This window comes from Callorhinchus milii, unplaced genomic scaffold, assembly GCF_018977255.1.
Source record: "Callorhinchus milii isolate IMCB2004 unplaced genomic scaffold, IMCB_Cmil_1.0 Scaffold11, whole genome shotgun sequence".
In the NCBI taxonomy this organism is placed as follows: Eukaryota; Metazoa; Chordata; class Chondrichthyes; order Chimaeriformes; family Callorhinchidae; genus Callorhinchus; species Callorhinchus milii.
The window spans coordinates 11,402,088-11,474,176 of record NW_024704752.1 but is presented as its reverse complement, the minus strand read 5'-3'; the positions used below and the strand labels follow the sequence as shown (position 1 = coordinate 11,474,176).

Below are 72,089 nucleotides of genomic sequence, written 5' to 3'. Positions count from 1 at the left end.
AATGACCTGATAAGACGCTATATCAAATGCAAGGATTATTATTATTACTGCCAATTTGATTAAATCTAGTTGACAACGCAATCTTACTCCAACAATTTACATGCAGACAATCAGACTTTCTGCACCAAAATTTCTATTGGGTTGACAGCCTGACTCTGAGAAGATGATTAGAATGGGAAATGGAGAGTAACACTGTCACAGCCCTAGTTGATGTGTTATTCTTTATAGAGCACTGGTGAATTGAGACAGATATGAAGATCGTGTGGATAAATTGTTCTGTCCTCTATATACTGAACTGAATGTTTCTCAACTGAAATAGACACATTTCAGAATATTGACATTACCTGGCACTTGACAGGTCTAGGAAACTAGGGATCCCAGTAAATAATACTAGTAAATAATACTAGCAACATAATCTAACAACTATTCCAGTGTCTGATTTCTATAATTTACAGCAATTACAGTTCATTCACACTCATCTAAATATGACCAAACACTGTTGTGGATTGGTAAAAAGAGAATGTGTTCATGTATTCTGCCATCTGGGTCCCTCAAACATTTAGTTTTACCCTTTAGTTTTACCCTTCAGGCAATGAGATAATACCCACCGTGATTTTCATGGAACCCTAGAGTTCGGTGTTTACATTAAAAAAAATTCTCCCCAAGAACCACCAATCTACACAAGACTGAGCTAAACCACCTTATATGACAATGAAGTTTTGCTTCTTTGGCATAGCTGCCTGACACATGGACTGCTTGATTCACAATACAGCTGCCTCACTTTTATTCTCAGTTGTTTTATCCTGTTACATTTATTATTATCTTTCTATTTATTCGCAAAGCATTGTCAGAGGGCACTCATGCCTTCATAACAATGTGTTGTGTTCTGCAGTCCAGAGAATGAGAGTAAAGAAGGTAAAGCTTGCTTAACATTGTGAGGGTCACCACACACTTCTCCTTTCTTCTGACCTTCTCTTGCCGTGTCAATAATCAGTGGTCAAAACTACACAATAGGAGCGTATGTGTTTCTAGTTTGCAACATTCCTCGCTTACTCACATTCTTAGGAACATGAATGATTTTAAAGATTAGTTTCAAAACATTTAGAGCAGCCCGGCGCTAATTGCGATTGCTGAGATGCACTTAAAGAGGCACAGAATAAGCATCAGAACGGTTTCAAACGAACTCCGACATGTCTGCTTCCTCCTTGTTCAACTGCACAATCCACCTTACTCAATGTTTCCCGCACTGTTGACACGCGTTTAAAGAGCTCCTGTTTAATCTACACAGTCAAGACATTTTGCTGTCTCTTATTCGGAGGAAAATTAACCTGTAAAATATATGCGACGCTAATCAGGAGAAATAATTACGCAAAATTTACTTACAATATTGTTTTAGGAAGGATTTTTGATACAAATAGATTACGTTTAGGAAAGAGGAATGGTATCTATATTTGTTAGCTGGATACTGTGTTACTTTGATAATCGTACCCATACAAAGTTAGACACATTGTAAACTTGTTAATGCAACATTTACTGGAAAGAACTGAACTGATCTAAAGCAATATGGGTTCTTGAAAGTTTTGTTCCCTACCTAACACCGGTTAGGTACACAATTCTCAAACATTGCGATGTGAAGCTTCTAGTGTTTAAGTTAGTCAACGAAACACACACATTTTATCTCGCACCGGAAGTATCTTTTCTGAGCTACCGATACTTTATTACTCATTACTGCAACACGCAGTAATAAAAGGATATCACATATTTTCCTCGAATTTGGCTCTGCTGTTCTAACTGTGTCACAGTTCTCGCTGCACAAGAAAATCTAATCTTTTGCATCTGAGGGTTTATTTTCAGAATTTTTTTGGGTGGGGGTTGGAAGCATCACAGCTAAAGATGTTTTAATAAATAGGGAAGTATGAACAAATTAGTCCAAAAACAACATTACACTGACTGATTCCTTGTCTTTTAATTCATCTTCTGCTGTAGGCTGACTGTAAACTTCAGAAGTCGACTCGCACATTGCTGGAATTCAGTTTTTGTTTCTTAGGTTACAAGAACATTTTGGACTACTTTGTTAGAATCTATTACACGCAAAACCGCATTAAAAGTTTACAGCGCTGAGAAATAATGTTTTTGTCGAAAGGATTTTATTTCTACCAATATAATTCTCTTCTCGGCGACTTGTGTCCTTCACCATTTCTTGGACAAGTGGAAATTTGAAATAGATGCACGACAGGAATGCGAAGTCTGATTTAACCTATACAGTGTCAACAAGTATTCAGAGATGCATGTTTCTGTGAGCTGACCAGTTTTGTACACTTTCTATTCATGTACTATAACTACTAAAAAAATTCTAAAATTCATATAAATACCAATTAACCCCTTCAAAACATACAATTCATTGCTTTCAGAAATCATTCCTTGCCGCATTGTTATGTTTTTAGGTGAACAATTCAATAAGCTCAGGATTCAAAGGTGTATATTAACTGCTATGTTTAACCCTTAATATTCCTGTAATTTTGAATGGATTCCTTAATAAGGCAACTAAAACTGTGTTATGCTGCCTTACATAAACAGAGCTCTTACTTTCGCAGTCAAGTTCCTGCAATAAGTTGGTGTTACATGCATGGCACACATTTTAAAAGCAAATGTCAGTGAGAAAACTCTGAGCATCATAATGCTTTGCTATCATTGTGCTTATCATGAATCACTGAACTCTTAATTTGCCCGATGGCTGAAACATCTGTTTGGTTTGCTGTGAGAAAGCTCATTATAAAGGCAATCAGAATGGTTCACTCACACAGGTTAGTCAAAATCCTTCAGATCTGCTCAGAAATTTGCAACTCAAAGAGAAATTAAGATGAAAGACATGGTGTTGAAACCAATGGCTAGGTGATAAAATCATTTTTTATTTTACATTATTTACATTACTGGGGCATTGGAGCCTATTCTCGACCAAGGAAAAGATTGGAAGGTACATGCTGGTTGCGATCATGAGAGTTCTGTTTGCAGTCACAGCTGTTGTTTTGCTTTTCAGTTGTTTCAAGTCTCTAAACTCTGGGAATAGATTGAAAAGTAAACTGGGCATAAAATAGCTTTTATAGGCCTTTGGAATTGGATTTTTTTTCACAATTTCGTTAAAATAAAATTACCAGAGGTCACTATTAGCACAGTGATGTAATTACCATTTTCAATCCCAATTTCCTATACCATTTTATCATTTTTACTTGGCCCCTTTAGTCCTTTGGGTGCCCTGGCCTATTCTGAATAGTTTCCTCTATCTTTATCTTCATTTCTGCTTTTGCCCTCTCAATATTTGGGAATCCCTTTGCTCTTCCTGTCACCTGATTTTCTATTTGCAATCAATACCACTTTGCCCACTTGTCAGATCAGCACTTGGAATCTCTTTTCCCTTGGCCATTCCTAATATTTCTGCAGGGTTTCCTGCTTTGTCAAACCCTGGGATGATTTCCAAATCAGGATTATAGACACAGTTGGTTGCCAGGAAAAAAAACAAAGCATGAGTAATGTAATAAGTACACTGACATCACTGCTGGGATGAATTCATCCAAAAAACAAAACTGAATTAATTTGGAAATAATAGAAATACAATATAATGGTTGCGTTGACAACCATTATTAACTCCAGATTTCATTTTAATAGCCTCCAATTGTATGTTTAAGTACATTGAAATGCTTTAGTCAGATTTTCAGCTCAATAACATGTTATTTGATCCAATAATTGGTGCAGTATATAGGAATAAGTGCTATATATGGATATTACTTTAATCCTTTTACCACAGATAAAGCTCTTAGAAGTGTATTACAGTAAAACGAAAACTGCTTTTAATTTGCTTTAGATTTTTTCACTCAATTACTTTAAAGTTGAAACATTTAGTGAGTTTCAAGTGTACGTGAAGAATTTCACCATCAAGACCTTTCAAAGTTGTGATGCTGGTTACATTGTCCCAGGAGCTATTGGTAACTACGTTTAGTGTGTACATCAAAGAGTCACCTCCGCCTCGACTATTCAACTGCCCTCCTGGCCAGTCTCCCCAACTCCACCATCCACAAAATCCAGCTGATCCGACACTTCACCACCCACATACTCACTCGTACTAAACTCGGTAGCCCCATCACATCAGTTCTAGCCAGGCTCCAATGGCTCCCTATCGCCGATTGGATCTATTTTAAGACTCTCACACTAGTTTTCAAATCCCTTTGTGTCCTGGCACCTCTACCTTTCCATCCTGCTTACTCCCCAACCCACTAGCTGCTGTCTCTGCTCAACTGGCTCCGGCCTCCTACATATCCCTTGTGCCCTCTGTTCCATCATCCGTGGCCGGGCTTTCAGCCACTGCGCACTGAAAATCTGGAACACTCTTACTCTAACCCTCTACCTTGCACCTTCCTTCCCGATCTCCAGATCTGACTTGAGGACCTGCCTCTTTGACGGTGCCTATGGTCACTTGTCCCCTCCCCCTGCATCGGCATCCTGCTCCACCACTGTCAAGCGTTCTGGGATGCTACCCTGTTTGTGGGGCGATATATAAATGCAAGTTGTTGTTGCATTTATATATCGCCCCACGATATATATCTCGAATTCAAGATCCTCATCCTCACCTACAAGGCCATTCACGGCCTTGCTCCCTCCTACCTTTCCGACCTACTATCCCCCTACTTACCTGCCCGTACCCTCCGTTCCTCTGGCTCTGGTCTGCTCCACATCCCCCGCCCTAACCGCCCTACCATTGGTGGCCGGGCCTTCAGCCTCTCAGCCGCTAGGCTCTGGAACTCCATCTCCCAGTGCCTCCCTTTCCTCCTTCAAGGCCGGTCTCAAGACCTTTCTCTTTGACCGTGCATTTAGCTCCCCTCTCGACTCTTTACCCCCTCCTTGCTCCCTCCCTCCCTTCCCTCCCCTCACCCTAACCATTTCCCCCCTGCTCGGGTCCTGACCCAATTGTCCAGCGCCTTGGGACGTCTTCCCGACGTGAAAGGCGCTCTATAAATGAAATCTTGTTGTTGTTGTTATTGTTGAGACAGTGTGGAATATCTTCAGAAGATTGAAATTAGTCTAAAGGCATGTAGTGAATCAATGATACTGTCTCTTTACAATCTTAAACAGTCAAATAGGCTTCCTCCACAGTGTTCTTTTTAAACAGTGAGCTGATCTGGAACGTGCCAGTGGAATAGAGGCATAAGGTGAAACACGTACCTTATCGACTACAGGTACAATGTTATTAGCAACAGTGTACACTTATTTAAAATATTAAACACAGTTTTACACGGTTCAGATTATAGAGCAGTGTACGATAGTACCCTGAGATTTATGAAAGATTAGGATGGATTAAATTAGCTGGGTAATTCTTCAATCAGATCTGCAGGAGGGCAGACTAACAGGAACTCCACTGCTTAAGCATGCCTTCTAATGGGCTGAGTGAGCAGTGCATTGATGACATTCAATGAGCTGTTTGTGGACTGCATTGGGTCCTTACTGAATAGTAAAATATCACTGATAGCGTTTGCTCCACGATTCACTTTCAAAAAATTAACTGAAATCCTAAAATAGCCACTTGAAAAGAACATTGATTCAGTTGTGCTGTTGCAGAATCTTTTCCAACAGAAATGTTGACTTTAAGGTTCTGACAGAATAGACGCTGGCAGCATTTCCCAAGAGAAAATGCCTTTTTAAAGTTAAGAAAAAATGATAAGCAAGAAACTCCAACACAGCATTGTGTATCAGTCACATTATTGTACCCGGCTCCCAAAAAGCAACTGTTTTGAAAGATGATACACCTCAAAGATCCTGCCTTTAATGATAATAAATTTGGTATAGCACCTTTCATATCAGGTTCATGTCCAAAAGCTCTTCACTGGATTAACAGTGAAGTGGAGTGACTGTACATCTATGGGCGGATGAGCACAAGTGATTAAGTGATTTATCGCCATCTCGGTAGTTATCTATTTTCTAGAGTTAAAGATCTCAATTTTATCCTTGACCATGGTGCCATTTTGATCTGCTGTTCAATAGATTGTGAATGAACTGCTGACAGTACTGCAAACCAGAGCAGTCTTTACTAAGGCCGCAACAATTTACAAAGGCTTAACCTCTTTAGAGAGGCATTGATGTAAATAATCTGACCATCCATTCACCTCATCAGCACAGATGTCAAAGCCCATTTATTTTTTAACCGCTTGAAAGCAGCAAATTTGCAAACAGTAATTTCAGCGTATTGTGTGGGTCCCCTGTGGAGATCTGCTCTGGATTCCGACAAACACAGGCTTGGACTGTTTTATCGATGGCACCATATACTTCCTTGTAGGACAAATTATAAACTGAGGTTGGGTGAGACTTAATCAGACCTCAAAACAATTTCAGTACAAGTCTGAGTCATATTGGCTCAGTGCATTGAAAAGCTATGACAATGGTTTTAACTGTAATATGCGCAGAGCATAAGAAGGTGTGTAAATGCTTTGATAGAAATGAAGGGGCTCTTAACATTGTAGAGGTAGGTTATTTGCTTACTTATTCTGTGTTTGTTGTGTGGTGCTGCATTGTGAGTTGTATTGTTAATGTACAATTTTTGTCACAAGGCAGCATTGCAATAAACATTTTTTTAAAATTAGTTAAACTAGAGTTTAATGGAAAGTAGCTTCTCCCCCCCCCCCCCCCAAGTGTCATGTTATGAGCCACATATGACTTTGTGAGCAAGGTGGCCTTGTTAGAAACGAGTTAGAAGCATATTTAGTTTTTAGTATTTCATTTACTATAAATCAATTATCCAATTCATGCAATATCTCTGCGCTGTACTTTAAGATAAATGATTAAAATAAAAATAATGGTTTGGGATAGTTAGTTTTTTATGACGTTAGGTGAAATTTCAAAGCTTGCAGTTATCCCTGAAGAATTTAGAATGCAGGTGAGGCCACTTATTTACCTTTCTCAGGGAATTCAATGTTCAGAGGCGTTAAAGGTGACAAGTAATGAATGATTCATCATCTCTGGATTATGATTACACTACCACTGCTCTGCCTTTGTGTCTGTCAATTGGCAACACCTCTGTACATGTCAATGGTACTGGAAATTATTGTCTATTTATTGAAAGGTGTGACAAATAATTGCATAATTGCTATGATGTTGATGGTAAGAATATTAACATAAAACTTAATTTTATTGTTATGCAGCACTGAGCCCAATGCTGCTAAATCATGGAAACTGGGGAGCAAAATTGGGAAGCAGCAACCTTGCTGCATCTTCTGTGGCAGGAAGCACGAGGACAGCAAACAGTTCTGACTGCCATTGGAACTTTGATTATTAGTGTAATTTTCATTGTGAAAATCAGAGGTGTTTGCAGAGGTTGGAATTTCAGATCCCTTGCAGTTCCCTAGAGTATTGCGGTGGATAGATATTTGTTAGGTCAGGGTATCAAGGAATACCGGGCAAGGGCAGGTAATTGGAGTTGAGGTACAGGTCAGCCATGATCTGAGAAAATGTTAGAACAACCTCGAGGGGCTGGATGGCCTACTCCTGTTCCTATGTTCCTAGAAAACCTTGGGAGTTGGTGTTCCCCAACTTCCACTGATACAAAGAACTAGTCAGGCTTCATTGAGGCTCCTGAACAGGTCAGATCCAAAATGATTTGAAGCATCTTAAATGCATGATTATGCACCAGCAGAATCATTGCTCATCCTGGCAATTTCATGATGGAGTCTTTCTGTACAACATGGTAGAGAATTCACTTTACTGTATGATAAACAATGCAGTGCTGCTCATATCTCCGATCTTCGGCATATCAGCTAGCTAAATGAACTCTCTTGATATAGGTACTTCAACTCATGTGGGTGGCTCAGCAAAACACATCATTCTGAATCTATTCTCTCAAGCATCAGAGAGTCTGTTAAGGAACTCGGGCTGGTAAACTCCCCATTTTGACAAGGCACAATAGCATGAGTTGAACACATTAGTCGATGCACTTTATGACTGCTCCTAAACTTAATGTCACTGTACCTAGTAACGCAAGAACTTCTTGCCCAACACACATTCCTTCAACACGCACACGTCATATTCCAGGTTCTACATGTTATTGCAGATCTCAGAGCCATTTCAAGTGGTTTCATGGGTGGGGGTGAAAGAAGCTGCCAAGTCTGGGCCCAGTGTCAGTGGTTGAGGACAATACAAGGAACACCCAATGGATAAGTCACCTGAAACTTGTTGAGCAAGTAATGCAACAATGAGCAAGATTCCCTCAGGGCAGATAATAACACTGGTGCCTTTAATTCTCCTGTTCTTCAAATCAGTTTAGTCTCTTTACATCACCAGTTTGTCCAGACACTTCATCTATTTTCTTCAAATTAGAAAGGTAATACTTTCAAACTATTTTTTAAAAAAAAACTAATTTACGTAAGAGAAAGAGTGCAGACACGCTCAGAGAAAGAGACACAGAAACAGAAATAGAGAGAGTAAATGAAGGAGGCATAGAGCATGTGAGCGAGCAGAGAAAAGCAATAGAATGTGAGTGAGACAGAAAAGGACACATACAAGAAGAGTGTGAAACAATCACAAAGAGAGAGAGATATAAACTGATAGAGAATGAGACCGAGAGAGTTGAGACAAAGGCAGTAATACAGACGGGATGAGAGAGGGTGGGAAGGAAGGTGTGTGCAAGATTGAGAGATTAAGAGTGATGAAGACACCAATTTTTTTAAATGCGGGATTTCATTTGTTGAATAATTGCCAATTATATCATTAATCTATTTTGAGAAACCCTTCAATTCCCATTTTGTTTTATTTCTGAATGGAATAAGCAAGGAAGCATGGGATAACAGAGCTGTTAAAAATTCAGGAGGATTTGGATAGGTTTGTAGAATGGACAGATAGCTTAGGGGTTAGAGTATTCTCCATGCAAACGAGAGGGTCCGGGTTTGATTCCGGGCAGGGCAAAACCTCAGGCAAGTTTCCTTACTCCACACGACTCTGTTTACCTAGCAGCAATTAGCAACCCAGCTGTTAGTTGACTGTCGGATCACTTTCCAGAGGTAATAATCACACCCAAAAAAAATAATTTGGTCACTCAATCCACAATTGTTCGTGGGACACTGCTGTGCGCATTTGGCTCCCGCGTTTCACCCAGAAAATATACACGTTACAGTATGTCTTGTGAAGCGCTTTGAGACGTCTCAGCAACGTGATAAGGCATTATATAAAATGCAAGGATAATTATATTAGTATTACTATTATAGACCGGGCAAAGCACAGTGTATTCTGATTCAATGCTTTGTTGATTTTCTACATTTTTAATATACATTTGGGGATTACTTACGTACTGTACATGAGTATATTCATTTTGAATGTGATGGTGTCGTTCATAATTATATATTCACATCAATAGAATATGAGTTATTTGTTGAGCTTCAACTAAATGAGCTAGCTTTTACCTGTGGATAAACAGTGTCATTTATATTGACTAGAATAGGGACAGGAACACAAAAACTGTATACAAAATAACTTGTATCGCTGTACAATGGACAAATCAGGCTCCTGAGACTATTTGTAATATTAATTATTTCTGCTTCAAAGGGATTGCTGTACTTTTTAACCATTTTTTTTAAAGAAGTGGCATTATCAGTTTTAAAGAGGTTCAGTTGTGTTGTGAGGTTATGGATTACAAGGTTTAAAATGTGTTGGACTTAAATATGGAGTTTGCACTTTGGGACTTTTGGACCTCCCAATTTGAAATATGGAAAATAAATGCAATTTGTTGTTTGTATTGACATGAAGACATCAAAGAAGATGATTTATCATGGGCTGTTCATGGTAAATCATGAATGAATCAGTTCATACACGAGAGCTAGACTCGCATTTGAGCAAGTTGTTTCATTGATTTTGTATTTAGGTTGGGAGTATGCTGTTTGATATATTAAATTAAGTAATTTATGTAATTTCAAACTGAATGCAAACAAACAAAATTTGAGTCAAGTGCTAAATGGTTGTATAGTTCACCAAGAGTTTTCATAGTAAGTCAGCGTGTTGCTGCTGTTTCATTAGCAAAACTAACTAAATTTATACATTACTGAATGGAACAGGAAGCATACAAATAAGACACTTATTCTTTGTGAACCTTATTTAAGGTCACCTGTTGTCAGCTCCTTTCTTTAACTGCTGCTTTAGTATGTCACGAAGCCTATAAAAAGGGAGTGTCTGTGGTTGATTCAAGGGTAAAAGATGCACAGTAGAAGCACTGTTCAGTGAAAAGATACGTCTTATTGTTCAAATCATGACTGTAATAAAGCTCATAAAGTTTCCATTCTCCTTTTGCATTATGTTCAAACTGGAAAATGGGGTAAAGAGAAGTTTCACCTGAACAACTGAACCAGCAAGGTTTAAGGGAGAACGTCTCTCTTTTCCATGATGGGAATGAAAATCTCTGACCTCCATTTTCCCTATAATTTTAACTTTTTCCCCAGGATGAAACCAAAGGCGGGTCCCAGAATTGAAAGGACAGTGACGGAGCTATTCTGTTTTTCTCTTCTGAAATTGTTTCTCACTCTGCATCTGAATGAACAGACTCTCAATTGCACTCCAATTGCACCCGTAAATTCAGACATGAGGAAAGAATTGGGCTGTTGGTTACAGGGCCATGTATTATAAATTTTCTGGGTGAAATTAAGTCAATTTTACAGAGATATCAGCCCTGGTGTGGCTAAGCGGAAATGCGGTTATCCAGTTAGTAGATATTGGACTGTATTGGACACTTTATTCAGAATATTTGTGTTTAATGTTGATGAATTTAACTTATGATTCCCAAGCCAAATATCTTTGAGTCTTGATTGTTTCCTCAGTAATCTTAAACCTTAAGCTTAATCAATATCAATCAGCCTTTCAGACATTCAAATGAAAGGTCCATGCTATAATCTAAATCATTTCTATTTCCTTGAATTTGAGAAATATTCATCATAAACATGTTTATTGTAATGAGTTTAAGAAACGCAAGCATTTTTCTAAATTATCTTTCAGTGTAAAATATTTCTTTGTTCCAACAGGTATCGGAGCCCGTTGACGATGGCAGCACAGATCAAGAAACTCCTGGACCTAGCCAGATTTCTCCTGATGTGCAGCACAGACTCAGTGACATCAATATAGAAACAACTGCATCAACGAGTGAATGTTATTTTGAAACAAAAGCAGAATATACTGAAACTCATGCAGAGTCTTCTGGGTCGGATCCCGAATCGTATTTAGAAACTGATATTTATTATGACACATTAAAAGAGTTCAATAATACACCTGCTGAAGCAGAACTTGCCTGCAGTTGCTCTACTGCAATATCACCGCTACATACAGCACAGTTAAGGACTAGCACAGCTTTCCTTGATACTGATTATGAATCCAGCGAAAAGGCAGACGAAATTGCTCTAGAGACAAAATCAGAGACAAGTGAGGTTTCACCTCAAAACTGTGAAGCAAAGCTAAGCAGTTTTCCCAACACATCCTCAGTCCCAAGTGCCGCCCTACCAAGGACGAGTCAATTTATACTTCGACCAGAATTTGAAACAAGCAACAGTTTATCTGAGTCAGAACCAGAAGCTAGTGAACTTTCTCTTCAGACGAAATCTAGAACAAATGCGACTTCTTATGAATTAAGGACAAAAAAATGCAATAATTCATTTGAAGCAAAATCGGACTATAATGTGATTTCTTCCAGGTTACAAACACTATCTGCTCTTCTTGAAACATGTGCAAGCAGCAATTATCCTGAAGCAGAACAGAGCACAACTGAAGTTGTTTCTCAGACACAAGAACAGAATGAGATTTCTTCTGAAACAGCATTGCAACGTAGGACTTCTTTAGACATTAATGCAGACTCAAATGTTACTTTTTCACCGGAAACTTCTTCACGGGAAACAATAGAGACAAACAGGACTTCTCTAGAGAAACAAACAGATTTTGCTGAATTATGTTTGGGGACAAACCATTTGCTTACTGGAATTAAACCAGAACCATCTCAGATTTGCTTGTCAGGATCGGATTGGACTTTACTGGAGAGAAACACAGTTTTAAGTGAAATTACACCTGAAATAAGACCAGATCATACAGAGATTTGTGGGAAACATTACATTTTTGCTGAAAGTAACTCAAAGCCAACTTGTACTGCTCTAGATAGAAGCCAAGATCTCAGTGAAATTCCTGCTGAAATATGCACTAAGACATGTCCTGGACCAACTGAGATATCTGATCCAGTTAAATTACAGTCAATCAAGCTGTATGTGGACACAAACAAAGATTTAGATGAAATCTCTTCTGAAATAAAATTGGATGCCACTGAGAATTGTACAGGAACAAGTGAGATTTCTGGTGAGGTTACACCTGACTCAATTTTAGCTTCTCTTGATGCAGAACAAGATCAGAGGACAATTCCTCCTGAAACAGAATTGGATTTCACAGAGATCTGTCCCAAGAAAAGGGAGACTTTTAGTCCTATTAAATCCAAGTCAATTTGGACTTCTCTATGTACAAACCAAGAACAAATTAAAATTACTTCTGAAATAGAACCAGAATCCATTGAAATCTTCCCTGACCAAAATGAAATTTCTGGTGAAAATAACAAGCCAATCTTGACCTCTTTAGATGGAAGCCAAGATCGGAGTGAAACCCCTGTTGAAATAAAACTAGAAAGCATTGAGACTTGCCCTAGAATAACTGAGATTTCTAATGCAATTAAATCACAGTCAATCAGTGTGTCTGTGGACACAACCCAAGATTTCAATGAATTTTCCACTAAAATAGAACCAGGTTCTACCGAGACGTGTGCTGGAACAAGTAAAATTTCTGCTGAATCTACATTTGAGTCGATCTTGGTTTCTCGGGATACAAATAAAAATCAAAGTAAAGTTAGCTCTGAAATTGAATCAAATCCTACAGAGAGCTGTCCCGGAAAAAGTGAAGTTTCTGCAATTAAACCTGAGATAATCTGGAATTCTTTGGTTACAAACCAAGATCTTAGTGAAATTGTCTCTGAAATAAAATCATATCCAACTGATACTTCTGAAACAAAATCAGAACCAGGTGAAAATCCTACTCTGATAAAATTAGAGGAAAATAACATTTCTTGTGAAATAAAAACAACAACTATTGCTGAGGAAATATCAGAAATAAAATTTGATGCCGCATCTAAAATACAGCAAAATGTGATTCCTCCAGAGAAACTGGAACCAATTGGAATTTCTCAAGGTACTGAACAAGGTACTGAAACAGGATTTGAAGCAGTGTTGAGAACGACTGAAATAAACTCTGTGCAATCATTGGATAAAAGGCCAAGGTCAGGTGTGGATGACCAAGAATTGGAGGAAGATTTCTCCTCTGAAATCAAACTTGAGTCAAATGTCATTAATGAAGAAAGGATAGAAACAAGTTGTGATCCATTCAAAACAGAACTAGAATTTGGTGAAATTAGTTGTGAAGCGCATGTGGAACAACCAGAACTTGTTCCTGGGACATTGGGGAATTCAGTGATTTTTTCTTCTGAGGTGAATGTAAGAAGAAGCATTGGCACTAAAATTAAATTGGTAGCCTGCGCTGAGACAAATGTACAGGTAAAGGAGATGACCACTGATACAGAATCTGGCACAGATCAGATCTTAACTGCAACAAAAGAAACAAAGCATATTTGCACAAAAACACACTTAAAGACTTCTCAAGAGGGAAAAACGCAGTTTGGTCAGATTTGTCAGAGCCAAATAGAATTACAGGAAATATTTTCTGAAAAGAGACAAGAAGAAAGCACTGCTGTGCGGTCAACAGAAACAGAACAAAGAAAGAGTTTTGCTAAAGGTGAGACCGATTCTGAGACACTAGAACCTGGTCGAGACAATGATTCAGAAGTAACTTACAGCTTTTCACAAACTGAACTTCAAGCAAGAGAAAGTTCAGAAACACAACCACGTGAGATTGAGCTTGAAACAGATAAAAATACATGTGACTCTTTAGTTCACACAAAGTACGTCTCAATTGATACTTATTTCGAGGTGGAGAACTGCATTTCTGAAACAACAGCTGAAGCTTTTATTTATAAAACAGAAACAAGTCAAATTTATCCCAAAGACAATAATATAAAAAGGGAAAATTCTGTTGCCCTCACTGAACAGGAAATTGATTATTCACTTGACGTCAATGGACAATCTTCTAAACATTGCACTCCAACAACTTCAGATTCAGGGCAACTAAAGTCTGACTTTCAAGAAGAAATCACAGAAAAAAACTTAAGTACAAGCAATATTTCTAGAAGAGAGGAAATAGCAGCGAATGAGACTCAAGATGATTTGATACCAAGTGACGCTTGTCGTGTTTCAGAGTTTGAGGAAGAGGAAAGTTTTAATGAAGAAGTATCAGTATCACATGATAAGTATTTGCTATTAAATCAAGAATCAAACAACATCACTGAAGAAGCAACAGCCAGAGAGATTACCATTGACACAGAATCAATACCAACTGACCTTTCTTCAGCAGTAAATATAGAAATTGCTAGTGTTTCAAACCCAAGTCTGGGTGTAAGAGACATCACTCCTCAGGTAGAGGCAGATCCTTTACCTATACAGCCAGAACATCCAGAAAACAATAACATCAAAATGCCAGCTGTTCCAAATCAAATTGTAAGCAATAGTGAAAATGAAAATGGAAGTCAAGACACACTAACAGGTGATGAACCCACTGATATTCCATCAGTTGTGTATGATATAGATGACAATAGTACTACTAGTGAGGAACTTGATGAAAATATCATCTCATTAGGAAGTAACAGCAGCCTTTACAAAGCTCCACAGAAACAGACAAATAATAAAGGAGATGATAGGTCCTCCTTTGGATCTGTATCTTCCTTGAACTCTTTAAGCACAACTTTCAAGAACTCCACATTTTCGGTTTTCACAAAAATGGCATCGTTCAGGAGAAACAAGTCCTCAACACAGGAGCGTCAAACTGACACCAACACCAAGGTTGGAAGCAGAAAGCAACGAGCTGGAGGTGCAAATGAGAATAAAACAAAAGGGAAAAGCAATATGAACAGTGTTCCCGTGTATAAAAGGCATTACCCGAGCTACAGATTTCATCCTTCTGATCAATTCAAAGGCCATGTCAAGAGAGAATGTTTGTATTTAGATGGCTCTGATGATGATGAGGTTTTTGAGGGAAGTGGCCAGTTAAGCATAAAAAAGTCATTTGACTCTGGTAGATCCCTGGAGACAGATGATATGGTGGAAGATCAGTCAATATCAGAAAATGATCGACGGAACCACAACAGGAGTACAGATTCCACTGAAGGAGATGACAGTAATGCTGAGGAACAAAGTATCAAATTAACTGCTGCCACAGAAAATAGGTACAAAAAGAGCAAAAGTGCCGATAGCCTGAACCTTAGAGTAAAACGGGCTTTTGCGAATAAATCAATCTCAAGTTTTTTTGAGTCAAAATCTGCAGAGAAAGATAGTTCTAATCAAAGTGCTAAATCTACTAAGAAAAGTGAAGGGGATGAAGGAAAGTCACGACATATGTTGTGGAGAAGATTTATGAAGCTGAGTGAGTTGGACTCCACAAAACGGTTGAGTCTGTCAAGCACCTCAAATGCCTCAGGTGGAGAAGGTCAGTGTGGAAAATCACAGTCTCAGGTATCTAGTGAACATGCAAAGAGAACCTCAACAGAGAAAATAGATGGTCCTCCTCCAATAACCGCTTCTAGTCCATCTGTATCTCCTGTCATGTCAAGCAATATCCAGCCATGTGACAATTACATGGAACGTCCTGAGGTTAATACACCAATGGAACAGAGGACAAAAATGGCATCACCAAATGGATTAAGTCTCACGTTAACATCTGACAGTTGCCTCGAAAATGATGATGGTTTGAAAACTCCACTAAGTCAATCTAATTCACATAATCTATTTAATCAATTGAGCCCAACAAGGGTGAGAACTGCGAATTTAGAATGTATGGATGCTGCTTTCCCCTCAAAGCCTATGAGCCCGAAACCACAAAGTCCACGGCTAAGCCTTCGAAGAAGTTTTCGTTCCTCTACAAGAACTAGCACTTCATCTTGGACTTCCCTCGATTCTAGTAAGATAACAGATGGAATGTCAGAAGGCTCTGAGAGGACAATCGCACTGAAACCAAGAGGAAGTCTTATTTTCTCAGTACAATCATTGGATAATGAATGTCAGAAAGAGGATAGTGGTATTAGCAGTCAGTCACAAACCAGTCTAAATATAACTTCTTCTGTCATTGATATACCAAAAGATGAGGTAAGTGATTCATAAATTGTTCTGAAAATTCTGCTAGAAATAATCATTTATAATGGATGCTAAGCTAATTATACTAATGATAATTATACAGGAAAAGAAACTATTTTGACTATTTCAAGCCACCTCTTGCATTTTTGTTATTCACAGTTATTCATTGTATGGTATGAATGTTAAGAATCAGCCACAATGAACTGTTGAAATTATAGTGATTAACTGGTGGTCAGTTTGAGGAGTGGAATAAGATAAATCACTAAATCCCAGTAATAAATTCCAATGGAAATAAGTAAATCATCTAATGCCATTGTTGGAAACAATTCAAATGTTTTGAAAATAGGTGTAAAAGGAATAGTGCATTCTTTACCTCAGATATACAGGTTTAGGTGCAGTCCTGGAATGGGAAGTGAAGGTTAAGACTAAGTAACTACACGCAATCATTTAGGGGAAGATAAAAAATATCAAACTCAAAATATAAAGGGAAAAATAAATGTGTTTTGGATGTTAAGATATTTTCTTTTATTCTATAACATCATAGGTCATTAATATGAAACTGCAACTCAAAAGATTTTTAAAAAAACAAATTTGTATGTGCATGCATTTTTAAAATGTAAAACTGATGTAATAAGATTCTGTAGATGGGAGAAACACTTGTAGCATTGAAAATCAAGGCTCTCTTTCAACGTATTTTGTATCTTGGACAATTACAGTGTGTCTGAACCCTAATATGAGTCATCGCCTTTAAAAGAGGAGCAGACGTAATAGCAACCAATTATTAAGTATAACTATCTTAAAATATATTAACATTGAAATGGTCTTAAAGTAAAACAACATCTCGTAGCCAATAAGGATGAATCTAAGTAATGCACCCCCTGCTGTCCGTTGTTAGTCATTGCACGAATCACACTTATGATTTCCATTTTGACCCAAATTAGAGGAAGGTAACTTTTTTTTAAACACTTGGATAATTGCATCTGCCTCAGACTTCACTACATAAAAAGGTATGTCATGCAGAGCATGCCGCTGTGTCCAATAGCTTTGTAAAAGGTGTAAATGGAACGATCTACTCAAAGAGCGAACCTCAGAGAAATACAGCTGAAATATTTTAAGTTTAAAATACTGAACTGGCTAAAATGAACCAAATGTATTTCCCACTAGGTATATACAGCAATATTATTTCCTGACATACAGCTATAGCAGGAACATAAATGATGCATTTGTCAGGGACCTTATTTGAACTGATATGAAGCTAAACCAGCAATCTCTGTTCACTTCTTGTGCCAAGGTCAACATCGGCTGGCATCAAATGTGGTTCCTTGACACCAATTCTCTGTTACATGGCCCCAGTATAATGAAGTGCGGTACCTAATTTAACAGTACAGCATTATGTGCAACACATATAATTAGACAAATGTCATGCCACGTTTGTAGGAAGAACCATTTGGGTGATCCTAAATTAATAAAATTACAAAGCATGAAAATCAAGTTACCACACACAGCATACATCTACTCCTTGTCTGAGACAGTGTTGCATCTAGTTCCTACCCCTCCCGCCATCCCTGTCAAATATCTGTCCACCAATGCAGAATCTCCCAATGCAGAATACTGGTTCCATCTCACTGCACCCAGTTGTTGCAATAGACTCCCTGCAGCCCTGACTTCACAAGTTCTTATGGCCACTTCACATTAGTAGACTACTGCAATCTTCAATTTTCTGCTTATGAGATTAACAAACTATAAATTAAAGTACAAAATCATTTTCAGACACTCCATAACTAGAACTGGAATACCAGATGCTTATTACTGGGAAACAGGGAATATCTGGTTCATGAGCTATGAGTCTGCTGTACAATTGTCAAGTATTTCCCACGTCCTAATTGCAAACATATATAACAATGAAATTTATATTTATCAAGTGCTTATATAAATGTATATGATGTAAAACTGTACATATGATGTTGCCAAATAGATTTTGAAGTTAGGGTGTGTCTCAGTTAGGTGTCTGGCTTGGTTTGTTATCTAGTTGGGAAAGGTGGAGAACGTAGTCAGAATGTATAAACTAATAGTGAGCACAGTCTGTTTTATAAAGAAAAATCCACAGCAAAGCGGATATTAATTCTGTTATACTAGAACACAATGTTGATATTTATGAAAAAATGCTGTTAATCCTACCCCTGAATCATTACATTACATCACATGTATGCACCTTCATACCCTTGATGTCTGAATCTCAAACATTTCTCTACCTGAAACTGCCACGCAGGAAGCCTCTAAATATCCAAATCAAACAATGCAGGAAAAGAATACAAAACTGCCTTCAATGCTGCAGAAACCCCAACTGAACTGTCTACAGCAGCGGCCATTCTCAGACTTTGGACAACTTTCCTGGTCATTTTGCCACACTGAGCAGGAGAGAAAATATAAAATGGACATTGATGAAGATACAGAATGTTCTTCCCTGTCCTGCAAACGATGTTACTCAGATGAATTGTTGGTGGAAGAAGGAAAAATTAGAAGAAGAAAGTTGGTTGAAGAACTTCAGGACAGTAGAACTAAGCACTGGAGGGCTACCTCTGAGGGCCAAACTGAAGTAAGATACGCAATGAGTCCTGTGAAGTCCTGTCAACTCTTGTCTCTTAAATACCTTCAGCCTTCCTCTTTCAGCTCTGTGTGCACAGGGTAATTCATTTCACAAACTGTCCTTTCCATCACTGTCCTACTGTGTTCGGTTTGTGTTATCACTGTTCTAGAAACTCAGAACAGTTAGAGGTTCACTGGATTTTAGAAGCTATGTAAGTTAAGATTTAAAGAAAAGAACAGGATGAAGCAGGAAGTGATACAGAAAGGTTATATTAGTGATTCATGAAATTTGCAGTTAAGATTTCTTGAAGACCATCCACAATAATATCTAATTAGTAAAATTAGAATAGATAGGAAAGGTCTCCTGGGAATTTCTAGTAAAATTCCTAATTCCTATTTTTTTTCTGTTCTGTTATTTTGACTATTTTGGTGGAAACTCTTATCACAATTTGGAAATGGGATCTTCATCTCTCTCTCTCTGATCATCAATAATCTTTCTGTTTTCACTCCTGTTCACTTTATTATGTTCTCAATGCAAAGGTACAGCTTCAGGCACAGACCATTTTCTGAAAACTCCTTTGTTCTAATTCACCTTTCATTAATGATGGACCTGAATAAATTTCAGTCCATCTCCAGGGTGCTCTGAATGGATTGCAATGGAAGATTGCATTCTTCACAATGGTTGCTTAAATTAGGAACTTCCTCCAGCTTTCCCTTTAGGTCTCTTTCTACCACTTGGGTTTCACTCTGTTTGGCAAGCAATTATTAATTTTATTTTACGAATAAATTTGATGCCAGTACAGAAGTGCACAGTGTAAAATCTTCCTGAACAAGCCATCTTATGTTCAATTGTTTCATTCACTGAGCAAATGTATCACAAAAAAAATTATAATACGGAAAATGTAATCTGAACCAATTGTTATTTGCAAACCGTGATTGATACAGCAACAGCACAACTTATATTTATCACAATCTTATATTTATTATTTTAACTAATGAATGTACAAAAAATGTCATTCATGTATCTCAGTCTTTACTTTTGTATGTTTGGATCTCTATTACAGAGGGGACATTTGGTCTCTGAGATCAAATATATTGTGCACAACAGTACTAGCAATTCTCAATGTAGATAAAGTGGGTGTACTGACATATTTATCCTGTTTGTAGGTGGGAATGACATTTTCCTTCCTGTCACCTCTTTCTTCTAACTTCGAAGACATTCCCCTGAGGTTTCTTACCTTCTCCAGGAGCACACCAACAGGGCTGGACTGTATAGGGTTCAAACAGCGGATGACCACACCTGGTATGTAATACTTTTTATGGTAATGGGAGCAATCCAATTTAAAAAGAACTCTACTGAATTAGTGATGTAACCCAGTGCTGTAAAACACTAAGTGATAGCACCTACTATTCGAATAAACATCAGTAAATCAAGCTCTGCTGAAATCCCTGTGATGTCTTGCAGGCATAAATTTTACAAATCGGTACAAGGATTCTAACAGTTAGTGGATATTTTAATTCGTCTTTCTGTAAGCTGAAAACAGTACTGTCCTTGTATCATTTTTTTCCTCCCACTTATCTTACCTCATTTACTCTGCACAAAAAAAATCTTGTGTAAATTCAAGTTTAGAATTACACACCGCCTTTCCCATGGCTGGCTTGTGATCTTAAACAGCTGAAATGACAGCATCTTATCCAACTGAAATGCTTTTTGGTCTGTTTTCTTTGAACCATTTTTGTTGGACCATGTTATAATGAATAAATAGATAGCAGAGTGGAGAAATGTAATATTCATTCACTAAATGTTCTACCTTCATAGAATCACAGAGGAGTAGACTTCACCTGGGTTTAGATTTACTTCATTTATGAAGCATTTTACAGCATCCCAGAAAATGGCAATTTCTTAAATACACCCTTAATCTTGAAGTTGGTTTCCTGGAAAATCTTTTACAAATGACACGAATGGATTCCAGTTTTAAGACTGAATTCAATAGTTTGCCAAATTCTAGATGCTCTAAAATGTACAGAGCAGAGAAGGATGAGGAATGATATGTGAAAGGTGTTTAAAATACTGAAAAGCTTTTGAAAGAATTAGAGAAGTATGGGTAAGGGGATTAGGAGGGAATGTAAGCTTATGTGGAATACAACACCATCACAAATTGTTTGACCTGTTTTCGTGCTGTATCATTCTATGTATTTCTGTGGATTCGAAGGCATGAGGGCATGGAATCACTGTGCCTGACGAGTAAAAGGAGAGGTTAGAAAGAAGTTTTTCTCCCTGAGGGTTGTTACAGTATGGAATGATTTGCCAGGGTAGCTATTACATAAGAACCATTTGGGGGTAATTTAAGAGAGAATTAGACAGCCATGTGCAGAAGAAGGATATTAGAGGTTACAGGTAATTATGATTAGGATGAATTGCTTCTTGGAGAACCAAATGTTGACACAAAAAAATGGGTTGTATGGACCCCTCCTTTGTTGGGACATTTCTATAGTTTTGTGGTATAAATGCCATGTTCAGTTTTCACCACTGAGGGTCACTGCAATACAATTCACTCTCAAATTCTGTCTTGCATAAATGTGTCAAGTTTGCTAGGTGGGAATTATTCCAGATTCATTATAGTATGAGAGTGAGCTGACCGAATGAACTCTGAAAATTGTATGAATGATTGGAATACACTTATTTCATAATACGGTATATAAAAGCCCTAACATTTTCCTGGTCGTTTTTTGTCTGTCAATGAACTCTTGATGATTGTGCCAGAAAGGTTTAATTGTGGACCCATCACATTGTAGAGGCACCAGAGTGCATTAGCTTTTGACATCAGCTGGCAATAAACAGAGCAAAACTGCTCATCAATCCCACCCTAGTTATTATAAATGACAGTACACATCCAGGAATTATTTCAAAGATGGAATCTAATCTCAGGGTTCAGAGGCACCATTATTCCAGCTTCACCCTCATGGTTTTCAAAAGGCACTGAATCCCCTCGATCTGCCAATCTCTCATTGTGATTACCAGTCAAACAAACTGCACCATTATTATATCCAGCGAAATGTAAAATGAACACACTTTCTTTGAAAACAAATCAACAAAAGAAATTACAATGAAGAGGTGGTTTACTAAAGTCACAAGCAAGCAGATGTCAGAGGAGCTACAGTAAAAGCAAGAATCATTGCAATCTCTACTGGCTAATTTTTTAACCAGCTAAAGCCACATAGCTTGCCATTGATATTGGTGTCACTTGCCTTTATTCATTCTCAAATAACTTGAAAGGTGGGGGAGGCTATTGCTGGGAGGGAGCAATTTGCTATTTTAATGCAGTGAAAAATGAGATTCTGATGATTTTTCACATTCAAGGGATCTTTCCTCTCAAATTCTTGTGTAAAACTCTGCTGTTAGACTGTGTCAACAGATTAGAAGATTTCAGCAAACGCCTGAGCCTAGGGACATGGGATTGTCATGGGGAGGTGCAAAGAACAGGGAAAATAAAATAAATCATTTAACAAAATTCCAAAAACTGTACCCTTCCCTTCTTCGTGACAAAAAAATAAATCCACCTCACCTTTAAGACAACAAAAATACGATTATTTTCAAAATTCGTAGCGCATTAAACACATACCATCAAGCTACATTGATTTAGGATTCATTTGCAATAGTACTGGAAGAGAGTGTTGGTTCCCCCACCCCACAAAAGGCAATAATTTTCCTTCTGTATGTAGACGTATTAACAAGCACTACTGTCAACTCAGGGAGCCCCCTCAAAGGAGCCCCATGATGTCACTGTATTTGTGGATGTGAATGATGCAGATCCTGCTCACTGAGCAATCTGCAGACAGTCTATCACCAGGCAGCAGCAGGTACCACACACCAAAGGCTGACTGCAATACAGACACATACACATACAGACCCAGACTCGGGGCTGACTTGACCACAGCAAAGAGGGAGCCCTCGCCAGCCTGTCTTTCTGCATGAGGACCCAACAATGCGGCGAGCCGAGTGGGCCACACACAGCAGGCAGCTACAGTAGCAGTGGCAGTTCAGGGCTGTCTCCTGGCTCGGAGTCTGACAGCAGTTATGGCTTTAGAGGAGTCCTATCGAGGTATTGGAGCCTGGAGAGTCTGCACTCTGCTTCTGGTAAGGACAGCTTCCTCTCTGTGATATTGACTGACCTTGAGTAGAGTAATTGGGAGACAGACCCATTAATCGTAAGGTTCAATCTGAGAAGACTGTCCCTTTTATTGCCATGCTGTTTCTTTAATAAGTGCATAATTTAGTTAGGTGTGTACCTTCTGAAAGAAGCTGTCCATCTGCAATTGGGTTAGTTAATACAGAGTAAGGATGACTATTGTTGACCAGAAGCTTGAACCCTCTCAATTCTAAAGCACCGTCAACCTCCCAGCTCATAAAATCTGAGAAAATCCCATTTTGCCCATAATTTCATTAATATAGCCTTATGGGAGTTTGTGACACTGGATGAATCCAATGAATTTTAAACATGCATTATTGGAATTCTGCCAAAGTAAGCCTCAGGGGAAAAAGGTTTGTGTGTGCCATTGCAAACAATGCTTATTTAAACCTTTTTTTAAGAAAAAATGGAGACTACAAGCTTGCTTTATATTCTTTCCTGACTCCATTTCTTTATTTTCATCGCACTCTTCAATTTGAAAAGTATATAAATTTTAATGCAAGTTTAATTTCATAAGTTGAGCTATTGTGTAAAAGGCACATCATCTGATTGTAGTGAATGCCCCTCCTCAACGATAGACACAAGCAAGCTCTTACAAAAACAGATTGATGAATACTGTATCCAATTCAAAAGACTAGGATCTCTAGGGTTGTAAAACAAAGCTTATTGAATCTTATGGGAAATGTTTCAATTATTTCAACTGCAGGTGTTTCATAGGAACTCATAGAAAGGACAATGGTAATGACACCAGGTTTAAAATTGTGGCTCTCTGTAATGGAAGTCAACAACAACTCCAAGTCGCAAATAATAACTCTTTTTTATTATCTGGAACAATGTCATTCCTACCTACAGGTGCCTCTATGTGAAATATAAGATACTGCAGGTGCGATGTATTTCCAGACAGAGACAGACAGAGTCTCCATTGTAGCTCAGAGCTGCTCCTAAAATCTTCCGTCATCGATCAATGCAATTTAGACGGTCTCTTCTGTACAATTTCAAGCAAAAAAACATCTTCACGGATGGTGCATCTTTTTGTTTTGCAAACTGTAGCAAAATGTGTCCCTTGGCCTTTTCTGCGTACACTAGGATTAAAATGATACATGATATTGCCCCAAACCAGAAAAGACAAGTCTCTCTTTATAAATGCAGCATTGATAGCTTGGATAAAGAATAACAAATATGATAGGGATGGGACATTCTATTCCACACACAGCAGAGTCCCATGCATCTGGAACAGAATGACAGCTGATAGGGACGAGCAAACTGGCCTTGATCTGAATATTTCAGGTCACATCATCTAAACCTCATCAAGCTCAGATCTTGATTGATGCCGTTATAGTACTATCAATAATAACAATCATCATAATAATCCTTGCATTTGAAATAACACCTTTCATATTAGGATGTCTCAAATTGCTTCACAAGATTTACTGTAAATTGTAGTGACTGTATTTTGTAGGCAGAAGCAGCAGCATTTGCACAAAAACAACGTGCCACAAAAGTCATGAACTGAATGACTAATTTTATTTGGGGGATTGATGGTCAATACTGGAAGATGTTGAAACTGATACTTTGAGAGACAGGGAGTCAGTGGAGCTTGGTAAGAAATGTGCTGATGAAATCAGTAAAAAAAATGGGTTTGATCTAGCTAAATAATTAACACCAAATTATTTGGATCCAGTTTTAGTGATGTCACTACTAGTTATCGGGAGAATACAAGCTGAAAGAAGTATTACCTACATTCCTCTTATTGGATAATAATATAATTTTTTTTCATTTTACATGGTACATGTAATTTCACATCATTAAATGTCACAGGTCCTCACCAGACTTTCTATAGGATGGTGACTGCATATTTTTTGTAAAGGAATGCAGCATCCAATTTCACAAGGCAGTGTCCCACAAACAGCTGTGCACTGAATGGCTAATGTTGAAATAGTGCTGTGGAATTTTTAAAATTCCCGTGAACAATAAGGTGGAAAATTAGTGTCAAATCTCATCTGAAGGACGGCACCTCCAACAATGGAGATGCACTCCACCAGCACTGCATCTGAGTGTCAGACTAAATGATGAGTTTAAAGTCCCAATGTGGGGCCTCAAACTCATAATATTCTGACTCAGAGGTGAGTGTACACCAATTACACCAGGCTGAAACCTAGTTAAACAAAGGTAAAAAAACTGGGGCATTTGTAGTAAAAATAGCAAGCAATTTAAAAATAATAAATCCCAGACTATGAGAGATTAAAATCACAGAGAGGATTGTAGTTCTTTAAAAATATTGTTGTAACATCTTTTTGTTCAATCGATCCATTTAAAACAGATATTCTCTCACATGATAAAACACACCCTGGATAATTTCTAACTAACTTTCAACGCCTTCTAGTTCTTGAGTGATTGTACTGCAGGAAATATTGTCCAAGGCAAACACATTGCATAAATGCTACCAGGTAAATAATCCTGTTGGTAGAAGTAAAACAAAACTGACAGCAGGAAATCTGAAACAAAAGCAGAAATGCAGGAAATTCATAGCAAAACTGCCAGCAACACAAAGATTATAATAAGATTGACGTTTCAGATATGACCAGAAATTAGGAGATGATCTACTGAGCTGTTAATAATGGTAAACTATGGCTATTCTTTCATCCGCATGAAAGCCCCTCTCGCCCTGTAGCTATCTCAAGTCGATTCCAATTGTCGATTGCAGAGATAAACAAGGGTTAGAATACACCTTCATTTAAAACATTCTATTGATTCAATGGATGCAGAAGTATTCTTTTTAAAAGACGATTCAGCAAGTCTGGAACACTGTACACTACTGCTGCCATGTTAAGCCTCATCTTGTACTTACTGTTTGCTGTTAAATTTCAGAGCAATGAAGCTCATGAGCTGTGAAATTCATCACATATTTGGCATATCTAACTCACCTCATTTTAAAGCTACCCTTCTTTCCTTTGGTGACAGTTGGAAACCTGGTAATTTTGACTTGGAAATGTTTAGATACATTCTGCAGAAAATTGCAGAATTTCTAATTTATTCTACAAGTGAATGAAACTGAATTTCTAATCTATGTTGATCTGTATTCCCATCACACCAGTTCTAACCAGGCTCCACTGGCTCCATATCGCCGAACAGATCGGTTTGAAGATCCTCATACTCATCTTCAAATCCCTTCATGCCCTGGCACCTCCCTACCTCTCTGACCTGCTTACTCCCCAACCCACTACCCGCTGCCTCCACTCTTGCATGTCCTTTGTGCCCTCCATTCCACCATTAGTGGCTGCCCTTTCAGCCACCACGCCCCAAAACTCTGTAACACTATTCCTCTATCCCTCCACCTTGCCCCTTCCTTCCCCATCTTCAGGTCGTGCATGAAGACCTTCCTCTTCAGCATTGTGCCCTGCCATTGTCAGGCACTCTGGGACACTACCCTGCTTGCGAGACGCTATATTAATGCAATTTGTTGTTGTTGTTGGTCACTCAGATGAATGTGATAAATCCTGTCTTGTGAGATATCTCCATCTTAGGAGAACGTATATTCGTCTGAATGTGTCTATCCTTAGTGGAATCTTGTGAACAGAAAATTGAGTTACAAATCAAGGCCCAGTCCCAACCCAAAGCTGAACAGTTCCCTATGCTGGTGTTGGTTTAACTTTCTTTTTTGGTACGAGTAATATAATGGGAAATAGCACGTTTGTTCAGGTATGCATCGTTCCTGACGGACAATTTAGAATATGTGCCAATAAGCCACAGGGTTAAACATTCAGAATAAGCCTATGCAATGCATTAAAATACAAATTTTCTGAGTACTCACTGAGATTATTTTGAGAAAGAGTAGCATGTTGAACAATTCTTCCCCCTTAATTAAATAAACAATTCTAAATGAGTTACCACTGAATAACAAATAGGTTCTAAAATCTGTGCTTCTTCCCCCACACTGGTGGCATAAATATTAATCATAAAAATCAGAGATTTCATATGTTGCAAAGAGCAACTATGTCATCAATAAAGACGGAACATAACCTTTAAGAATGTGTAGTTTAATGGAGCTACCATCTAATTCACATTTAATGAATCCTATCAATACTCGTTCATGTTCTACCGATCTGCTGTGGAGTGATTTTCAGATTACATAGTTGCAGAAGTTTGCCACAAGCATTAAAGTTGATCATTGTAATTTTTCGTAACTATTTAGTATCAAGTACATTTGCGAATGTCTAAACCTTGTCCTTTGACCTTGAAAGAAGCTTACAGAAAACAAAGTAGGATTTTCTTGGAACTGGGCTGAAAACCAGAAATACTGCAATTTTGTCACCTAATCTCATCTTCAGACTTTACAGCCAAATGGTTTCAGTCTTGCAGATAATAGACCTGAATATTAATAATCATGACGTACAAAATAATAGACACGCAAGAGGGTTATCCGGTGTTAAATGCAGTCAAGTAGTTCCGGGGTGCTTGTATCCATGACTGAAATCCTGAGCTTGAAATGCAACCTTTAGCTCCTTCCTCAGCATGTGGTAATTTATCTAATGCACCTGAAATAAAACATTTAAAACTAATCTTTTAGGAAAAAAGTGTAAAAACTTTACAAACACTCAACACAATGTTGCAAATTGCCTCGATGCTCATCATTGTGTCGCTTGTAATTGGAATCAATTTGCCGAAAATGATGCATGACTTGTTTGCTATCCTAAGCCAAGAAAGGGAAGATTTATCAAATAATGTCATGATAACAGTATCCCTTTAATCATTACACTGATTGGTTTGGAGAACTGCGAATAGCTTCTGAATTTGTCAGTTATTTAATTAGATAGCTGAAGGGTTTAATTGCCACAATTGATATACCTGCAAAAATAATGATCACAGTATTGTTGTAAACTCTGTTGCCAGAGAATTCACTATTAGAAAACTGAGGCACAAGACGGGTTACAGTCCAAACCAGGAATTCTGATTTCATGAGAAGGGATCCATTTCATTGGATTAGCTTCATAGGTTAACATATGTCTAGTCTCTCTGCTGACAGTAAGGCTCCTAACTTGAAATGAGTTTGGGACATCATTACTGACAGTCTCACCAGGTGTGAGTCCACAGTGAAAAGATGTTTTAAATTGATATAAATTGGCAATGTCACTGGAGAACCATTAAGATGGCTGGTGTATAGAATAGAAAAATAAAATTTAGAAACTGATGTTTACCGTGGTGCCTTTCTGAGCATTTCCAATGGAAAGGTAATGAAACAGTTGCAAAATAACCATGTATATAACAACAAATTACATTTGTATAGCGCCTTTCAACAACAAGAAGTATAGCGCTTTTCACGTCAGGAGGACGTCCCAAGGTGCTGAAACCGCAACAGAAATAAACAAAGTCAAAAGGAATCGGATACACAACTTTGGGTGGCCTTGATACTGACAGTAGGCAATTTGTAAAATCGAATACTTACCTCTATTCAATGCTTTAAAATGAGCAGATCTCTGAGCAAAACCAAGATATTTCAGTTCCGCCCAAATCTGTAGCACTTTTCCTGATTATGCCAATTAATATTTTCTACGTAAAAATTCTCGTTTTGGGATATAATATACGGAACATTATGATCTACTAATTATCAGGCAAGGCCTTTTCCAAATACTAAATAGGACATAGACTACACAAAAACTGCCTCCACAGTCCATGCCTGATGCAGCAATGTCTGGCAAGACAACAATAACCTTTGCCCAGATCTAGGGATCTTTGAGAACAAAGCTAAGAATTATTTTAAGCACTAATTAGGATATAATGTTCTGACTGTGAATAAGTTGGATATGCAGCATTGAAGATATGAAGGCAACCTTCACCAAGGCTGCTGACAGTGCTGGTCTTCAGTCAGCTATTAAGAGGTGAGCCACAACAGCTTGTCCAAGAATCTTTCTCTGCTCCACTGCACTACCCCAGTGTTGGTACATATTTGATAAAACTAGTCTTGTAAAACCATCGACACCATCATCAACCAGTACTGATAATTAATAATTAACGACATAAGGCACAATATAACATCCAAGGATCATTATTATTGGCGGAGACAATTAGCCATTTGGAAGCATTTTGAATGGTTAAAAGTTACAAATTGCACTACAATGATGATTCATTTAAGTTTTGAAGGGAAAATTATCTTTCTCAGTCACCCTCTTGGAAACGTGTATTGAACGATGGTAAGATACTGACCATGTCAAAGTGAGTCCAGTTCTCATGCATTCAGAAACTCTCACCGATGCCTCCATGTAAATCGTATGTAAAGCAAAAGGAAAGTCAAAAAGTAAATGCTTTGATAGGCTATGAACCGGTCACCAGCTGGGAAATTGGAAATGTTCTGATTCAGGTAATCTTCTTACAAGGATAAGATCAATTTTTAGATTTATTCAATCCAGGTTTTAGATTAATTCAGGTTAATCCAAGTTTTAGGATTTCTGCTCAGAAAATGTGAATTGTGAAGGATCGGGTCTGACAGAAACAACTCAGGATGTGAGAAGGGATAAGCTCTCACACGTGTGTCTCAGGTCAGTACTCAAACTGGGACACAGTTCTCCAGGTTTCTAATCTTTTCAGGAAAAAAAACAAAAAAAATTCAAGATAGACTAAAGCCTAGAAGAGAACAGATAAACCGATTAAAGTCTATGATAAATTAAACTGTATGTGGACTCTGGAAAGCATAGGGATGATAGTGAGAATGGTCGTTATCTATTCCATGTTTTCTTAAATTTTTTTAAATACAGGTGATTCAAACTGAACAATGCACGTGTCTCCATTATAAGCTTATTGGATACCAAGTTAATGTTGGTATCTGGATATTTGTCCAGTGTCACTTCTGATTATTTACTATGATCTTTTCATGTTTTTTGATACCTGAGAAAGAAGTTTCTGATTAAAGTTGTTGATTTAAAACCTACACTGCAGACTGAATTTGCCCGTTTTTAATTATGGACTGGTAGGAAATGAGCACATGTTTAGCAATTTAGTTGTCAGGTCTGTATTGAGTTAATCTCGTGCTGGTTCTGAAATTGACCCTATGTGGAGTTACAGTATTTTATTGGAAAGTGAAGGTGCGTAGTGGTAAGAACTGCCTTGGGACCTAACAAGACATCTGCAATACCAAGGGCCCAAAACCAAATGGTGTTTCCATGTCTAACCATGTGTTGTTGACAAAAGCTGCAACAAGTGACAATAATATCTTCCTGTAAGTCAAAACGCCAAGGAGAATGCACAATCATCAGTACTGAAGTGTTAAATTGTAATATTAAGTTGCATATAAATTGTAGCAATTATCTAGGCTGCACCATGGTGCTATTCATTACTGTATTTGCATTTCTTGCTGGAAGGAATACAAGAAGAGAAGTATGTTTTGTTGCCACATATTGTATAAAGTGGTATGTAAAGATGATGAATGACAATGCCACGTGAGCAATGAGACTAACACATTCAAGTGTTTGCTTGCAGCCAAAGGCACAGTTATAGTCACTCACATTATTGTAAAGTAAACACAGCACTAGACCAAGACACGCAGAGATTTGCCATGGTGTTGTTTCTTCTAATAGAATGGAGCCTTTGTCAAATGATATAAACAGTAACACTAATGCATCAACTGTTTATCATTAGTGTGAAGGGTCATGCCACAGCCAGGGAAATTACTGTTCACTGTAAAACAGTAAAACAAATTAAGGAATCAGATTCTTACTCGGCCTAACTGAAAATGGGATAATAATCAAATAATAGCAATAATAAACCTTGCTTTTCGTATATCACCATTCACATTAGAAGGATGCCCTAAAGCGTTTCACAGGATTTACTGTGAAGTGGAGTGACTAGCTATTTGTGGTTGAATGTGGCAATCAATTTGTGCACAGCATTGTCTCACAAATGACCAATACTCATTTTAAATATGGAGGCTTTAAATGGAGGCCTTCACAAGCACTCAGCCGGTGACTGAATGGATCCAGCAGGACTGGCACATTAATCGTGATCCTGTTGATCTGAAACAGGCAGCTATTAAAGAACTCTGCAGCAGCCGAATATCTCTGCGAGCAGTTATTTTTACTTGAGTTGGAGTGCGAAGGAACAGAAAACAGACCACCCCACTGTGAATCTTACGAGCAGTGTTGCATCTTTTCAGCTTAAGAAAGTTCCTATGAATATATTTTTACATATGATGAAATGGCATGGACAATATGGCTTGCTGTATCTTCTTTAGTCAACTAGACAAGCCTACATGCTGCAGTGTACCAAGGCCAACAAAATTTAATTAGTTTTATAACATTCGTGATAGGATCAACAAATAAATTAGAAATGAAATTCTGGTAAAGCACTTTGAATTACTACGTACATGGGTTTTAATTTTAAAAGAAGCAAAAAAAATAGAATAATTAGATTTTAACAGGGGTTGAAAGCAGCTGGCAAATAATACTTGTGATTTCAGTGGAACCTCTCTGGCCTCTCTCTCTCTCTCAAATTCACCAAAACCGTGAGCAACTTCATAGTTCAGTTCATTCCTCAGCTCTCCCTTCCTTGGTTTTCTTTAAGTTAACCGCACTGCCGTCTCCACCCCTATGTTACAGTAAATGCAGCCAAAACTACGTTTCTATTTTAGAGCATCAACCCAAAGTCTACATTGAACTCCCTCCCAAGTCAAATATAGCATAGTCTGATTCAGTGTGAATCTCTCTCTCCACTTTGTCTCAACCAGTCATAAAACCAGTAAAGCACTGTTTACTGCAACAGCTATCTAAGTGAGTTTAATGGAGATGTTTCGACAAAGTAACAAGGCACTATACAAGATGCAAAGATTATTATTATTATTTGCCATAGATAGCAACAGCTGAACCCACCACTCAGTACAATTGTGTGCCAATAACATGTGTAGCTTACTGTCAACTCTTGTAAGCTGAACTAAACACAGCAGCAAATGACACTGTTGCAGAGTCTTTCTTTGTGTATTCATTGCAGCCTTTGTCAGCAAGTGATATAAACAGTAACACAAGTGTGTCAACTGTTCATCATTGGTGCGAAGTATCATTCCACTGGTAACATGACTGTTAAATTATACAGGCAGAGCCAAACAAATAACATTTGTAGAGCTGATTCTCAGACTATCTGAAAAGAGGATGATGCATGCTTTAAGATGAGTGCAAGCGTATTCTGTTTACTCTTTGAACATATTTGTTGTTAGTAAATAATTGCAACAAAAACTTCTATATTTCGGGAGAAAATGTAGAAATATTTATCTACATTTTGGGAACAAATCTTGGCACGCCATCATTGTGAAGCTGATATTTTTGGCCTTCTCTACTGTCCCCATAATATGGCTTAAAAACAGTACAGTTGTGAAAGCTTTCAATTTCCCACAAGAGCCATTTAAATTATATCATTAGTTTAAAATGACGATTTGGTGTCTGGTTTCTCCCGTAGACCATTAATTGGATTTAGATTCAGCAAACTCATTTCAAGATTGTACCTTTGGGTGGTCATGGAGGTGGTCGTGGTGGTAATGGCATTGGGGGGTGAGGGGAGATATAATTCAGTTCTGATTAAAAACAGTGGAACATACCGTATTATCATTGCTCAAATTCAGACATGAGTGTTTGTAATCCACAACCTCATCCCTTCCTTTGAACGATATATTTGAAAAAAAGTTCCATCCATTGTAATTGGCATTTGCTGCCTTTTTCGCAAATATAATGAAGCTCCTTTCAGAAACGACAATGAGTATTTTACATCCTCTCAGCAATTAATATAAATTAGACTGCTACTAATTGTGAAACTTTGCCAGTGTTTAACAGAAGTTAAACATCAAACATGGCACTTTATTTATGTCTGAATAATCCCAACATTTTTGTAAACTCTTCAATAATATTACAGTGACTGAAAGTGAAGTGAGTTCAGCCTTGTGCTCAATGAAGCGTTTATTCAATGCTAATCTGTTGCAAACCACAGCCCAAGCATTGCATTCAAAACAGCATTAAGAGTATCATGAGTCATAACTGTAATTGGGATAAAATTGTTCAAACGACACCACATGTCAACCTCCAAAGCAGAACAGAGCCATTGATGAAGGCAGAAATATTTCAATTACCTCAGGCACAGAATTTTCAGCACATCTTCAATCAGCTGGATACGGCAGCCAATCATAATGATCATAATTTGGATACTTAATTTTCTAGAAGCAGTGTATCTGACCTTGTCCTTTAATGTGGGAGCCGAGGAAATACAGAAATCAGATGATTAATAGTGCCACATAAAAAGATGGAGACAGTTGTTTTTCTTCACAGAATGAGGCATCTGTGTATCTCATATGAAACTGCATCTATCCTTAAAAGATTGGGCAGGCAACATGTTTCTGGGCCCTTGTAAATCCACAGTATTGTAGGTTGGTGCGCTAACACACAATCTTATCTATATTAGTTTAGTTGTCAATTTTTTTTAAACTGTTCACACTGGCAGTCTTTGCTGCGTTTACAAAACACTGAATCACGTTTAGATAAGGATATGGTCCACATCTGGCTGTTTCAGATTTGTGTTTGAAGTCCTGGATTAGGCTCTGTATGAACTATTTTATGGCTGACAAATACAACATATGGTGTTTTTGATGGAGACACTGCAATTGTTTACATATATCAGAAGCTATTTAGAACCAATATACATAACATTTTAGCAAACATAAGGGTGGGGGGAGCTCTTTTTTTCAATTAATTCAGGATTCCCCCTCCGAGGGAAGTAGTCTCCTGGAATTTTGTGAAAACAAAAGAAGCTGACATTTTCAATTCACTTCAGACACTAATTATGTTTCCTTTCCTCCAGGAAGATCATTCCCCTTCATAGACTGATCATTTTCAAGGGAAAATATCTATAATTTGCATGTATAACATTCTGAGACTTCCAGCAAATTCATAAGTGTGTGATGAATTGTTCACATGACTCAACTCAGCAGCAGATGGCAATCAGCAAGAACTGGAGGCCATCTGCCTGTATTATGGCTGGAGAGGTTTATTTTGCAGAGATCATCTGCATGTCTCTCCTTCCCACACTTAAATTCAGCAGGATACACAGTTATGGCAAGTTGAGCCAGACACAATTACAAAGATATCACCAGTAGCCAGATCATTTTCATTGGCTTCAGATGAGACTGAAATGTTCCACCATCCAGCAGTGTAAGCAATGTAATTTTCCAAAAACATAGTAAAGAATGCAAGAACCAAAGATCAACTAAACAACGCACATGTAACGAAGGCTGCATGTGGCCAATTATCTTGAATCTCAAAGCACATTTGAATCTTGTGATATCTTCTCACTTGGTATTGCTTTCTGTATTATGGGAATGTTTTACCACTTTTTAATCAGATCAGCTAAGTGATGAGCTCTCAGGCTTTCCAGCCTTGAGAAATCCTATTTCAGGAACACACATATTTGTTATTCCTTCCACTGCCTCAATCAGAGAGTAAGCTATCAAAGGCCACATTCAAAGTATGCCTGAGCCCAACCCATGCAATGGATTCCTTCAAGATCATTCTGAATCAGGGATATTGGTCTTTGTACCACAAATGGTTTAATTTAGGTCAAATTAAATAAATTAATTGTGAGAGAAAATTCCAACACTTCAGGGTACTCCTGTAATTAATTCAGCAACAGGTCGAACAATAGACAAAGAGAAACCCAACCTCATGTAGAGAGCAATCACAGTTTTAAATAAGAAAGTAAAAATAAATTACAACTGATCTTGATACTCTGAGTTAAGAGAGTAAGGGGGAAAAAAATCAGTCTGAGTTCCTGCTCTTGCTGGCTACCCAGATGCCTGCTGGAAGGAAACGATAGGACCAGCTAAATTGAGTGCTTGAACCATATCAATAGAACCTCCGTTCATCAAAGATTTTTTGGCAAACTTGCTTTTTGTTGTCAGAAACAGAAAGACGGAAAGAACAATACAATTTTGTCATGTCACAATAACTGTGAGGTCCCATTTCTCTAAGGGCACAGGATAAACTGCCAACACATACTGTCAAAGCTCTGACACAGAAATAATGGCCATTGCTTTCAGAGAAGGAGGAGGGAAGGGGTGAAAATTGGATGGGTAAATGTATAAACTGAACGATTTAACCGCAGCAAAAGTATCATTTTTGTTTTGATCAACTAAAACTAGCGCTGCCACTATACAAATTTACAATTTTTCTAATATACAGGAAGTATACATTATTTATTATTTAACTGGAAATGAAGCAGCTGGAATTTACTTGCTGACATGAGTAACCAGGGAAACCACATTGGGGGGAAAAAAATCTCACTAAACAATTCAATTCCTTGCAATACTACAGCAATGATGTATGAACTTGACAGCCCAGCATAAAGGAGATTCAGAAATGTGCATTGTAAAGGGATCAGGCATTATTCTTCTGTGTCAAGGTAGCAAGGATGTTGATAAAAATCCTTGCATTTATACATCAGTTCAAAGCACATTGTAAAATTCAAAGCTATGACAGGTTTCCCTACCATAGCACTGAGTGACAATGAATATAATTCTGATATATCAAATGCCAGAATTATTCTTAATATTATAATAACTGTGATAGTAAACAGATTAACCTCAGTGCGCTCAGTGGCCTTTTCTCAAGTTTGACTCTTTGTTTGATCTTATACTACACTTCTCAATTGTGTGTGAATTATGAAGTTACTGTATCAACACAATTTCCAAATGCACACAGCTTCACTGATGCACTTGTATGATGGTGGGGGGGGGGGGGTTGAGATGAATTAAAAGAACTGTAATTTTTTTTAACACATCGTTACATTGCCCAATTTAATTATCATAAAATTAATTCAGACACATATTGATAGAACCGAAAGCTTAGCATTTTTTTTTGCTTTTGCATCAGCAAGAAAAATATTGCTTCAGCTAGCAGATTCGGTTGTAAACAGGTACAGTTAGTTCATTGCTGGAAAATGAGGTAAATGGAACTGAATCGATGGTTTTAAGCGTTTTGAAAATAGAAGGTACTTTATTTCTGTTGTTCTCATTTCCCTCTCTTCTCTTGAAGATACTGCAACTTGTGCTGGTATAGTTTTACAGATTGGGTGGAAGGGGGCTTTAGAGCTAAGCCAGTCATATCCTTGCCTCACATTGACATACACAGACACACTTCCCATGAATAATGATTAGCAGAGGTTGAATTTTCTCATCTCTGGAAGGGGAAAACCTAAAGAACGTAGTAACATTTTCATCTCGATCCCAAATAGAACTGAAATAGAAAAACAAAATCATAAAGCTGGTGTGAGCGTTCCCCTGTCCGATTCAGGGTTTAAAGATAAATGGTTAAATGCATTGGATAAAAATGAAATCGACACTGATTCAATGGGTTTAATTATAATTGGGTAATACCGTCATAACGCAAAAAAGACACGGATCTGAAATTCAAGGTTTCAAAGTGTCTGGCATTATCTCTGTAAAGCACTCTTTATGAAAGGCTCCATATGAATACAAGCTGTTGTTTTTCTAATCTTGTCCACTTTGACCCATGTCTCCACAACAATGAACATCCAATCTTACCCGGGCATAGTTACCTTCAAAGCAAATTATATCCTAAACATGATCAATACAGAATTAAGGGTTTTAATTCCCAACTCTAAAACTGCATTGATTAAATTCAAGGTCACTGCAGCTTTCAGCACATCTTTATTGAAAATATGTCTATTCTAATTTGATTTCACAATCAGTGACATCAAAATAGTGACGAGATTTCCACCACCATCATCGAAATGTAATTGCACAAGGTCATACAGATCTTGTAATTTTAGTGGTGAGATAACAGAGCTCAACCAGGGTAGTTATTCATATGCTACAATTAGTCTCAGCACCTGGATTTGGCAGATTTGGCTGTGATGCCTCCCATGATCAAATTCCCTGCCAAGACTCGCTGTTCAGGGTCACAGATGAATGATGGCACCAGAGTGTATGGAACCAAACTCCAGCAGATGGAGAAAAATAAATCCAAACATCTTAAAGAACAATCTGCATGACTCTTGAAAACGGAAAGTGTGTTTGTAGTTTCTTTCTTTTTCTTGCTAACTTCTTTCCAAATCCAAATTTCATCAGTCAATCTGACTTCCAACTCGGCTTCTTCTATTCAACATTTTGGTTGCAGTGAACCCTGTGGTTAAATTTTGACAAACAGTTCTCTGCAGCCTTCCTCCCAAAAGAATAGCACATGTTAAAGGCTTGCAGACTCAGACTAATTGACCCAAATGGCCTGCTTCTGTGCCTTATCACTCAATTTAACTCCATGTTACTACCTAACACTTTAAACACTGATCTTTGGAATAATCTTGTTCAAGGCAATTCTAGTAATGTTTTACTCCTACCTTTTTTCAGTCCTCAGACCTGTAGGAAGCTGAAAGAACACAATCCAGCATTAGAAATGAAGGTTCCACAAGGATTTGCATTGTGATATTTTAAGTGGTGACCTGATTTCACAATTTAAGATACAAGAACTTAATTATAATAATAATAATTATTATTATTAATTATAATAATAATTTCAGTTTCTATAAATACCCGTAATTGTAATATTGCCAAAATATGCTGTTTATAATAAAAGTTAGTTTACACACTTTGACAGAGACTTGTGATCTCTTTTATTATCATGGATATATTTTCCAATACACACTTTATAATACCTCATTGTAGCCTAGGTGACTAAATATTTGTGCTTAGGTTCTCAGCGACACATTATAAAATGTTATAGTCAACGGAACTTATTTATGCTAGATATTTTTACATAGAGGACAAGACTGAAAAACAAGTTTTTTTTTCTTTTTGCCTCTCAAGAATTGTCTGACTTAAGCTGCAGTGAACATTGGCACCTATTGGACTTTGAGAGTACAATGTAGTCAAGCTCATTCTGTCCTCTCCAGAAATCCAAATAGAGTGCATGTAGAGCAATTAGGGACCTTTGCTAATTCTTCCACTCCTTCCTCAGCTAAATTACGGATGAGTACAATACAGTATTTGGCTTCTGACGGTTTGAAATGTGAGTCTGCACAGTAGAAATCCAAATCTTCATGATATACAATTTAAGCTGTGGCTCCATTCTAACAATTTCATTTAAAATGGAGAGCATGGATAGAACTGAAACACAATACCGATACTCCCATTATACTGTGCAAGCATGCTGCTTTTCGGTACTGTTCATTGAATACAAATATTGCTCTTGTTCAATTTTGCAGTTATCAATGATGGAGCACCAGATAGAGCCGCTTTTATTGATGAAGCTGGAAGTGAAGAGGATTTGTATGAGGATTATCGGAGTGCAAATCACCGCTATGGGCATTCAGGAGGAGGTGGAGAACAGCTGGCTATCAACGAGGTAACAGCAATGATGAGTCAAATTAAATACAGTCTGCCGGAAAATTAGTTTGCTAATCAAGAGGTTTCAGAACTCTGCACTCCTATCATTTTAGAATGGCCGTGTACTTTAATAGCTCTTCAAATGTACGTCCTCAAAAATTATTGAGAATCAAGATACCAGTTACCCTAGAACTTATATTGTATTCATCACAACAAATACTCCCACACCAAACATTTATATAAATGAAGATTTAAACAGTGAAGCCCCCCACCCAAAATACCATTAAATTGTAGACTTAAGTCAAGATTTATATAATTTTCAAATATTAACCATTGAAAAATTCTTTCTCAAACCAATGTAAAGCAACACTGAATTCTTTCCAAAACATATTTAATCCACACGTGATATTATTTCTAAAATCTACTGCCTCCAGATATTTGTTTTTTTTATTAATATTTTGTGCAATGGGAATTCTGAATGGGAAATATTTTTGTAATTTAAATGTTGTTCAGTGGAAGTGAAACATTGAGGAATTTTGTACTTGCACCAGGTATCCCTTAATCACCAAGTCAACCATAACATGTAATTTAAAATATTGTTGGATAAAGTAGGATGCTTTGTGTTTTGAGGGAGCTTGTTATAAAATCTTAAAAGGCAATTTCAGGCATATCATAAATTTGATATAAGTGGTTGAAATGAAGTGGTGGACCATTGAATAACACTTAATGATTGACACAAATTCATCATTTATGAGGAATGAAGCAATGATTAGATCATGTTGAATATTTTTGGAGATTAACAGGCTTCAACTGCACATTTTGTTTCTGCAACAGAAATGGTGAAATACTATCTGTACATTTAGTTATTTAGGATAAAACAAACTTCAAACGGTACTTGTTTTCCTGAAGGCATTCTGCAAAATTATGCAGTTTGTGTCATTTTGTTACTGGCTCTGTTGATTCCTTTAGCAGATAATAGTGGGCCTGGAGCCATTGCTGTGGTTATAAATTGATGAAGAGGATGGTGAATTATGTAGAGTATAACTGACAGCAGATGGAAGTGATTACGTCAGTAATTATGATTGAGAGAGTCAATGACACTACAAAGCGTATTATTTTCCTAATTGGGGTTATCTTATCTCAGCTGCAGTGTCTCTAGGATGGTACGATTAACTTTAGTGCTTCAGCTTAGGGAAGGAAACTCTGTTATTATTGCTTCTTCTGATCACAATCTAGTTAACTCTCCTCGAAATTGTGCTGGATGTAAACCTTAAGCAATCATACAAATTGGTCGTGTCTCTGATTCACTGGCAGTAAGATAATTTGCTAACACTCACTCCTGAAGCTTAAAATTGAAAGATGACACCTATATTGGCAGCCAGGATGGGTATCCGAGGAACCATATAAGCAGAAAGGAAGGAGTAAAAATACCGGCGGGGGGGCTGACAAGAAAAGTGTTGATAACAGAGAATGTAAGCAACAAAATGGGGAGCTTTCTAGAATGGTTGAAGAGTTAAATCCATAAAATTGTGCCTCTAAGCCTACATATTATACAGTTTTTTTAAAAAAAACCTGGAGATGAGGGAATGAAACAGTTAACCGAAGTCATGGATTTCAAGAAGATGATTTTTAACCCAGTTTGCACTGCACTGCTCAAGACTAATGAACAGAGCGAATTCCATGTCAGTGCAGCCTTAAGGCAGCGTTAAGTGGAGTTTATGGTTAAAAAAGCTGACGAAATCACCATTTGTCTTTGGTGCTGTGTTGCAATGAACTCCATTGTTTTCACCAAGCCCTTGTGAATTGCTCTCGTCCCCGACCCTCTGGGTACCAGCAGAAAACCTCTAGCTTATGAGTAGCTGCTTTGCCAATTAGCTGGCATTTTATTTTTAAGCATTCAGTGTCCGGGAGCCATTTGTGAGCTGCACTGCTAGAAAGAAAATACCACCATTAGCTTTTGCTGCTGCAAACAGAAGGCAATTCAAGACATTTACAGTAAGTGGGCAAATGTGACTGATTTTGTGTTGAAAGCTTCACCGCAGTGAATATTTCTTGCAGCGTGGCATCGTACTGTATTTTCAAGCAATATTCTCTTTTCAGCTTTAAGCTTCTAAATGGAGGATGCTGTTTATCCTGTTAAAACTGCAAACTCTTGCTTCGTTGGCTTCACTAGTGCTATATTTCTAATAGACCAGTTCACAGGCTGCAAAAGCTTTGTTAAACAACAGCATAAATGTTATGGAAATCCCCCAATATTTTATTCTCCCCCATTTCATCAAAATGAACGCGCTCTACAATTGCTACTTTTGACCCGATTGCATCCTTTAGGTTGAATTGAAAAGAGGGTTTGCTACTGCTGGATTCTCCTCAATGTCTAGCTGAGAATTAACAAAGCTTTCATCTAACAGTGGCAATTGGGCTCAAATTAAAAGCATGGGTTTCTGGCCCATGTCCACATGGGGGAGGTCACTTGCTTCACTGATGCCTGGACAGTGGTCTAAGGACGTTTAAGAGACGTTTCCTAGTGAAATACGTTCTCTGTTGATTTAAATTCCCATAAGTTTCACTCGTTAACTGTACAGGATCTCAATGAGTTTCATTTTCCAAATTCATCAGCTGCATCCATTTTGCTCATTACCATCAGAAGGTGTACAGTTAAATAAAAAGTGAACATTTTTTGTTGTGTGCACACATACACAAGTGCATATATTAACAACATATTGACTCTCTTTCCCTGAACCGCTATCGTATTCTTTAGATTCCTGGAGAATTAAGGCAATGACAGATGGTAGATTATAAGATTAAAGAACGACATTTACATTTCTGTGCTCCCTCTTTGGCTCCTGCCTGACTGCCTATTGTATAAGAATTAGAAAATTCCTGGAAAGTAAGAATTGGCATTTGATAAATTGTGCCTTGTATTTGCATCTTTTTACTGCATTATATATTTTCAGGCAACCTTGAGGTATTCAATTAATATACATTTCTATTAAATTTCAATGCATTTCCAAAATGAATTGAATTCTCCATCTGGGCAGTTACACATGCAACGCAGGCCAATTCCTTCAGGAGGACGTTAAACTGTAAATTGGCAATATAAATTTTAAATTAACATTTTTATGCAAGAAAGAACAGAGTACCCGCACAAAATAAATACAGCGTTTATTTAAATAATAATAATCCTTGCTTTTGATGTAGCGCCTTATCACATCTTCTAGTCATCCCAAAGTACTTTACAGAATATACAGTAAAGTGAATTGACTGTATATTTGTGGGTGAAACGTGGCAGCGAATTACGCACAGCAGTGTCCCACAAATGGTCGTGGATTCAGTGATCAATTATTAATTTTTTTAGGGATTATTATCCCCGGAAAAGCAATCCGCCAATCGACTACCAACCAGTTCCTACTTACTTATCACATCTTAGAGACAATGTGATAAGCATTGTTTGGTGCATTTGCAATATGCTTTATTGTTTTTTCCAATACAATATCAATGGAAGCAGTCCTCTGATCTGCGAGGTGAAAAACACATCATGCCTTTGCAAGCGTTACACCTGATGAAAGCTTCTTTATGATGGGTCAGAAATACAGCCTCTCTGCTTACCTCAGCATTTAAAGCAAGTCTGCTTCTTTAAAAGGGCTATTATTGTAATCAGGCAATTAATCAATCTGTGGAACATTTTAGGCTTCAGTCTTTCATTATGTTTTCCAATGCCAACTATTGTCTCACAAAACAATATTTACGGAAGGCAAAGCTTTTTGAAAATCAACCATCAGTCATTCTATTATTGCTTCACAGCAACATTTAAAATATGCCCTTGTGAAGCTGTTTGTTCTATTATATTTGGCTGAACAAAAGGCAATAGTGTTAAAGCTGACCAGGATCTGAGTACTATTTAAATACTCTGCAAGTCTATAGAGGAACTGAGAATATGATTTTCTAAACAAAAATCAGCGAGATATTGGTTTGGCTCTCACATGGTTTCTTATTTTTGTACTTCATCTTTTTCACTCACCACATTTAACTCCATGTTTCTAAGGGATGCAGATAATCAGTAGCTTGAATGCTGCATTGATAATCTGATTGGTCTTCCAGGAGGAGACGACGAACAGTAAGACTGTCTGAGAGCAACATTCAACGATATTGTGCATAAACAATATCTTAAGTGAAAACCGGTCCAGTTCCATTAAAATACAGAGCACTCAAATGTGGAGGAATGAACTACTTTACTGCAATTACAAAATAACTGATCGGTATTGACAATTCCTTTTGCAGATACAGTAAATCGAATACTGCAGTTGCCTGAATTTACCCTACGATGCAGATGTAGAGGTAACTGCAGAACTGGCATGATCAGCAGTAATCTGCTGCATTAATTGGCAGGCTATTCCACAACAGAGAATTATGCCATGGTGAAGGTTAAGGAGAAGTGGACATTTTTTCACCAGTTTTGGAGTTGTATCATGAACACTGAAACATAACAGAATATGATTTTTGACATCCTGCCCCACTTGGTGATTAAGCACTCTGAAATGCTACCCTTTGTGAAGGTGCTACACAGCAAACTCCTGATAACTTGTCACTCCAGGGAAAAGGGCTCAGTGACAAGTTATACGGAGTGGCAAGTTAGGCATATGGATAAATAATAAATAAATTAAACCAGGGTTGAGTTATCAGGAATTTACAGTATAAATGTGAGTTATTGTTATTAATTAAACAGGTTTAAAAAAAAACTACAAAAATAATTTGTCCTCATAAGAGAATTCTGGTGTTTTCTGGCGTAATAAGGTTAGTGGATGAAGCTGTCCTTGGAAAATAGGAAATTCTATATACCTTCATGAATTAAAATAAAGATACGTTAATAATTGATTTGGATGGTGCATTTCAAGGATGTGACACAATCCTGGAGGTCAGATGATATACAAGCCATTGATCTTCACTCATACAATGCCAAATGAACCCTAAAACTGTGGCACAGCTCTGAAACAACTCTAATTGCAAGTCCAGCAGTTACATCTATCAAAACCTTTTTGTTGGTCAAAATTGATAAAATCTAGATCTTGGGTAATGACATTATATGCTCATTAAAAAAAATCTGTAGGAGCAGTCTGTTATCCTTCAATAGTGTTCGTTTTAGAGGCTATAATCTTAACATTTGTGATAAATATTTTATCATCTTTTTAAAAAACATCTAGGATTTCATTTAAATTTCCTTCTAAAGAATAACATTTTTTTCAAGTATACATAGTATTGGGTGCATTAGAATCTTGCTGACATATTCCGTTATAGCATATTTGCTAAAAACAGTGGGAATAATTCAGGCTTTCCAAAAATAAACACAATGGTCTTTTTCAAACCAACAGAAACTTATTGATCTAGTACAGGATGAAGGTTGTACAATCTTGCTGATTTTCCCTCTGATATGGTATAGTGATCTAGTGGAACATTCTGACTTGTCTAATTACTTCCATTAATAATAGCTGCTAGGAGATTGTCTTAACATCTCGTATTAATCTGTAACTGTAATATTCTGCATTTAGGTCAATTCAGAATATGAGCAAAGTAAAGAGTAGCAATATAGTTAGTTCCCTTCCCATCCAATATAATTAGGCTGAAAAGTGCCTGATTCATACCAGATGTTTGGAGGAGCTTTGTTTGATTTTCTCTTGAAATGAAATTATCTTTGGAACACAATGATTCAAAACCCCCACTGTCCTACAGCTCAGTGTAGAGAAAATGCTTTACCTGTGGTTATGACAATTCTCCTCAATATGAAGTTTTAATTAGCCTAACACTCACTAATAACTACTTAACTCTAAGACTGTTACCTTAAAATTAGGATTGTGCAGTGTTTTGGAAAACTCTTAAATTCAGTCTCAATTTGAATGCCTGTTTTCCACAGATTTTTTTTTAGGAATTTGGAACCTCTGGTCTGAGGACAAGAATAGAAAGAAATGTACTCATGACTACTCATTCCTTTGCTCAAATAAATTTACGACTGTACTTGGGATCAAACATTTCCCAGATGTTAGGTGATTTGCTGAATTTGCCATCATTTCTTTTGCCTTTAGCTTTGCTAACAGTTACCAGTTATTGGTCATTTAGTTTTCATTTAGTTGGATTCTAATCCACTGCAGCAAATGAAAATGGCATCTTTCGCTGGTGTAACGCACAGCTGAAAGCAGTAAATCTAAAGTGGCAAGGCATTTCGATATTTTCAAAATGTGCTTGACTATTTGTGGGGAAAGCACATAAAAACATTAAAAACAGGACTGGAAATGATCTTTCCTCTATAAAACTAATTTAATTAGATTTACGAGATGTTAACATATTGATTTAAATGTTATGCAAGAACTATGACGATATCTTTTATGAAGCTGAGAATTTGTTTAGGATTGTACCATTTTAATATTTTCATTAATTAGTGTAACATAAACCACATACTTTCTCATTTGAGTATTTTAAAAAGTATAGAGAAGCATGACGGCGCTCTCAATTACTGATGAGTCCTGGATCACTCGTACAGCAACACCCAACACATAACTCTTCCAATTTCCTATTTTTCACAATTCTGACAATGAAGTGTAACAAGCCATTCCAGAAACAAAGTGAATAGTCATAGTCATCCTCTACATTATGTCACTAAGATGTGCCAGCATAGTAGTCAGTGGGTTATTTTCACTAAATAACTTGTTAAAAAATTTCATCCCCAAAGTGCATTGATTGCTGATGTTTTCTGGCATCCTGGCCTCTGATCAGGTATTGCTTTAGTCTGCTCCTCTGATAATAAAGTGATTAAATGAAGCAGCTGGAGCGTATTAAAGAGATGTCATTGACATCACAGATGTGGTAGCACCTAGCCTCTATGGCAATCAACTGTTGCTGGTGTTAGTTCCCAGAAATATAAATGCAGAATTAATCAAGTGTTGTTATTTATTTTCTGTAGAGATGTAAACATTGTTTAAAAGAAAATCTTTTCAGGTCTTATTTTCTGATTTCACATTTCATCATCATGCCCTGATAGTTTATTCCTGCGCTGAATGCTCCACGTCTACATCTTTAGGTAGATGTGGAGCATTCAGTGCAGGAATAAACTATCAGGATATGATGGTGAAACGTGAAATCACTAATTGACAACTAAATGCCCTAATGGATTAATCTAGGCAATCTTCTGAAAGTTCTCATTAGCTTGAATGATTTTCTTCATTAACTGCTACTGATATCTCAACGATGAGTTGGTTACCATATTGGGCATTGCAGATATTGGTAACAATCATTTTGGTTGATCAGAGGACAAGTTTAATGTACAGAGCTGTAATTTCATAATTGGGCACTGCAGCAAATTCGAGTGATTTCTAAATTCGTAAATGGTTTTGTCATTCTCTTGTTTGTAAAGCTTCTTGCTGCTTGCTCAGCTAGGAACACTCTATCCATTATGGCTTTGGTTTACAGTTGAACAGAAGCTGAGTGGGAAGAAAATCCCTACCTCTATCTGTCCCTCCAAGTCATGCTGATAAGTTGTCAATAAAGGCATTAGAAAATATATTTCCTGTATATCTTAAATTGGATTATTTGAAAAATGAGCCAAAAATTAAATTACTTTCTGGTTGTCATCGTAAATACTGTGTTTATATAAATTGGACTATTTTCTATTGGGAATTTGTTTTTCAATTTGCATCTTTATAGAATGGGTTTCCAGCAGCTCTTTTACAATGAGGTTGCAGTATTTATCACATCTCCGATTTGCCAACAACAAGAATCTATGTGCAGTATATTACTTTGTCACCATATGTTGTGTGCTTGGTTATTTAGCAGCATTCTGTTTACCACATAGGTCACTTTCTGTACAGCCCAACATAGAGAAGCTTGCAAAATTATTTATGGGACAGAAATCCAGTTTTAAGTGGTGTTGCAATCTTGGATATTTATAATACTGGTCCATCACAGGTTATTGTGTGGAATTTCCTAGAAGACTGCTCCTGACTGCTGGAACAGTTTGATGATTTCAAATAACGGGGAAGATTTTAAACTCAACAGCACCATTGTCCATCTCGTAAGATGAAACTGAAATCTATCAAATGAAAGTAAAATAAATGAAGGTGCTCGCTTACAAATATACAGCCACTATACTTCACAGTAAAATCCTACAAAGTGCTTTGAGTTGTCTCGATGATGCAATATACATAAAACATTAAACAAAACTGGAATGTTTCTGATTCATTGCAGCTCATCAGTGATGGAAGTGTGGTTTACGCAGAGGCCCTCTGGGACCATGTCACCATGGATGACCAGGAGCTGGGCTTCAAGGCTGGGGAAGTCATTGAAGTAGTGGATGCGACCAATAAAGAGTGGTGGTGGGGAAGGATCGCAGATAGTGAAGGCTGGTTCCCTGCCAGCTTTGTACGGGTAAGGACCTTTCTGTGGAGCTAACAAGGCTAACAGTGAGGTACACGCAGCAATTTCATCAAGCACCTCTCGTTATTGTATAGTTATTCCATTGAAAATAGTGAAGAAAAAGTGGTTCACAAACATCAGAATTCAAGTTCAAATTTAGTTCCAGTAAATGGTCTAATAAATCTTGTGTTAAAATAAAACAATTTTTTCACAGCTCAGTTAAACAAATGCAAATAAAATGAAATTATTGATATTGAACCTGAAGCTTTAAGGATATCATGCGACTTATCCAGTAAAAATTAGTCATTTTGTTGGTAGAGATATTTTCTCAGTGTATCACAAAGACAATATTCTCGCGTGTTTAAGTATGGTATATATTTATTACCATTTGGAATAGACCCCTAAAAGCTTAGACTGGATCAGGTAATAAACCAGCATTCGTTTCTGTTCTTGAAGCTGTGGGTTAATCAGGATGAACCCATGGATGAATACCCTGCTAAAGTCGAAGATGGCAAACCAGAAGATGCCAACAGTGCTCATCGCCGCCTGGCTACAGGCCAGTCGAAGAAAGATCAGATGAGGACCAATGTCATCAGTGAGATTATGAGCACAGAGAAAGTCTACATCAAACACTTGAAGGATATTTGTGAGGTAAATTGCAATGCATGAAATCACAAAATATATACAGATACACAAATAACATGTGCGTAGGATCCTTACCATTTGACAAATGAAACGATCCTTCAGACATGGCTGGGTTACAGTTCTGGCAAATATTTTAACAGTTGGGGTGGGGAGGAAAACAAGAGACTGACATCCCTTGAAGATGATATGTGATCCATATGACTTTATGGATATCACCTACTAGATCCCTTCTAATCTAAACATAAGCTATGGACTTCGTGACTATTTTGATAGGAGCTTTGGGAACTAATTTGGGTGAAATCAATGATAACCTATTCCTGTGTGTCTTTGAAGGAGCTGACTTGTAGTTTGAATGATTTCCTTTTTTAAACTCAGAACTGAAGATCGCAGATAGTTCTGCCTTGTTCTCCTCTTCTTCAATCTGGATCCCTCAGTTAAATCATGTATAAAAAGCAGTGTACTTTTTCCATAGGGTTATGTGAAGCAGTGCCGTAAAAGGACGGACATGTTCTCAGAGGAGCAGTTGCACACCATCTTTGGGAACATTGAAGACATTTATAAATGCCACAAGAAATTCCTTAAAGGTCTAGAGAAGAAGTTCAACAAAGATCAGCCCCACCTGAGTGAGATTGGCTCCTGCTTCCTTGAATATGTTAGTAATTATTTTTTATCTTGAGTATGTGCATTGCTATATGATTGAGGGTGGGGGAGTGGGGTGAGGGGGGAGGGTAGGAGAATTGTTTTGACAAAAGTAACATACATTTGTCAATGTATTAGGTGTGTTGTTTTGAACATTTGCAACGTTTGCCCACAAATATAGTCAATTCACTTAACAGTATATTCTGTGAAGCGATTTGGGTCGTCTAAAAGACGTGAAAAGCGCAATATCAAATGCAAGGATTATTATTATCATGAAACATTCCAACATCTGTGATCTCACAGCACTGGACATCATGAGTGCAATTCATAGAGACCTCAGAGCTTACAGAATTGTTGAGGGATTCCGTTATTCAATAAGAAATTAGCTATTTTAAAGAAAAATAATAGATCTCTGTTGGACAAGGCAGCAAACTATTTCTCTGGAAGAGGGCAAGTCAATAATAATCCCTCAAGAACATAAAACAATAATAAATTGGTCACTTCAAACCACGACTGTTTGTGGGACACTGTTGTGCGTAATTGGCTGCTGCATTTCACCCACAAATATACATTCAATTCACTTTACAGTCTATTCTGTGAAGCGCTTTGAGATGTCTAGAAGACGTGAAAAAAGCACCATATCAAATACAAGGATTATTATTATCAAGTCGTGTTAGATCAGCTAATTATTTTTAAAAGATATTTTAGTTGAAACAGTAAAGTAGTAGTGCCGAGATTGAAGGAATTTGGGAGCCCAACAGAGTGAGAAACCTACTTCAACAGTAATTTTGCTCCCTCCCACTGACAAGCTGAGAATACTCTAAACTTAATGTTACCATCAGTTGTCCAAAAATTAAGTTAGAATTAGTTCATTAGAATTATAGATTTTAAAGGCAAAGATTTTTTAAAAAAATTTTGAATAAATGCAGAGGGCATGTTAAACACTTCACACTTGGCATAACTGATCTTACTACATGTTAAATTCAGTAATGCAGATTTATGTAGCAATTGGTGAAGGAGGAGAGCCAGATGTAACATTATCCCGTTGTCTGACAAAGCAGGACCAATGTGCAACAAGATCACTTTGCTTAACCTATCTTATCAGTCCAACAAAATGCATTTCTTACCCTATTTATAAACTATACTTTTCTGACTATTTCAGCAAACAGATTTTCAGATATACTCCGAGTACTGCAACAACCATCCCAGCGCTTATGCTGAACTGTCCAAACTAATGAAGATCAATAAGTATCTGTACTTTTTTGAGGCATGTCGGCTACTGCAAAAGATGATTGACATTTCCCTGGATGGGTTTCTGCTGACACCAGTACAGAAGATCTGTAAATACCCACTGCAGCTGGCAGAGCTGCTCAAATACACCAATCCAGAGCACAGGTAAGCACCAAACCAGTACGCTTAGTATTTGGAGTCTGCAATCCGGTACAATATTATCAATAAATGGTTATTTGAAGTGCAGAACGTCTGACTTTCAATCTCAGCCATGCTTCCAAGACTGGACAAAACATCGACCAATTGCCTCCATGCATAAAGATATCGTGAAAGCTCCAGGTCCAAACAGTTCATAGATTAAGAAAGTAGGAAAATATTTGTCTATAATGAAAACGTAAGCATCACTTTATTGGCTGTCGAAGAAGAAGTGATACAAAATATAGGAGATGTTTCCTTCAAGCCCATTTACATTAGGTGTTGCTTTGCTGGTATAAATGCAAAGATGTACACTATATTAATACTCAATTTTGTCATCAAGAGATTACAAAGATGTGGAAGCTGCCCTGAATGCCATGAAGAATGTTGCTAAGCTGATCAATGAGCGGAAGAGGCGGCTGGAAAACCTTGATAAGATTGCTCATTGGCAGAGTTCGATCGAGAATTGGGAGGTAAGAAATAAGACAATGAAGCCTTCCCACTAGAGAATTTTCTGCTGGAGTAAAATGTAATCAATGTAATCAATACACTTTCCTCATTCTGATGATGTTCATCATGTTCCATCACTTACTTTGTACAATGTCCAACCCAGTCCTATTAATATGATTACCCAAAGCAAGCAAAATATTCCTCGCTGAGTCAATAACTGATACACTTTATTCGATATTTGCACATCTATTATTTAACAATGTTATATTTGCAACATCTGCCAAAATCAGAGCAAATACTTTGCCTAATTTTATAAAACTGCTTCCAAAAACACCATTACTTGTCTAACCAATGTGTTGTCACAATCAAAAGAAGAAATGCTGCTGCTAAGATCACAAGTGAATACATAATTGCTGCTTTTGCTACCTGCAAAATTAATCACTGAATGAAAACTGATTTTAAAATAATATGACTTTGTAACTTGCCTAGCTCATTACAAATGTGCATTGGGCTTGAATATACTGTAAAACTAGAAACAGGCACTCCAAAGCTATTGAAATGAAATGTAACTATTTGCCAACCTAGTCAGAGCAAACATTTTATCTATTCCATCCCATTTGGTAAACTTGATCTCCTGTATGTTTCCTATTTAGATAAAGTATTTGTATTTTTCCTACCCTCCCTTTCGTTGATCCTTGTGGCATAATTCTATGGTCCGTTTCCTTTTTAGAAAAGGGTTTTGAACTCTAACCTATGTTATCATTCGCCTTAAATAGTTTGAAATTGTAAATCAGTTTCCATAAGACTCTTTCTTTTCTAGGGTGATGATGTTTTGGCCCGAAGCTCAGAACTTATCCATTCTGGTGAATTGACTAAGATCTCACAGCCACAAGCCAAGAGCAAACAGCGGATCTTTTTCCTCTTTGACCATCAGGTGGTCTTTTGCAAGAAGGTACAATTATAATCAGGAATTGATTGAGAATTATATAGAGTCAATTATTTAAGAAGAACGTCTCAATAACAGTGCTACTTTAAAAAAGAGTCTTATCAAGTTATATTTAACGATTGCTTCTTTTTTCCCCCCCAAAGTTTTAATATTTGTGTTGGAGTACAGATAAAACGATCAGCTGAAAAGAGGTCCTATCCCAAAATGCAAGAGAATTGAACTGACATAAATCATACTCTAATGCTAACTAACTAAGTTTCCTCACAGCTTTAGGTAGTTTATCATTCCAGTGACATCATTAGAACACATTGTTTGATACACATTGTCTGACACTTTTTACAGGACCTTCTGCGTCGGGATATTCTGTACTACAAAAGCAGGATAGACACTGATAGCATGGAAGTGGTGGATGTGGAAGATGGAAAGGAGAAGGACTTCAATCTCAGTGTGAAGAATGCTTTTAAACTTCAAAACAAGTTCACAAATGAAGTCCATTTGTTCTGTGCAAAGAAATCCTCAGAGAAACAGCGCTGGCTTCAAGCCTTTGAAGACGAGAGAAAAAGAATTCAGCTCGACAAAGAGACAGGTAATAACCAATATTACGTAAGCAGTGATGAAGTTATGTCAATTAGTTGCCGATGACAAGTAATTTCAGCGTAGGCTTTTGCCAATTTTCTCACCTCTTTGCTTTCAGAAGGAATCAATGTGTGGCACTGGACAACAAGTGTCAGCAGGCTGTTTACTTGCGGAGAGCATTGCAGCCAAGTCTAATCCTGCCTTCACTCGCATCCATACACATGCTGTTTCCATCAAGTGCCACTGGCTAGCGATCAGGAACGAGAACACAAACAATTGGTTTTGCTACACCATGTTTCGCTGCAATCAGTAATGCTGTCCATATTAGACGTTTCCCACGTCTTCAGTATTGTGAATGCAGTTTTAATATACAAATATACAGATTTCAGGCAAAAAATACTCAACTCCCACCACATGCATGCATATGCCATGTCCCAAACTATATACGGTTATAAAATAAATGTATATTTTCTATCTTAATACTATTGTATTGTTGCAACGCCGTTTTCTTTTCCATTCGTTAATTGCAGGTGATTTTTTTTCAGATTTGCAATATTGCTTGAAAGTGTAATGTGCCATGTTGCTCAATATTAAGATAATAATGGCAGCAGACCCAAAAAATCTATTTGTTGCAATTGTGTTAATTTGTAATATTTTACTATTTTTGAAGGTTTTGCCATCACAGAGGTGCAAAAGAAACAGGCCATGATGAACGCAAAAAAATCTCATCCCACAGGAAAGCCTAAAGGTGAATTTACTGACGAGAAAAATATCACTACACATTAAGGCATTTTGATCAATTGTCCATTATGAGAATTTGCTATTTGATATTTTTAATATATTTCTGAATATAATGGATACATGAGTAAGGATGGTTTTGTTGGGACGGTTTAAAATTCTAGATGAGTGAAAAGGTAATTTATTATTGTGAAACTCGTTATTCCGCTGAAGGTTGGTTACCACAAGGTCAGTTTAGTTAAACAGCTTCTAATCTACTTGGCAATTTCTGAATGTAAACCATGCAGATAAAGCACAAAGATCCAGTCCATCAGAAGTATGTTACTATTGGAACATCAAGTCCATTGTAAATATGACACTGAAGTATTTATGTCAGAAAGTGTCATTTATGTGGAGTCCTGTAGCTCAGTGGTTAGAGCACTCGCTTTGCAAGCGAGATACCCGAGTTCAATTCCAGGCAGAGGGCGAAACCTTGGGCAAGTTTCCTTACTCCATACGCCTAATAATAATCCCTCCAAAAACCAAAAACAATAATTAAATTGGTCATTTTCAATCTACGACTGTTTGTGGGACATGGCTGTGCGCAATTGGCTACCATGTTCGCCCACAAATATACAGTCAATTCACTTTACAGTGTGTTCTGTGAAGCGCTTTGGGACGTCCTCTCGACGTGAAAAGCGCTATATCAAATGCAAGGATTATTATTATTATTATTATAAACCCCCTCCTCTTCAGCTTCTATAGCTTGACACAATGGGTGTCCAGAGATAAAGACTCCAGCTACTATTGCCTGCATATAACTAGTCTTTATAACATTCTCCTTAGATGGGATGATGGGACGTTGATTATGATTGAGTAGGTTTTATTCTAGTGGTCCGTGCCTTTTTGCCATTTCATGGTTTTGAATTACTTTGTTGTTTGATAACTGCGCAAAAACAGAGGACAAAACATTAATCCTGGTCTATGGTGTGTTTAATTATACATAATCGTAATCTTGGCCATGCCTCTTTCTTGTTTAACAGACAACAGTACCTATTTTCAGGTGGGTGGTTTGAGGCCAGGAGCTTCCTAACAGAGAAGGAGAAATTCAACTGGGCTGAGATAAAAATTGAATGCTGATTTTTTTAATGGAATTGAGAAAGTAAACCCAGAACAATACTTTCAGTTATGCCAGGACAGCTCAACAAGTGACCATATGCTCAGGAATGCAAAAATAGTTTCAGGAGAGACAAGAATTTCTTTACCCAGAGGGTAATTAACAACTGAAACAGGTTACCAGGAAGGGTTGTTGAGCCTATGATGCAGTAACAGGAGGGTGGTGGTGGTGGTGGGGGGGAATATTCAGAATGAGATTAAATGGGCCAAAAGTGCTTCTTGTGCCTCTCTTGTGAACGTTCAAGAAGCTCTCTTTACCACTCGCATCATGTGAACTATACTATACGTCACGTCCTTTCTGCTTGTATTTGTGATCAATTTATGTCAACCTAACACTATCATGTATGCCAAACAAAAGTCATCTTTCAAGCCAGTTATCAAGCCCTTCTATCTGCTCAAGAAAACCACAAATATACCTTGAAACAATTCAGATCAAGCCTGTAAAACATTAATATAACAGAATCAGCAAAACAAAATTACTCAGTGATGATGGAGCCTATCTATCATGTGGATTTCAATTCAATTATATTGTAAATGGATTCTCAGCCCCAACAGCGACAGTTTAGGCAAGTACATTTGCTTCTTCCCCTCCCGTCCAAGGTTCTCATCTTCATATCCATTTCTCCCTCCCTCCTACATTGCACTAAAATTCCTCAACTTTTAGCTGGCCTTTGTGAACCAAATGAACTTAGCTATAATTTAAATTAACTTTACTACTGAACCAGTAATCATTAAATGAAACATGTTATAATAACCTGAGCAAAAGAATTCGATAAAATAATCAATCCCCGATTAATCAATCCTGAGACACCGCTGTGTGCAATTGGCTGCCACATTTTTCCCACAAAAATCCAATGAATTCACTTTACAGTATCAAAAACAGAAGTCGCTGGGAACGCTCAGCAGGTCAGGCAGCATCTATGGAGAAAGGAAAGTGAGTCAATGTTTTGGGTCCACGACCCTTTGTCAGAACTGGGGTATGTTGCGAAGGAGAGGCTTTTAAGAGCTAACAGAGAGGGGGGAGACAGGGCAAGGAAGACAAAGGAGAAAATGGGGTAGAGGACAGGGTTGATGGGTTAAAGAGGTGTCAATGATGCAAACTAAAGGGAGGGTGGGCATTGCAACAAAGCAGGGGAATAGATGTATTAGTACTGCAGAACAAAGTGGGGGGAAAGATTGCAACAAAATAGGAAGACCAGAGAGAGAAAAGGTGTGTCTGGGACCAAGATGATGGTCCCAGACATAGAAGAGTGGGAAGAGAAGCTGATATGGTCTGAAATTGTTGAAATCAATATTGAGGCCAGAGGGCTATATTCAACTATATTCTACATTTTACAGTAGCCAAAAAGGAACCCTTTAAGCCAATAAACCCAGTCAGCTCAACAAAAGTTCAACAGATCTCTAGAAATTTGACGTTATTACAATTTAGTCTTAATTTCCAGCTATTTAAAACAATAAAGCTTATTTGCTGATTAAACAAAGAAATAGCAGATTTTTGTTATAAAACTTTCTTCAAATGTGTGTTAAACATAGACTAAGCAACTTAGTTGCAATGCAAACTAAGAAGAAACTGACAATATAATAATAAATTATAATTGCAACATTTGACGCAGAACTTTATGTCAAAGCCTCAAAGCACTTCAGTTTTTTTGTAAATTACAGACAATATATATGTAGGCGAACTTCCATCTGGCTCTATACAGCTGGCAGTTGTCGTAATATCAACTAAAATGCTCTAAAAATGACATTCTGACCACAAGTTTACAGTGTAGAAAATGATTGGACTCAGTTGTCGATGCTGAAACATGTAGTAATTGTTCTAGGACCTAAGGTAAGTACATTATAAATCATGTAGCCTCCCCTAAACAAACTGGGCAACAAACCATGTAATGGTAGAATAGTTTTTAAACAGTAAGTACTGTCATTTTTAACAGAGGCAGTTATTACATAATTGGATATTGCTTTGTCATTCTTTCATCTTTCTGAATTCTTGCATCTTTTGAAAAAAAAGTGTTGCTGCATGTGACTGTAATTTTGTGTGTTCTGTCTGTTTTCCTTGCCTTTCTTCTGCTTACTCTTTCTATCCCTATGTTTCTTGAACAAGATCTCCAGCAACTGCTGAATGTGAGCTCCTCTCTGTCCCAGTCCACCACATCTCTGCACCAGCCTCCTTCCCAGCACCCAAAGCCCCCTTCGGCTACCACACTCCTTGAAACCTCTCGGATGTCCCGTGCTCGACTTCTGCTGCAGAAAGGGGGGGATATGACACCCAGCATTTTGCGTAGGGCTATGTCCTGGATGTCCACTCACAGCCGTGACCTGTTTCAGTAATGTCAGTTAAGGTGATTTGCCTCTTGCGCTTTGACTTTAACCAACATAATGAATACAGGTTTGTACTTGCCTGTGAAGCGACTAGTTCTTTACAGTGAAACACAGTCTCTGGTCAAAATCATTAACAGTTGTTTGTCATAACCAGGCAGCATTTAGTTCAGAGAATCAACAGAGGCCAAAAATATTCTACCTTGTCAAACCCTCAGGACTACAAGTCAAAACCATGAAAATTAAGGTCTAGAATATAAATAATCAGGCTCCTTTTCTCGCTCATTCTTTACTATTGAAAGGAAATTTTGAGGGAGCTTCTCTATCTTTGTATTTTCTTTGGGGTTAGGGTGAACTTTCTTTTGTCTTCTGTTCGATATTATAAAAGACATCGAGTGCACTCTTTTACATCTTTGAATGGGATGGAAGTTTATTTTATTTTAACCTCTATTATGTTGGCACATAATTCTCTTTCATTTTTGATTAAATTCCTCAAACGAAATAGTAAATTTCTGATGATGCTTAACATATGGCTTATTTCTCCATCTGAACCCACCTCAATGATTCTTCCACAAGAGTTCATGCAATATTTCTGCCCTTTGTCCCATCATAGAAATTAAATTGATGAATGTCCTTACTGGGTATCTGCTGCAGGTAAAGCTAGGAGAAACCAATGGAAAATTATCATCCTATTCGGAAGAAACTTGTCCCTCTTGTAATGGTTACTACAGGATTAAGTTTAAGATGCAAAAAAAAACTCAACAAATTTCTTCCATGAAAATAGCCACAGTATATTCACATGTATACCGATACTTTACCCCCAAAATTATGTTAAAACGACTATTTTTGAAACTTTTTTGTTTTATAAAAATAGTCATTAATTTCTGCCCAACATTGCTAAAGGTGCAGTTTTGAAATAAGGGTTATGTTAAATATTTAATGTAGATCCACACTTCTAGCAAAATTATTTCTGGGTTGAGAATATAGACTTCTGAAACAGACATATTGCTAAGCAAAAAATAACAAGACTTCATAAATGAATAATCCTTATTTGACTGCATTTATGGCATTTAGCTTCTTTAAACCTTGCATTACAAAAAAAAGGTAACTGTCAAAATTCATGCTTTTGATTTAAAGCTAAAATTTACAAAATGGTACATGTTTCTAATGCTAGAATTGTAATAATCAGTCTGTGCTGTGCAAAAAATTACATGAAATAATTTTCCTATGCTTGGATGCAGGTCATTTTTCCAATAATGATTTTATTAGAAATTTTATTATTAGAAATATAGTTTTCAGATAACAGGTTTTCCTGATGAGTCTTCCAACATTCCAAATATGTTTAGCTAAATATAAAATAGTACCACTCACAGTGATTTCTTAAAGGATTTTAAATTATTTTCATACTGCAGCTTTCCAGACAATGTACCCATTATCTTAAGCAATTTAGTCCAATAACTTATACTGTGGCTAAAGCTGGTGATTTACTCATGTCTGATGTTGCCTAGGTGTCATCCTCTGCAAATAAATGATGCAAACTGGTAAGGTATCAATTGCAATATAGCAATTGAGTCAGTGTTTGAGAAAAGGGGAACCTGCACTTATGGGAAGAACTAACATTTATTTATTTAATTGTTAGTGTTGTGCTAGTTCAAAATCAACTTCGAATTTAAATGCAGATATCTCAACATTGGAAACTGGCATCCTACCACCACAGCTACCAAACAAATTGCTCAAAATTTGTGTGACATGATACTTTTCATTTTCAGAATCACTGCAATTGCTATGGTGATAATAGCCATTGAATTCTGAACAGAGAAATATTAAATTGTTTTGCAATCAGTTTCATCAGTCTCTATGATCTATGAATAACAGTTATGATGACAAAAATATTAGTGACACTGGTCACAAATTCTTTCCAGACTCACAATATTTATGGGAACAAAATGAAAAATATAACAACAACAACAACAAGATTCCATTTATAGAGCGCCTTTCACGTCAGGAGGACGTCCCAATGTATATAAGTAAGAGGACGTAACACAATGTATATAAGTAAAAGTACAATGCAGGAATATTTTACCATGTAAAATCTAATTGCTTATTTTCTTCTCCATCTCAGCTGTCACTAGGCCCTACTATGACTTTCTGATGCTACGACAGAAACACCCAATGCTGCCCTCGAGTGTCCCACAGCAGCAGGTGTATGTGCTGGCTGAGCCTAAGCGCAAGCCATCCAACTTCTGGCATAACATCGGAAGATTGACACCATTCAAGAAATAAAGGAGTGGCTCTGTGCATGTGCCTGAGGCATTTCCAAAGGAGGACTATTGATTGGTTACAGGTGGATTGCTCAATGCACATACTGATGCAGGCCATACTCCTACATGACAACAATTTTAATCTTCGAACCGACAGGAGATGGCGTCTGCTATGACTTGTTCATGGTCGTGTGTTAGACTCATCTGGTCAGAGCACTTCCCTGTTTAGTGTATGCCTATCATCAACAGTGCCAGAAATTATGACAGAGTTGCCTAAGCATTTTCACATTGTTGGCCATGATACAAGCCAGGCATTGTCTCTGGATCCAGAAACAGAACCCCATAAACAAGCCTTTCTCCTTTTGTTTCCCGTGGAAGGAACCAAAACTTGTAAGGAGGGTATTGTATCCCATCTCTTCACAGAGAGAATAGGTTTCTGTTGAAATAGTCAACTGTAAGTATTTGTAAATTCTAGCACCAGGAAACAGGAAAACTTTACTTTCAATTAACAAATTTCTGTTATTTCAGTTTAACGTTCCTCTGTGCTTTCATTAGAATCAAATCCTGTGTGTTAACTAATGTGCCTATGTGCAAGCTTTATTTAAAGTTTGTCATTGAAAATCATTTTTGCCAATCCTTTTCTAAGAGCCACGTTCATTGCATTAGACTGAATCATTTTGGAGTTCAAAATCTCAAATGTAACTTCTTGCTTTTATGGTATAATATGAATTTGTGCCAGTGACACAAAAACAAAACAAGCTGCAATTGTAATGAATTATGGATCATTACAAAAAAAAGTTTCTCTATTCTCTGGTGCATGGACTTCAATCAGTGTTGACAGAAAATATGAAGATCTCTTCATATCATGTGTCTCATAGCTAGGGATCACTAAAAAAAAATTGCTGTTAATCTCAACCTTATTCATAGAATCACAGAATAGAATTATTCTTGGACATAAATCCACAGCCCACCATGTCTCACAATTGGCACTGAAATGAATGAGTGCGAGATCATCACTTCCCCTTGCGCACAAATATACTCAGTATTATCTGCCACAAGATAAAATCAGTTTATGAAAGGCAAGTGCCACAATAAACTGTTAAGTGTACTAATAGGTTTATAAATATTATGTAAATATTAACAAAATGATTATTTATGTACATTGAATTTATATACTTGGATGTGCTACTCGGTTTCTCTCCCTTCTTTCCAGTACTGATGCCTTATTGAGCAATGCCCCCCGATTGAAGCTTATTCTGTTTGCAGGCATTTTATTTCGAAGTAGCTGTTGTTTTTTAAATTTTCTTCCGAAAGCATCACCATTTTTTAGAAAATGATTTTTTTTCCCCCAAACGTGTGATTCGTGTTGTCAGGCATTGTATTAGATGTTACAGTTCCAATTTTACTGCTTTCTCCTGATCACTATCCAGCAACATCTGTTGGAAAGTATACAAGCTTGAATATTGGTTGAGGAAATCATCTGGCTTACATGCATTTCTCCTCCAATAATCATCATCAAGGCTCACTCAAAAATAATAACTACTTTGGAGTCAATTGCTTCAGACAAGAAGGGGAAGAAGAAAAATTGCCAATTTTTAAAAATCAAGTTTAATTACTAAAATGTACAACATGGCATGTGCATGCTGTACCACAATACACAATATTAAACTTTACTTTGTACTCTTCTGCATTATTCAAAAGATTCTGAAATGTTTTTAGCAGATTGCTAAAAATCACTTTTGAAGAACAGTAATTAATGCAGATTTTTGTTAATGCAGCAAGTGGGAAAGCAGCTTACAGCACAAAATGAGATCACAAAACTGTTTTCCATAATCAGCACATCATGGCTCAGTAAAACTGTTAGTGCAACAAAGATAGTGGCAAATTGAAGACACTATTGTATATGTATCCCTTGAGCAAGGATAGACTCTGATCAAAGGTTGAAAAGTTAATAATAATCATTTCTAGCATTTGCTGCTGTGTTGTAAGTGCTACAGTGTGTCTTCATGGAACAGGAATATATGACACTGGATTTGTGCATGTTGTGTGGCTATTCCTACTTAGTGCAAAATGACAATCAAAGTGATGGCAATAGTAAAATGCGGCAGAGGCAAAAGTAAAATCAGTTTGACATTTTCGTATGATGGCATTCCCATTTGGCCTTTGAAACAGAAGGTCACTGGGAGTTCCATCACCAACATTGACATGGTATGTTGACTTTATATATGTACTAAAGATGTAGAATACTGCCACGCTTTTTGGGTATTTTTTTCTGGTAACCAGGTGTTAACGCAAATCACATTTTCAAACATCTGCATGTAGTGTTTAAGATGTAGTTATCAAGAAAAGTCAAGTTTTATCCTGTTCCCCTGTGATTTCATGGCTCTGAGATCCTGACTGACTGAATCCTGTAGTCAAATAGCAGAGTTCAGGCAACTAAAATTGATTCAGTAAATCCAAATTCAAGTGAGGAGTGTTTTAACTTATTTAGATTCAATCCAAAAATTGGATCAGTTTAAGTTCAATTGATTGGAAACCAACTTGCATGGTTGGATCAATTTAATATTTAGGTCAAATTCATCCTTCAGAATTTATGCATTGCACAGAACACAGGGCCAAACCTATGACATTTCAGATGATATGTGATGTTTGACAACAAAATACCCTTTTTTAAAAAAAAGGATCATGGCAATAATCGAAAAACATTGTGTTTTTTTTCTTTTGCTAATAAAAGTCTATTTGTTTTGCTAATCAATAAAAGTTTTGGAGTGCCAAGCTTCTTAAAGGTCCCATCATTGTGATAGGAGTTGATGATGGCCTGTGGACACAATAAGACATATTGTGTTTGTACATTCTTTTCAGTGTGCAAACCTCTTGAATAACGATGTGAGCACATTACTTGAGCAGTGTTTCTAAGACCTCCCTGGTCTTGTATCTATGATATGTTTAAATCTTCTACAGTACTAAGTCTGAGTGAAAGGTCCATTCTCTGTGGAAAAGAATTGTAATTTTCTGTATATATTTCTCTAAACTTGCCAACCAGTTTTGTAGCTCTTATGTTGCTGGAGTTAAGTTTCTTGACTCTATTTTATATTTCTCTTGCGTGCTAGGCACTTGTGATATGTGAGTGGAATTTGTTAAAAAAGTACATCTGCAGTATTTGTATAAATTATCTCTTTGTATGTGGATGATTGTTTACATATGCACTTAAAGCACGATATGGGGAATAAAACAAATTTCTTTGTGTCAATAGTGTTTCTTATTGATTTACACTTGGATTGTTACATTACAATCCTCTTTAGTAAATAATTGTTGTTACAAACTTGTCTTGAAAACTTAAAAAAACAGCCTTCATTACACATAAAGAGTTTATGCTGCTTTGTTACCAGTTTACTGACCACTCTTTCACCATCTAACATCTGAAATGTTCCATTGGTTAAAGTTAATGATGTTGTTTGGAGCTTTATTGATATATTTCTTTATACAGCACAAACATTTCAAATCGGCTTTTCCCCACATTAGCCAATTTAATTTCACTCTCCAGTTCACTGTGCACATCCATTAATAATCCTTTTTCGAGCACCTATCGAACTCCTTTTCAGAAGAATTCATGCAAGAAATGCAGAATTGTTACTGTTAACGATAGTTATGCAAATCTACTGAAATGCAATACTTTTTTCAGGCATCAATGAAATTGGATTAATTTTATAAAGATGACCAAGCAGCAGAAAATCAACTTCCTTTACAAATCTCCATTATAGCATCACCCTCACCACATAGCATCAAGAGAGTTGGAGAAAAAAAAACTCCAGCAAGTATTGTTGCAATGCATCGCCTTTGGCGATTTCATCCACCAGTGGCATATCCCATTATGACTGCACATGGTCAAGGGCATGTAATGTTCCCTGGAATAAGGGTCACTCCAGTTTACACTTTGAATGCATGCTATCTTCCCTCTCTGGAAATTAATACAAGAGATATGTTCAGGTACAGACACCTTTTTGTATTGACCCAGCAGCCTTTTCTTTGAACCTGTAACTGCTCATCAGCCGTGCCTTGAGTATACTCGAACAAATTACAGCAATCATGTAGTAAATTTGATTTAAGCGGACAGAACTTTAGCTACATCTAGTGGTGGCTGTTTTATTGGTTCCTAAAATAAATCTATGGTAGCTTTTTTTTAATATATCAGGCTAACAACAGTCTGTAAAAACAGAAATGATACCCAACACCTCAACTACATGCTCTTAATCCATGAATGACAGAATATATTCTAATTTTAAGAGCTCAACATATAAAATATTTTCAAATGAGATATTTTATTTGCAAGCAGTGAGACATCTTTACTGAATTACATTGTTTAAAAGCCTAATGGTTAAAAATGAGAACGTTTTTATTGAACTTGTAGAAATATAGACTTAATATCATTCTGATACAATGAGAAGTCTTTGCAAGACCTTACATTGGATTCAACATGCACTGAAAAAAGACTGAATTTAGAGAAGATATCGCAATTGGTACCTTAAAGACTATAAAACTGTTAAGAATTAACCAACACTCTTCTATTAACGTGAACCCCCAACTAAGCTATTCTCCTTGATTTTAAAGTCAGCAATAAACTCAAATAAATTATGGTTTCATCCTTATCTGCTAAATTTGTAAATAGCACATTACAGTAGACAGGAAACTCCACTGATGATTGACTGGGCAAGAATACCCAGAAAGAGCTGGGCCATGTTTAGAGCTTTATTAATATATTTCTTCATACAGCACATAAACATTTCAAATCTGCTTTTCTCCATATCAGGTTAATGTCCAGGTGTATGTAGCTAAGATGGGAGGGAGGCAAACATTATCCTCAGAGCGCTGAGATAGGGAAGTAACTTGAAGGAACTATCTGTGCACTTAAAAGGTACATACTGGTGATTGAGGAGAACCAAAGGAATCCTGCCAAGACTTTTTTAAATGAAAGTTAAAGGTTAATTTGTTTTCCCCACTCACTCCTGTGCCTGGTGCTGCAGAGACACAAACTATTAAGGTTTTTAAATGAACTCCATTACTGAGGGCAAATCTGCCTGGCTCTGATAGTCGGGTAGCCTTACCTACCATTTACCAAGGGATTTGTATGTACCTTCTTCCTGTTAACAACTCCCAGTCCTCCTGGGGCAGAGTTGCTATCTGTCTCTCCAAGTCTCCATATGGCCACAGCTGACTGATTTCCACCCGGGGTGAAGAGGCACATCTGATCCCATTTACCAGTTTGTACCAGTCAACCTGATCAGCACAATTCTTCACAGCCTGTGGGAAGTTCAGTTGGCCTGGTTTATTATCTATTTATTGCGAGTTCATTTAATCTGTTTGAACCTAATATGTTAAGTTATTTAATAGAAACTGTCGGAAGGTAGACAAATTCTGTATAACTGTTCAGGAACCTGGTGGATCCCCACCTTAGCATGAGATAATGGGGTGATAAAGCTGGTTGAACTTGTTCGAGTTCCTTTCATGAAAGACAATGAATCCTATTTTCCAAATAAACTAGCAGGGGGTAAAATAAAACTATAGACAAGTATCTTTTTGGATGACTTTTGGAGGTCACGCATTCAGCCATCGCCCCCTGAAACTCTGTCCCTCAATCCCTCTGCCTCTCTCCAGTCCCGCCTGAAAACCTTTATTGACTGTGCTTACGATCACCTCCCTCATTACCCCCACCCCCCTCCCCCAGCTGAGAGTTCAGGCTCCGCCACCGTTAAATGCTCTGAGATGCTACCCTGCATGGAGGATGCTATATAAGTTCAAGTTGTTGTTATATCCTTAGAGAAGTGACCTGCACAATAAACCTTTGTATGAGGTATGACGACACATCTGGTGGACATCTGTAACCTGCTGAGACAATGGCTTATCACCATAGCCCTCAATTTCAATCAATGCTGATATTAAACAAAATGAATCCAAGATTGGATTACTCATCTTAACATCTTGATCGCCTTGTGTATACAATTTGAGAACCTAATGTGGGAGATTGGAAGCTTTGGATGTACGTACGTCTACATCGATCATTTATAAGAATGAATAATGCATTCAACTATATGAGGGGAAAGGTAAATTCATTGGTAAGTGTAAATATTGAACTTTAGATCACTGACAAAAACTCTTCACCAAGAATTGTTCTCAATTTGTATTTTTTTGCTCTCTGTTTCTGCTAATAATTAGTCAAAATGAAATAAATATGCCCATAAAACACAGATATATTTTAGAAACTAACAAGACAAATCTAACTAACAAGAATGGTATAAAGTGATTATTTGACTAATAGTACTGAAGCCAATGTACAAAAAATGTCAATAATAATAATAATCCTTCTCTTTGATATAGCGTCTTATAACGTTTTTGAGAAGTCTCAAAGTGCTTCACAGAATATACTGTAAAGTGAATTGACTGTATATTTTGTGGGGGAAGAAGCAAAGAGATGTATGTACAAGATGAATTTTTTAGGTGCAAAAGTAATTCTTGCTTCTGTTCTTGAAGGTAATAGATTATGATGAACCATACATATCCTTTGTAAACTAACCGAGAACCCAGTGGAACCAGTTCATGATCCCCAACCTGAACAACAAACCAAGGTCCTGGTTGAATAGTTTGGTTTCACAATCCCTCTATAGGTGAAGCAAACCTCTAGATTAGAGCCAATAATGTCTGTAATTTCAATAATCAATGCAAAAGAATATCTCACACACACAAAAGCAATTATTGAGGTAAGATTCATATAGTAAATGAGAAAATGATTTCTGAACATCAACTACACTTCATCATTTTATATTTTGTATCCCACATGAGGGGAGGATAAATCCAAACCCCAAACTATAACAATTTTGAAATCTTACTCCAACAAATGAGAATGAAATGACATCCTGGATAATTAAACAGTGATTACCTTAGCTGGGGCTTAGCAAATGGTTCCCAGGCTCAAAAGAGGACCTTTCAATTGCATCGGATCTAGACTGAATCTAGCATAGAAGGACTTAGTTATGAAAAGTTTGATTCTTTAGTTCTGGCATTACTCATAGAAAGGAAACTGTAACTATTGAAGGCAGGGAATTTGGGCCTGAGATAATATATGGAGAAGAAACAGAAAAGAAAAAGAATAGACAGGTCATCATGTCGGTGACGGGAGAATATTTAATGAATCAATCAAGAAAAAAAAACACAAATGCCCAAATTCTCAGTACTCGTGCACTCTCAAAGTGGTAATGTATTAGGTGTGACAGTCCCTCTCACAATACTGAAAATAATGTGTAAGTGTTATAGTTCTCTTGGAACATATCAATGTCATTGATGCAAAAAGGTGCAAGAAGGCAACAAGAGAAAGATGTATCTGATCTCATTGACAAATATAAATGTACAGATTTTATTGATGTCAGACATTAAAGTAGCTTTCCTGTCTCTTCAAGTTGGGCTATTGTCAGGAGCCAAATGATAACTTATCAGAAACCACAGAAAATTGGAATATAGAAAATCAAAGTCCTGATTCATTTGTAAACCAGGTAAAGAAATCTCATTTCAGTGAAAGTAAGATAATTTTCCTAACCATTAATTAATAACCTTATTTTCTATATATATTTATATAAATGCGAGTTTCATGAGCTCAGCCCCAATTGACAGAAATTCATGAATCTGGTTTTAAGTAATACCCAATGTAAGAAATGGAAACATCACACTGATCAGCATGATGACGAGATAAAATATTCCTTCATAGCGATGGTTATTGTAAACCTAAGTACTACTAATTGCATGCTTACATTTACTATTATTAGCACTGAAATTGGCCTCTTTCAGAATTGCAATCTCTACTTTCCATTATTTTCCGTTAGTTTATTAGAGGTCATCCTCCTAGTCATCATACTGAAAGGTCAGAGTTACATGTCATGAGTTAAATTCCTCCTGCAAGTTCTCTATATCAATTACACAAACAACAGGAGACAAATTGCATTTCTTGAACTTGCATAGAATGCAATTATAGATGAAATGATTGTACAGTTTATAGATGAAATGATTGTATAGTTTTCAGTCTACTCTTAAAACAGACTTTCTTTCTGTAACTAAAGCTAGGGTATTATGAAGACCCATATGAATTTTGGACAGAATCTGATGATAATGAATACTGCCAGCCTCCTGATCCTTACACTTATGAGGTAAAGAAAAGCAACCTTAACTAAAGTAACAGATTGTATAAAAAAATCCATTACATTAGAACTAGCTGCCAGGATGCTGTTTCATGTTGAACAGCGTGTCAGTCTAGCTTCGTTAAAAGCACTCTCGCCTCTGAATCAGAAGGTTTCATGGTTCAAGCCCTATGATGGGACTTTGAACTCACAGTCAAACTTTTAATTCCAATGCCATTAAAAAGAATTAATGCGAGTCTAAGTGCAGCATAACAGTAGCTGGGCAATACACTGTATGTTCATGATTTCATTATAATAATCCTTACATTTGATGTAGCGTCTTATCACATCTTCGAAACGTCTCAAAGCACTTCACAGAAGTGAAGTGACTGTATGCTTTGTGTACGAAATACTGCACCAAATTTTGTACAGCAGTGTCCCACAAACAGTTGTGGATTGAGTTACCACATTTTTTATTTGTTTATTTTTTCTTTTTTTTTTGGAGGGATTATAAGTCCCGGAAAAGCTATCCACCAATCGACTAACAGCCAGGTTGTCACTTACTGCTTGGTAAACATTTTGCCCTGCCCAGGAATTCATCCCAGGTCCTTTTGCTTGCGAGGCGAGTGGTCTAATCACTAATCAACAGAACTCATTATAAAAATATATCTAGATGTGAGCATTGTGTATATTTCAGACATTAAAATAGCCTTTCTTTCTCTTCTGGAAGGGGGGATATATTGGAGAGCAATGTGCAATGTCATCAGACCAATGTCAGAACAACAATGGTGGATCAATTCCAGCCCAGGTAAAGAAAACAGATATAGGGGATACAATACATAGTTTGGGACATGACATGTACATGCAACTGTCAGGAAGGTAAAAGACAAACTGGATGGTCTTCTTTCGCCTAGCAAATTCTTATGTTCTTAGGTTATCAAAAGTTGTAGATGGAAGCGCTAGATGACATGTTTAAGAGATGGCTGGTTTGGAAAATACAGACATCAATGATATTTTATCCTTGCCTATTTATGTACAATAAAGTATGTATCTTACTGCGATGAAATACTGTAAATAAATCTGTGTTTATACTGTACTTTTCAAACTTATTCACCATTAAACATCTAGTATAAATTAAGATTACGTATCACTTTCCTGAAGCCAGTTGGATTTGGGCTCACTGCAAAGACAATTTTTAGAAGATGCAAGAGACATTTGATTAAAGTTGCATTTTCTGATCTCATTTTGAACTCAAATAGGGATGGAAGAATTATATTCATGTGAGGCATTAAAAATGTCTTTCTTTCTGTTCCTGAAGATGGAGCATTATGAAGACTGGTATGATTTCTCAACAGATTCATATGGGTTTCAAGATCAGAATGTTCAAAATTATCCATTGAAGGTAAATAAAAGAAATCTTAACCCAAAAGACAGATTATATCAATACATACATACCTGTCAGATAAGAAGCAATTGGAAAGTCATAACCAATGATGGGGATCACGATTGTATTTTCAACAGGATATTTCATGATTACCACTCTTTCTTATAGTATATTTTGAAGAGCAGACATAATATAGATACCTCACAAGAAAGTGGCATGAGTTCAGGCCAAATTTGGTACCAATTCATGAATCCAAGTCCAAAGAAATGCCCAGTTTTGCAAATGTAAATGTCATTTCAAGTCAGCAAGCAATGATGTCTGAAGTTGGGGAAAAAGGGGAAGAGATTTAAAAAAAAACTTGGGGTATTTCAAAGAATGATGTTTATTGAATGTGAGCTGTGTTTGGTCTCATTGTGAACTCAAACATGGATTATATTAATATAATATATATTCATTTCTGACAATAAAAGTGCCTTTCTTTCTGATCCTGAAGGTGGAGCATTACGGAGGTCTCCAAGGCACTGCCCCTGGTGAACGACGATATATAAAGGTAAGTTGTTGTTTTACTTGAAATAGGAGATTTTATAAAAGTATATGGCAAGTCATCTTAAAACTGTAATTCACCTATTGGGTCCCAAAAAGTTTAGATTGGTGTCAAGCCACTGTTATGCAAAAAAAATGAACAGCCAAAAGAAGATGTTAGATACTTGTTGTATGATGTGAATGACTTGGACAAGAAAACAGCAACCACTGGTATCACAATCTGAAAGGAGATCTTGAACTAAAAGCCTAATCTTGGGTTGTAAAACAACAGGTTGACAGTATTATTGCACCTCGGGTGACAGAATGACCTCCACAATAGCCTTTGTGTGAGGCATTATGACATGTCCTGTGTCAGTAGTTTCACTGTTACAATCCTCAATTTCAATCAAAGTTGGTATCATACAGATTGGAACCAAGGCTAAATTATTCTCCCGAGTAAATCAGTTAATCGGTTCACAATTGGTAACATAATGGCAGCGATTGCAAATGGTTCAGAATATGTCTGGTGACTAGTACAGCGAATGGCTAACACAATTGTGTCAGCCAAGAACAGGGTTAATGTATGGGTAAGTACTATCAATGATAGACCCAACTAACAGCACGATGAATGTTTTTTTTGTAAGATTTAGTGCTGACATTGCTTAAAAACACTGTGAAGCCAGCAGAAAGCATCAGTGGTTTTAGGGAAGCAGAGGAGGCTTTTTGTTTTAAATTGGATCCATCCATTTGGTCAACTAATATTAATAATAATATTGGAGCAAAAGTTCCGCTACTGAATTTAGCAAAGCGATTCCTCCAAATCTCAACACCTTAAAAAAANTCTTTCTAAGTTTGTTCCAGAGTAGATTTAAAAAATAAAATGTGGATGGGAAAATATTTTGATCATAGTATTAAATCACGGACTTAAGGAAAGGAGGTTGCGCCTGAAGACCTTCCTCTTCGACCATGTCTATGGTCACCTCCCCTCTTCCCCAGCTCAACATCTTGTTCCGCCACTGTCAAGTGCTTTGGGACGCTACCCTGCACAACAGGTGCTGTTGTTGTTGTTCTTGTTATTTCAGGCTCTGAAAAATGTTTTGCTTCTGTCATTGTAGCTCGGCTATAAACACAGTGAAACAGAACAACCCTATGTAAAACAATCAGAATCAATCGACCAGGTAAAGAAATTCAGTCTTAACAAATGAAAATAGTTGAGATAAGAGCCAGATCGCACAACGTAACACAAAATAAGTTGGCTGACTGAGATCCAAGTCTTTGTTACAATGAACAAACATGGCCTAAAACTAACAATACATTTAAAATGCAACAGATTATGTCAAAGAACTTTCACTGCGAATCTAACACTGGGTGGAAAGATAATATTTATATCCAGTACTAAGTCAGCCTTTGCTTCTTAAAGGAACCAATTTATGAATCTGTGGATGTTCGGTTTCAAGGAAAAAAACCTGCCCCTCCTGGAAAAGCAAAAAAGAAATTTTTTAAGAGCTTATTCAAAAAAATGAAGGAGGTAAGGACCAGATGTCAAGTCACAAAATATAAGTTACACATTTATTATTATTTTGTCTGTCAATTGACTGCTAAATATTTTTTAAAAATTTAGATAAAACATGCAGAAATTGTTTACTGATAAAGCAGTTACTCGTTTTGCCCAATTGCCAAAACAATCCGAAATCTGACTATAGAAGGTGACAAAGAATAGACGGGGTGGTGGGGGGGGGTGAGATATAGAGAAAGAGGAAACTATAACACAGAGAGGGGGAAAGAAAATATGCAAAGAAAGGGAGAAAGTGCCCAGAAAGAGACCCGAAAAAGAATATTAAAGAGGGAAAAGGTACTCAAGAGATGGAGTAAAGTATACGAAAGGGAGAAAGCACAATTTTCAATTTGCTGTAATGAAGAGATTTTACAGTACAATGCTGATATCATCACCAGTTTAAAGCTATGGCTATTGTATTCATCTTAACATTTACATTTTAACAAATCATTAAATAGCCTTCAACGTTTCTACGTATAAACTTGCAATCAAGTCACATCTTGATGCAATGCCAGAAAAATTCAATAAACTTTGTGTGCAGAATTATGATATTTTGGGTGATGGCTTGTTCCTATAACCTTCAATTTTGTCAGCACTAATATTTTTCATTCTAAACCAGAAGTTTGTTCAACTCATTCTTTGTTCAAACCGTTTTTTGGTGTCATTGTCTGAAACCAAATTAATATTTAAAGAAGCAAAATCAAAAAGAACTGTTCGACTCAAAGAGACTTTCCTTATTTCACTGTCAGTGCAATTCCAAATGCATGGATTGTATTTACTTCTGCTATTAAGCTACCATTTGGTCTCTCCTTGAAGGAGCCAATTTATCAGGAAATGATTGAACCTTTCGACGATGGTAACTTGCCACAGGCACCACAAGCTTCATCATTCATAGAGCATACTGATCAAGCAGACATTCTCAAGGGACTCAAGAATATTTTTGAGGTAAGATGTATGATTTTTTGCTAGGACAAAAAAAACACATGATAAAGAATGACAGAATTGTTTTTATGGACCCATTAGACAATGTATACGTATATATGGAAATAAAAAAGAATGGAATGAAAGAAAGTTAAGAAGCACATTAAGTCTGCTCTTTCAACCCAGCCATTATAATTTTCTCAAATAGATACTTCCTGAACCCCTAAGATAATTAAACTAATATTCCCAATGTCTTCTTCCCATTGCTCTATTATTTGTTTTGTTGGGATTCTTTTCCACGTATCCACTATTCCTCGAGTTAAACAATTCTCCAAATCTTTGGGCTTAATTAGTTTTATGTTTCCTCATGTTATTATTGCAGCGTTCAAACCTGACAGAGGTCCATTCAGAAAAATCGATAAATTTGCAAATAATAGAGCCTTGAAATCCCATTTTAGTTTTCAGAAACACGGCAATATTTTTCAGTTTTTCAAAGATACATTCCTCGTGGCTCTCACAAACCTCACCAGCTGCATAGTCCAGCCAAAGGGCTTTCCCTCACCTCATGGTCAATGAGCATTCAGATGGTAGGACTGAATTTATTTAAAATACTAATTTTTCGTTTGCATGTTTTTTGTGCAGGAACCGATTTATGAGTCTATCTATGAACCTTTATCAACCTATGGCAACTATCGGCGTTCAATAATGAACCCTTACCCAGAGGTAAGATTCATATGCCAGAACACTGACCCAACAGTCATCCATTGATCCCAAAAATGTACAAGGGAGGACATAACCAGCAATCAGCATCTCTTGCATCTGCTGGTGCGAAATAATCTTTTTTCATGTACCTCTATTAGCATTCCGGAGCTCAGGTTCAATGAAAAACTTTGAAAAAGTAGCTGCCAGTGGGAAGTTCCGTTTCCTCTTTCTTGCCAAACATTTTCCCCCTCAACAATCCAAAACCAATTCAGATCCTAAAGATGTTTAAAGAAAACTATGACTGAAATGCTTTCCCTGAATTCTCAGTCAATAACAACGACGACTTCAACTTGCATTTATACAGCGTCCCTCAAGCAGGGTCGGGTTCCAGAGCGCTTGACAGTAGCGGAGCACAACGCCAAGCCATAGGGGGATGGGGGGAGGTGACTGTAGGCATAGTCGAAGGGGAAGGAAGGGTCAAGGCGGAGGGATACAGGCGATCCAAAATAATCCTTATTTGTACATTTATTTGGGCTATTAGCTCATCATTTGTTTCTATTCTTGTAGGAACCAATTTATCATCAACCACCAGAACCAATTTATGAGTCGGTACCAGGTCAGCTAATTTACGAGCCTTTTTCAGAACACAACAACTACCAACTGTCAGCACAAAAGCGCCCAATGTCCGAAAAACACGAGGTAAGATATATTTGGCAAGTCACAACAACAAATGCCACACGCCAATATTAAATAATGTTTTGTGGTGGATTCAAAGTTAGTATTCAGTTTCTGAGTTCCAAGGAAGCTTGGAGGGGAAAAAAGACTAATTCATTTGATTCATCAAACCTTTCCTGACTTCTACTGTTGCATCTTCTAATCTTTGAAAA

The 72,089-nt window shown here is 37.1% G+C and overlaps 1 protein-coding gene across 3 annotated transcripts; it reads left to right on the top strand.

Annotated features, from left to right (window-relative positions):
* Window positions 1–16,279: 16,279 nt before the first annotated feature.
* Window positions 16,280–61,209, top strand: arhgef4 (Rho guanine nucleotide exchange factor (GEF) 4). 3 transcript variants are annotated; one of them, XM_007909108.2, is made up of 14 exons: window positions 16,280–16,286; window positions 18,544–18,870; window positions 20,028–20,163; window positions 38,288–38,427; window positions 46,638–46,817; window positions 47,262–47,456; window positions 47,923–48,102; window positions 49,252–49,484; window positions 49,858–49,987; window positions 50,785–50,916; window positions 51,253–51,496; window positions 52,157–52,234; window positions 55,484–55,721; window positions 57,821–57,882. In XM_007909108.2, exons 2-13 carry the CDS (start codon window positions 18,571–18,573, stop codon window positions 55,708–55,710), a joined length of 2,175 nt encoding a protein of 724 aa, XP_007907299.1. In that variant the 5' UTR covers window positions 16,280–16,286; window positions 18,544–18,570; the 3' UTR covers window positions 55,711–55,721; window positions 57,821–57,882. The 3 variants fall into 3 exon arrangements, with proteins under 3 accessions (XP_007907299.1, XP_007907357.1, XP_042195208.1); XM_007909166.2 differs by lacking the exon at window positions 55,484–55,721 and having other exon boundaries at window positions 57,821–61,209; XM_042339274.1 differs by lacking the exons at window positions 16,280–16,286; window positions 18,544–18,870; window positions 20,028–20,163 and adding an exon at window positions 22,896–22,998.
* Window positions 61,210–72,089: the final 10,880 nt, after the last annotated feature.

Coding starts and splice junctions, on each gene's coding strand:
- arhgef4 (XM_007909108.2), top strand. CDS start 18,571: ATGCAGGAAAAGAATACAAAACTGCCTTCAATGCTGCAGAAACCCCAA. Junction 20,164..38,287: donor ACAGCGGATGACCACACCTG/GTATGTAATACT, acceptor TCAATTTTGCAG/TTATCAATGATGGAGCACCA. Junction 51,497..52,156: donor TCAGCTCGACAAAGAGACAG/GTAATAACCAAT, acceptor CTATTTTTGAAG/GTTTTGCCATCACAGAGGTG.